The 61,338-nt window shown below is 38.0% G+C and overlaps 3 protein-coding genes across 9 annotated transcripts in view; 1 reads left to right on the top strand and 2 right to left on the bottom strand.

The window, feature by feature from the left end:
• Positions 1-12,525: 12,525 nt before the first annotated feature.
• TKTL2 (transketolase like 2) lies at positions 12,526-14,480 on the bottom strand. 2 transcript variants are annotated; one of them, XM_019650579.1, is made up of 2 exons: positions 14,244-14,480; positions 12,526-14,129 (listed from the first exon to the last, which is right to left on the bottom strand). In XM_019650579.1, the coding sequence occupies exons 1-2, from the start codon at positions 14,465-14,467 to the stop codon at positions 12,593-12,595; spliced, it is 1,761 nt and encodes a 586-aa protein (XP_019506124.1). In that variant the 5' UTR covers positions 14,468-14,480; the 3' UTR covers positions 12,526-12,592. The 2 variants fall into 2 exon arrangements, with proteins under 2 accessions (XP_019506124.1, XP_019506123.1); XM_019650578.1 differs by having other exon boundaries at positions 12,526-14,480.
• Positions 14,481-18,827: 4,347 nt separating this feature from the next.
• On the top strand, positions 18,828-36,269 carry TMA16 (translation machinery associated 16 homolog). The gene is made up of 7 exons (XM_019650588.1): positions 18,828-18,970; positions 25,368-25,480; positions 30,519-30,556; positions 31,787-31,871; positions 33,056-33,204; positions 34,546-34,588; positions 36,042-36,269. Exons 1-7 carry the CDS (start codon positions 18,968-18,970, stop codon positions 36,220-36,222), a joined length of 612 nt encoding a protein of 203 aa, XP_019506133.1. The 5' UTR covers positions 18,828-18,967; the 3' UTR covers positions 36,223-36,269.
• A 19,100-nt stretch (positions 36,270-55,369) lies between these two features.
• MARCHF1 (membrane associated ring-CH-type finger 1) overlaps positions 55,370-61,338 on the bottom strand; it is a 635,011-nt gene continuing 629,042 nt past the window's right edge. For 3 of the 6 annotated variants that reach the window (XM_019650580.1, XM_019650585.1, XM_019650584.1), the window contains one exon: positions 55,370-55,933. In XM_019650580.1, the coding sequence (XP_019506125.1) occupies positions 55,748-55,933 (186 nt within the window). In that variant the 3' untranslated portion in view covers positions 55,370-55,747. The remainder of the gene's footprint in view (positions 55,934-61,338) is intronic. The other 3 variants (XM_019650581.1, XM_019650582.1, XM_019650583.1) reach the window with 1 other exon arrangement.

Here is a 61,338-nt window from a genome sequence, read left to right as displayed (position 1 = left end):
TGGCCGGCCCTTAATGGTAAAATATTAAATCTTTTCCCATGAGGTTCACAACAAGGCTAAGATGTCCATTTTCACCATTTCTATTCAACATTGTATTGGAATTCATAGTTTGTGCAATAAGATTAGAAAAACAAATAAAATACATAAATATTAGGAAAAAAAGAAAAAACTCATTTTATCCTAAGATACTGTGATTATGTACATAGGAAACCATTTGGAATCTACCCAAAAATATCTTGTCAGAATTTATAAGTAAATTTAGCAAGAATTCAGGATACAAATTAAACATAACAACAATAAATAACTGGAAACAAAAAAGAAATCTGTATTACTTACAACAGCATCAAAAAAGTATCAAATGCCTAGGACTAAATCTAGCATATAGCTCTCAATTGGAAGTGATCTTGTTCCTGCAGAGGCATTTGGCAAATGTTTGAAAATGTTTTTGGTTATCACGACTGGGGAATACTTCTGGCATCTAGTGAGTAGAGAGGCCAGGAAGCTCCTAAACATTCTACAATGCACAGACTACACCCCACAACAAAGGTTTATGTGGTCTAAAATGTCAATAATGCCGAGTTTGAGAAATCCTGATATGGCATAAAGATGTGAAAGATCTCTACACAAAAAAGGTTTAAGACCCAATTGAGAGAAATTTATAAAAGACCTCAGTAAGTTTGAAAGTTACAATAGTATATGGATTTGTATGATGGATATAATGAAATTAATTTATAGATTTAATACAATTTCTATTAAAACTGCATCAAGTAATTTTTAAAGAAATAGAGTTCATTCTAACAATTTTATAGACTCATAAAGGATCTAAAATAGCTAAAACAACCTTGAAATAAGGAAAACAAATTTAGAGTTCTTATAGTACCAGATTTCAAGACTAACTATAAAACTTTAGTGCAGGAGATAGACACTGGATCACTTGAACAGAAAAGAGTCCAGAAATAGACCCACCCATATACAGCCAACTGATTTACAATCAAGTTGCCAAGTTCATTCAGTGAACAAAGGAAAGCCTTTTTAACAAATGTTCCTATATCACAGTTAGATATCTGTGTGGGGAAAACAAAATAAAACAAAGCAATAAAGCCCTCCTATCTCACACCAAACACAAAAAATATTTTTATATAGATCATATACCCAAGCATCAAACCTGGAAACATAAATCTCATAGACGAAAACAGGAGATGATCTTTGAGAACTTGGAATCAGCAAAATTTCTGGGACAGGGCGCAAATAGCACTAACCAAAACCTTGAAAATTAATTAATTAAATTTCATAAAAATTTAAAATGTATGTCCCTCCAAAGACAACATTAATAAAATAAATTAAAAAGCCACAGATTGAGGAAAATACTTATGGCACATATGACAAAGGATTTGTATCCTTAATGCATAAAGAAACGTACAAATCAATAGTAAAAAGACAAACATCCTGATTTTTTAAATGAGCCAAAGATTTGGACACTTTATCATCGATATACTCAATGTTCAACAAACACACACATGAAAGGGTACAGAGCATATTTAGTATTGGCAGTCTGCGAATTGCAACTATAAATGAGATACTATTTTATACCCATGGGAAGGGCTAAAATCAAAAGGACTGACTCCATTACCTGTTGGTAAAGGTATGTAGCAGTTGGTAGTGGCACCCTGGATTTCCTTCGAGAACTCCTCTGCTGCACTCTTAGGCCTTGCGTTTCAGGTGAAGCGGAATCTGCCTGTAGACTTTCAGGGGCAGGCAGAAGACTTGAGCCTGGACAATTAGAGTCACAGCAGGTAATAAAGAAATATTGTCTGATCCACGCTGGCTCAATTAGATCCTTTAATTCTTGGCAAATAAATGTTTTTTTGTGTGTGCGCGTGTTGGCACTTAAACTGCTAGCGTATAAACCGGATACAATGGTCACGTGATCATTGTGACCCTCACACTAGCAGAGCCTTCATGAAAACAAAACGACCACAGAATGATGTGGAGCCAGGGGAAGGAAGGACACCTCATTTTGGCACTGAGTCCAGCAGTATATAAGCTTGCTCTAACCCTAAACTTGTAGTTAGGAAAGGCAATACATTCCCTTTTTCCTCAAGCCAGGAATTCTGCCTTTTTTTGTTTTCCAACTTACAAAATCCTGATTAAATAAAAGTAAACCAGATTCATTTTTTTCTTTGCCAGTAAACAAAATCAATCTAGAATATATGTTAGAATCTATCTATGTACTATTCTTTTTTATGTAAAACTTGAAGGGGCATAATTTTTTTTTTTTTTGCTTTATAAGTGAACTGTTTTAAAAATCTTCTTCTAAAAAAATGTAAGATATACTATGACATGTTATACCAATTTTAAGCAGAGACTTTATTTGGGGGAAAAAAAATCAGTGTTAAAATGAATGTTCCCACTTCATTAAACTGCAAAGGAACCAGCAGTGCCACAAGAAATGAAAATCCATTATCTAAAGTGGTTGGGATGAAGAATGAACAGGAATACAGTGGAGTTTATTACTTTCAGGCAGAAAAATCAAAGAATAACCAAGTTATTCTTGCCAGTAGTCAAGTGAAATTGTTAGATTTAGAAAAATTCAATTCTATAAAAGTCTAAGAATGTCTGCAGATGGTAAACTGATATAGGGTTTACACAGGACTTTAAGAGGGAATGATCATCTAGAAAATACTTATTTAAAAGCGGGTAATGCTGGTCTCTACCAGCTATCATAAACACATTTTCAAAATGAGATACATGACATGCAGCATATCAAATTAGTCAAATTGACCATAATTCAAAATCCACAACTTTTACAACTAAAATATAATAAATAAATATAATTAATGGTGCTATCTTTGGAGTAAATTTTAAAAGAATATAAATTAGGCTGTAATTTTAATATCAAAACACAGTAATATGGGCCGGTTGAGTGGCTCAGTTGGTTAAGAGCTCTCTCAAGAATGTGATCTCTGAGCAACAGCAGTTCAATTCCTGGCCCAAGCTGAGCTGCCGCTGAGCTGCCAATAGGTGGCAAGATGGCTCAGCTAAAAAACAAACAAACAAAAAACAAACAAACAAAAAAACCCAAAAAACACAGTAATAGTCTTCAGTTCATTATATTATATGCCATCCTTGCAATAATCTAAAATTTCTTTTGTTTGGGATCTAAACCAGGCATACAGATTTCTCTCAGATAATAAGAAAAACATCTTTTACTAGATTTTAATAATAGCTGCATTTGTTAAAATCTTATTATTATTAAATGCTATGCTATTTCCTCTAAATGCATTATTATATTTAACCCTTACAATAATCCCATGCTGCATGTTTCATTAAAGCCATTGTAAAGATGAGGAAACTAAGAATTACTAAAGTCAAATAGATAGATACCTTGTCACAAGCTAAACAGCACATGTGGGATTTGGTCTATCTCAGTTCAGATCCCATATACAAGTCAGAAGAGCAGAAAAATATTTTGAAATAAATTTAGGCCCAAAGAGTGAAGTAAAAAAGATCTCCAAATTTAGGAACTACAGAAATAAAGATATACTGAATTAAAGAAAGCCCAGTTTCAAATTTCTGTAATTGGTTTTAGCTCGATTTTAACAGATATCTTTCCTGGGGGATATAATCTATATACGTACATGAGATTCAAAAAATATCAAGTGCTGATAATTTTTGCAACTCCATTGGAAGAAACAAAGTTCAATTCTCACTTTAAACAATATTTTAAAAAATCTAAATTAATTAAGATCTGATATAAGAATAAAACCATCAAATCACTGGAGATAATCTTGGAGAATATTTGTACAGCCCTAGATTTGGCAATAGATGTGGAGAAAGGTAGCCCTTCTTAAATAAGAAAGCACATCCAGGAGCCATGTAAGAAAAAATAGACATATTTAATTGCATCATATATCCAACCATATTGTTTTCTACATGCATGCTTTTACCGTCACATTCACTGTAATTTTTTCTGACTCTATTGTTTGTCTTTTAAATTTGCTCTAATATTTAATATTTATATTATACAAAGAACTCATCAATTAATAAGACAAATATTTGAAGAAAATAAGATGCAAAGAATATAAACAGGCAATTCACATAGGATAAAATTCAAACATTGATAAGCATGTGAAACTATCTGCAACATCCCTAGTAGTAAGGCAAACACAAAACAAAGCCATAATGAGATGCTATTTTTAACTGGTCAGACTGGCAAAAATTAAAAGAGTGAAAATATCGCCTGCTGACAGTGTTTCAGAAAAACAAGAGGGAGGCTTGCGAAACTGTTTTTTAGGAACATAATCTGTCAATAACTGTTAATACAAAAAGAACATGCTCTTTGATTCAGCAGCCCCATTGTTTATTTAAATCTCATCTACAGAAAAGGAAAAAAAAAACCTTTATATAAAAATATATATACAAGGCTGGGTTTGTTTTGTAGCATGGAAGCACCTGAAAGTCTACCAATTGGGGAATGCTAAAAAATATGTTATACCCACGCCTTAAAATTGTAAAAAATATCCACTGATCTGAAGAGATGTTTAGAGAATACTGTAAGTGAAAAAAGAAACTGAGTGTAATGGGTAGAGAATGGTTCCATTTTAGTTAAAACAAAACAAAATTTAAAAATCTACATGTGTTATATATCAAAATAAGAATTTCCTGGGAAAAGGCCATTTGTCTGAGTATGGAGAAGGGGATAAAAGGAATGAAAAAAGATACAGTGGTTACCACAGGGGATGAGATAAGAGATAGTTAGGGAAATGCGAGATCATTGTTTTTTTACTAATAAAATTCTGTATTGTTTTTCCCATTAAAATAAGTATGCATTATCTTGTGTAATTTTAAAACCTAAAATAGAAAAACTTGAAAACTTTGAAGCTATAGTGATGATGTAAGGCCAATTTTAATGTTGAAAAATCCCAACATGCTATCAAGCCAGTATGGTGAATAAAAAGTTGTGACTACAAAATGAGTCACACACGTGGCTCCATGGACCTTGCAATTCTGCACTGTGGGTGGGCCTGTGGCAACTGCAAAGAATTCAGATTTGAAAATTGTACAACACTGTGTCAGCTCACCTCCAGCTGACTTCAGTATAAGGCCTCCTTCCTGAAGAACAGAATTTTGATAAGGAGAGGCAGAAGGCAAGAAAAAGAGAAACTTGATGGAGCAAAGTTGTAGAGTTAAGTCAGGAAATGATGCAATCGGACACTTTCTGAGGGAGGGCTGAGAAAGGGGGAGGGATAGATCTTTTTCAGGAATGCAAGTTAAGAAGATGAGGGCTCTTCAACGATAACAACTGACACTGACATAGTCCTTACTTTTTGCCAGACACGGTTCTGAAAGTCTTATACATTTAACTCATTTCATCCTCCCATAACCTTATGAAGTCACTTGATACTTTGAAGCCTAAAGGTTTTCCCTTTGTATGGAATATACTCTTCTCATCCAATATTCCCATTTTCTTTCCCAATTGCTTTACTGCCTAACACCTCACACCTGTCATTTTTCATAATAACTTAAGCAACACTTTCAAAATCTACATCAGCATGTTAGGTTAAATCATATGAAACTTCTAATATTTGAATAGTTTTGACCCACAAAAATGATAATATCTTATGTTTCAATGTAGTATCTGCCTGTGTTTGTGAATTTTACTTATGGATATACCTTTCCCACCAAAGAGGAGCCTCCCTGCGAAGTCTATACACATTTTTTTTTAATCTCTGTTTCTCCAAAGCCTATTAGGGTATCCTCTACATAGTATATATTCACTAAATAATTACAGAATATAGAAATAAATGAAGAGACAGAGAAACCCTAAAGCAGAAAGGCACATGAGGGGAGGAAAAGGAGATAAGGCAAAAGACTTTGAGGGCATGAACATTGGTGGTGCAAAAATCAGTGTATGATTCAGTCAAATTATTAAGAATGGGTGTCAACATTGCTCATAAAATCTATCTTTCTATGCCACTCAGGGTTGAAGGCACTCCCAAATCTGTTGATTAATTGATATAGTTCCTATTTTGGTTCCACATATGTAGTCATGTTGAAGAACACAAGTCCAAAAGAAGAAGAGATAGATTCTAAGTGGTTGGGAAATATGTTATTATACAATCTGATTCAGGTAATTATGTAAAAATGGAAAATGATGTGAGTCAGCATTATAAATACTTGGGAAGTGCATTTACGATCAAAGAGATGATAGTGAAAGGGAAGCTTTCAGTAGAAGGCTTTCAAGAAGAAGACAGTGCTATAGAGCACTGTTCCATCTACCACTGAATACATGTATTATAGAGAAATAGTCTCTAAAATTGTTGGATGTGGCTAAACTAAGTAGAAGTTTTAAAGATAAATATAAACGTAAACCAGCACCAATTGCTATAATCTGTTTTAGGAGAGAAGGAATAAATTTTTAAGATATACCAGTAAGTGCAAAGCTGAAAAGGGTCAAGAGTGAAGATAACTAATGTCATGGACATAAGTGACATTTTGAGTTCTTAGAATTGCAATGTGTAAACTCTATAGTTCATGAACATATACAATATGTCACAGGCCCTCAATGGATAACTTGGCCTCTTATATATCAGAAAAATGGAAAAAGGATAGTTAATGGATGTCCTAGAGAGCATGAGAAGTGATGAAAGCAATGCAATGAGATAGATACAAGTAAGCCTGGAAAAGGGGGAAACACTGTTAAAATTATGGGAAGTCACCTGGAGAACAGAATAGAAAGAAGGTTTTGGTCAATCCATATCCAGGAATAGGTATTTCCAGATAACCTGTAATGACAGAGTACTGGGAAACAGTACCGTAGAGTGAGCCAATCTTTGTGGGACCCAGCAAAGAGTCGATGTCTTGACTGGAAATTCATGAACTACTTTCATAAACAACAAAGAGGAGCCATTATTACAGTAACTGAAATTGTGGTTATCTTGTACAGTAAAGATACATATGGTAGAGGTCATGCTTTTACTGTATAACTTCAGATATTTTGGTTGTGGTGAGCATGGAGGAAAGTAGAAAAGAGAGAGAAGGTTAAGAGCTACATGAGTATGTAAATTGTGGATGAGACACAGTCGTACAAAGGTTCCATGTGTCTAAGAAGACTATAATTTACCACTTTGAGGCTAAGTTATCTAAAGATCTCTTTGACAATTATCATCATAGTATCTAAAAACGAAGGTGAATTCTTTTCTCAAGGGCTGTATATTTTTTAAGGTTCTTTAATGTCCTCACCACCTGTCCTAAGCCAGGTTTTCCTGGAGGGACTTTGTAGACATTGGCCTCACAGGTGCATCAGTATTTGTTCCTTGAAATGGCTTGTCTGGCCTGTATTGATGACCACCATTCTCAAATAAGACACTCCAAGTAAAGCTTTGATTGTATAATATAACCAATTAAAACTTGGTAAGAAGGAGGACAGTTTCTTACTGAAATAACTACCATAAGATATTCTGACACAAAAAATAAGGAGATTTAGTGGGAGTTTTTCAATTCTGAGGAGAAAGGGGCCATGAGAATCAGATATTATTTTTAAATATTTTATTTTAGTTTACAAAAACAGAATTTATGTAATCATTGTTGGGTAGCTTAAGCAATAGCTTCTTTATATATTCAGGAAAATAGGAAAACAAAATTAATGATATTCCAAACCGATAACAATAAATTTCCCCTCATCAGTTCGTTCAGTTATTGTTGTCCTGCTGGATTTGGGGTTGGCAGTCACATAATGTCTCACCTAACACTGAGCCCTGAACATCCTGATGCAGTCCACTGATGTGGTCTGAAAGTTGTCTAAATGATCTGCTCAGAAGCCTGTCCTCAAAGTCTATCCTCTGAATTGTTAATATCAGTCCAAGGTTTTCAGTTATCTAAAGTTCTTAAAGATTATTTTGAAGCTCACATACCATAAAACATAATTGATTAGTCTTGACACAAAGCTTATCAGAATAATGATTCAGTTAAGGTGAATAAAATTTAATTATTCATAATCATAAACATTATGTAAGGGAAAAGTTAGCCTACTTGATCAGTAAATCTATTTAAGTTTAGAAAAAGCACTCAAATAGAATAAAATACAAGCTTGTTTTATACTTAACATTGATGAATCAGAACACAAACCTTTTTTTTAAATTAAACTAAAATTATTAAACTGGTCTTTCTTGCTACAAAGTTATCTTATGTTAGTCTGGAATGTTAAAACAGTTTTAGTTACTTTTTGTAAAAAAAATAATAAATGTTAGATTTATTCCAATGTTGAGCTGGAATAGGATGACCTTTCTGGGCTGGATTCATCCCTTGGGCCAGCAGTTTGTCATGTCTACCTAGTATAAATGAGCCCCTGTTCACTAAACCAATGGTCTTGAAATTTTTTCCTCATACATTTCCCCCAAATTAAAGTTACATCTAATTTTTTAATTATTACCTTAAGGGTGTAAATTCTGTTACATTATTTTAATTGCCTTTTAAAATAAAATTGTTATATCACATTTTTAAACACATCCATTGGAATTAGAACGACATATCAAACCTGATAAATCAATTTTAAATAAATGAAGTGAGCTCACTAAACTTCAAGGGCACCATGCCCTAGATGGTCCTAGATTGCAACAGGAGAACATTTTGTTCTGAACCTGCATTTAAGATATTTTGCTATTAAGAGAGCAATTTTTATCTCACTTGTGGAAATTCATATCAAAAATAAAGGAAGGGATTGGCCCAAAAGTAAATGTAAAGGTTTACAGCAGGCACATTGACGACTGTCTCTTAAATGTACTATTTATACAGTAGAATCCACAATAAACTGAAGTTAGGTTAATATAAATCCAGTAAGTACATGGTAAAAATATGCACCATCAGAGACAATAAGGAATATCAAAGATAAAAAAGCAGAGAAATCATCTATGCGTGACAGCAAGCCGGAGTCTTACACCCCAGAGAAATAATGTATATGGTTGTGAATTATCCAGGAATCTTGCACAAGTCAAGGAACACATGTCTCCTGTGAATCTAAACTAATTGTACAAAAAAATTAAACAATCTATTGGTCTATCAGAAATAAACCTGGAACTTCTAACTTCCTCTGCCTTGGAATCATGCAAAGTATAATTTAATGCTATAGACACAAGTGAATGAGAGTCTTTACCTTCTCCTTAATGAAGAGACTGAAAATGCTTTTCATACATCTTGACTATTCCAGTTCTAAAACTCATAGATGGATAAGGCATAGAGACTTCTCGGGACGTGTGGACTGGATGAAATAAAGTGCTACCATTTTCAGTATTTCTTACGATGTTCTTTGCTTTGCTCTTCTGAGGCTCTAAGCAACAAGGCTTTGACAATAGTTGAGGCACAGGAGGAAAAACGTGTTAAACAAAAATGTCATCCTTGCCACCACTCCAATTCACCTTGAATTCAGAACATACTCACATGGGTTCAAGTAACTTCCTAATTTCAGGCTTTATTTTTAGCAAAATTAGCAGGAAAGCAAAGAAAGATGCATGATTTACTGCTGGTTCATGGTGACTTCTTTAAAAGAGGTTCTGCCAGAATCAATATTTTGAAATGTTCCTTTGTTTGGCACGCTTAAGATTTCGCAACTGGTAATAAATGATAACTGTAAGGATGGGTGGAAAGTATGGCTTTGTTTTGAAAAGTAAAAGAGGGGCAATTATGAAAGAGGATATTGGAAAAACATCACAGGGTTATTCTCAGACAGATCAATTTTAGGAACAAAAACATGGATTTAAGGATCTGGAAATAGATTTGCTAAAATCTTTCATGCCTATATGTCACCTGCAAAGTCCTCAGGACCCACACTCTCCCCAAGGGGTGCCCAGCCTCCCACAAGGTACATCTACCTCAGTTTAAGGACCGTGAACCTAACTTGCTAAAATTACTTTAATGAGATCTCTTTAACTTAGCTTCCTAAAGAGCTTCTAATAATTCTTTAAATAGGATATTAAAAGGGAGTATAATCCGGATGTTAATTGCATCAAGATGCAATTTAATATTTGTAGAAACTGAGAGCCTATTCTAAAATGTATATGAAAATTCAAAGGACCAAGAATAGACAAGGCAATCTTGAAAATAAAAAGTGGAGGAAATGGAAGATTTGGATGACTAAATATTAGGATTTATGAAAAAGCAATGGTAAATAAGACAGTGTAGCATGGGCACAAGGGTAAACAAATAGACCAATGGGACTGAAACAAATCTACACATGTACAGTCACCTGATGTATGAGAAAGATAACATTCTGGTGCAGTGAGGTAAAGGGTTTTGCTGTTTTTTTTTTCTTTTCTTTTAATGGTGCTGTACAATTTTGTCAAACACTGTATTGACCCCAACCTCAAACCTCACATAATAATTAATTCCAGATCTGTACGGGAAAGATAAAGATATAAAGTTTGCAGGAAAAAACAGAAGGGAATATTTTCAATAACCTTGGGGAAAGCAAAGGTTTTTTTAAACATAAAACAAAATGTGCTAACTAGAGAGAAAACAATGATAAATAGGACTACATTAAAGTGAACACTTCTCTGTTCATCTAAAGAAACTCTTGAGGGATTTAAGGCAACAGAATGTTCACTATAACAAAACTGGATTGATTTCATCTTACATGAAGAATTGTAGATACAAGATTTACTTCCTCTTTCTTTTCTCTGGAGCTGATAGCCACTGGTTGATACCTCAAGGAATAGGACCCTTACAGGACTCTTAAGGGCTTCCCCACCTTCCTCCAAAAAATATTTTTGGTTGTCTTTGAGATTGCATTAGTCATAAAAAACAAAAACAAAAAACTCCCCTGATCTACTGTCATTATTAAGGTGTATTTATGCATGCTCGGTTGCAAACAGTCCATTTTGAACCCTGCTTTCATGTTATATGCCATAAAAGCTAACACGTTCCCAGCATGCACACTCAAATTATGACAAGGATTTTTGTGTGTTTTATCTATTTTACTCTGTCTGAATCCATGTTCTCTCTCAGATTTGAATAATAAGGATGGAGACTTATTCAGTAGCACCTCACTCTTGGGTAGTAACATTTAACTGATGCTACTAGATGGGAATTACTATTTTAGAAGATAGTTATAATTTCAGGCTAGCAAATACAATTAAATTGTGTGTGTGTGTGTATGTGTGTGTGTGTGTGTGTGTGTGTGTGAGAGAGAGAGAGAGAGAGAGAGAGAGAGAGAGAGAGAGAGAGAGAAAGAGAGGAGTGTGATAAAATTCTTTACTTCTGTGCATTTTCTAAATTTTTACAATGGTTATTTGGCAACTGTTTTTATTTTTACAAAATAATTTTTAAACTTTATGAAATAAACAGGGCACTGATCAATTTTCGAGAGGAAACAGAACCAGCTCAGAGAAACAGGGCAGTGGTAGAATGAATAGGCTTCAATTTCTCCTATTGCCAGGTAGGTCTTCTTTTGGTCTCTACTTCACCTTCTAGAACATTTCCTGACACAAATTGGTTAATGCCTCCAAAGAACTTAATGAGGGCACTTACCAAAGGCAATAAAGTTAGGAACTGATTACCTGATATACCAGACACAGAGTTATTTTAAATTTAGTTTTGAACAGCAGGTCCATCTTTAATTTACCTGATACTCTCTTCTTGTATTCTAGCCATATAACTTACCTACTCACAGCTAAAAGTAACTTGTCTGCTTAAGACATGGCTTTTCAGCCCACACATTGTTCTCTGGCGATTTATCTCCAGCTCAAACCTTTTTCCAGGATTACTGTTCAGGGACATGCCTCTTTCTGCTTCTAGTTTAGATAGAAGTTTCTTCCTTACAAGGGAGAAACCAAACCACACATAGAAGGAACACACTAAGTAAAGCTGCTGGTTTTTAAATGCTTTATTTATTACATTGACTTCAGTATCCTCAGTGAATATAATCTAGTTAGCAACCTGGTTTGGTCACTGAAAAAAATGAAACATTTCTGAAACCTCGCCAAACAGTGTAGTGTGCAGACTAGAACTAGTTATGCTTTTATCTCTTTATGGAACAGTCACTACAAACAGTATGGTGTATCTTAAAACCTTCACTGCTGCTCCATAGCCTCTAAACTGTAGAGCAGAGATGGAATCAAACTTCAGAGGAAATCCCAAAGCAACTGTAGTCAAACATTGTCTGGGAAGCTGCCCGTAGGATTGTATTACATGAAAGCTCGAACTTGCTTAAAAACTTGGGCTATTAAAGTCTACAATTAAATTCACATTTTCTTTACGTGCAAGGATGCTATACACGTTTAAGAAACTGGAACCTCTTATTCCCAAACCAGTCAGTTATTTGTAGTCTTATCAGAAAATGTTGGGCCTGTTTGTTTGCTATTTGGTTACTTAAATTGTTTAAACCTACTTTAATGATTTAAAAATGAAAGTGACATTTGTTTATATAGCTATGGTTTAACAGAAGGGTAATTAACTTGAATTTCTAAATTAAAAATAAAGGTGTTAAATATCTTTTGAAAAAAAACAACGATATAGATATAAATGATGGTTTTGTAACTATGAGCATGAATGCAATATAAAGATAACAGGATTTTGAGACAAAAGCCAACAGACTGACTTCTTAAGAAATCAGCCATTTCACGGACTCTGTGATGTGTCTGGCACTGATTCCAAACATATCCAGCAATTCGCTAGGTTTCCCACTTCGAGGGACTCCTGACACTGCCAGCTGATGAACAAGGATGTCAGGCTCCCTGGAGACAGCTGCACAGACAGCTTCTCCAATGCCACCTTCTTGGTAGTGATCCTCCACCGTTATAACCCGGCCACTTGTAGCTTTTGCGTTGGAGATGATGGTGGCAGCATCCAGGGGTTTAATGGTGAATGGGTCAATGACACGAATAGAAATACCTTGTTGAGAAAGAAGGTCAGCAGCTGCTAAGGCTTCATGCAGAGTCACTCCAGCTCCAATAACTGTGACTTTGTCATTGACACTGTGGCGGATGACCTTGGCTTGTCCGATCTCAAAATTTTCTTGGGGGGTATAAATAACTGCAGTTTCCGGTCGGCTGGTCCGAATGAAGCACATCCCTTTGGTATTCGCAGCCAGATAAATGGCACGCTCTGTTGAGACGGCATCGCTTGGATAGAAAACAGTGCAATTGGGGATGCTTCGGAACATGGCTAGATCCTCCAGGGCCATCTGGGAGGGTCCATCTTCACCGATGGATACCCCGCAGTGGGAACCAATAAGATTGATGCTGGTTTGAGAGATGGCTCCCATTCGGATCTGATCAAATGCTCGGGTCAAAAAGGCAGCAAAGGTGCTAACAAAAGCAATGGTTCGACCACGTGCGGCACAGCCCAGGGCCACACTTACCATGTTTTGCTCGGCGACAAAACACTCAATAAAGCGCTCAGGATGTTCTCTCTTGAATATCTCAGAAAAGGTGGAGTTCTTTGTGTCCCCATCCAGGACGATAACTCTTTTATGTTCATGGCTCAGTTTACCCAAAGCCACACCACAGGCTTTCCGAGTAGTTACCTTGTCACCCACTTTATAATCAGGCAGGCGGGTCATTTGTATATTCCTGATGCTGATTTGAGGTGAGTCTTCCACAGGGGGTTTCGGCATGAGAATCTTGTCGGTCTGTATCTGGCTCTCAATTAATTGGATGATGGCGTCCGCCCTTTCTTTTGGCATGGGCTTTCCGTGCCAATTTTCCGCATCCTCCACGTTGGGAATACCCCGGCCCTTGAAGGTCTTCGCAATGATAGCCGTGGGTTTGTTCTTCGTTTGCGCGGCTTGCCGAAACGCTTGGCACAGCGCTGGCACGTCATGGCCGTCCACTAAGCAGGCGTTCCACCCAAAGGCTTCGCAGCGAGTCTGGTAGATGTCCATGCAGTGCTCGAGGGGCGCGACGCCACTCTGGCCCAGGCGGTTCACGTCGAACACCGCCACGAGGTTGTCCAGGTTGTAGTGGGACGCGAAGGCCAGCGCCTCCCAGACGGAGCCCTCCGAGGACTCGCCGTCCCCCAGGAGGCAGAACACGCGGTAGCTGGCCTTGTCGAAGTACCTGCCCGTGTAAGCCATTCCGCACGCGGCCCCCAGCCCTTGCCCGAGAGATCCGGTGGCCACATCCACAAACGACAGTCTTGGGGTGGGATGTCCCTCCAAGTCGCAATTTATTCTCCTCAAGTTCAGCAAGTCGGCCTCGCTGATGTCGCCCACCTCCGCCCAGGCGGCGTACAGGATGGGCGCTGCGTGGCCCTTCGAGAGGACGAACCTGTCGTTGTCGGGGTGCTCTGGGTCTGTCGGCTTGTACCTCATCGTGTGGAAGAAGAGCACGGACATGATCTCAGCTGCGCTGCAGCACGACGTGGGGTGGCCGGAGCTGGAGGCACACGTGGCCCTGATGGAATGGATCCGCAGGCGGTTGGCCATGTCCCGCAGCACCTGCACAGTGTCATCATCGGGCTTGCCGGGGTCGGCCATGGTTCCTGCAGAACAAACGGTGGGTCCTGCCGAGCAAACGTTGGCTGCACGCCAGCCGGCCAGTCGCGTGGCCCCGCCTCCTGGTCCCGCCTCCTGGAGGAAACGGGCTCAGCAACTGGCGAGAGCGAGCGTGTATGACACGCCAGCTCTGTCGCGAGGCTGAGACCAACAGACAATCTCGGGACCTGCCACGTGCCTCCGAACTCCCCTTTCCTCCGCGTAATGGTGCCTCTTTCTCCTGCACGTGACCTCCTCCTTCCAGCCCAATTGAATGGGTTTTCAATATTTATTTTGTTACTTACATGGTCAACATTATTAAAAATCAAATTTCTTTATACCTTTCCTCGTGTTATAAGTTCAAAAGGGGACATTCTTATAGCCATATGTTACAGAAAGCTATTTGTGATGTTGTGCTTTGTTTATATGCATTAACACTGTATCTGAGACATCACTCTTTACAGCAGAGCATTAGTAGAAATGATCCAAAGTCACTTTTTTTAGGCACTTTCAATCTAACTAATATGACAACACTATGTCATCACAGATTTTCTTAGAACAATGGAAAATTCTGACTCTGCCTTATAGATAGAAATACAATGACAAATTTAACCAAAAATTACAAGAAGAACAAGTCTGAAACCATTTACTGGCAATTTCCCCAGCTTACCTTAAAATACTATTATTGTTACTATAAATAATAATTTTTTAAACAAAATTAACTTACTTTAGTTATAAAACTAAATTTGTGCCACTGAGCTCTTCTGGTGGTCAAGATTTATAGCTTATCATAAAAAAATTGAAAAAACACACACACAAAAACACAATGCCAGTATATTATCTCCCATGCTGCTATGTTAAACATCTTGATTCTTGAGCAATAATTCTTAATATTGACTTCATATGAAAATCATGACACTGGAAAAAAAAAACCCACAAACACCCAAACAAAAAATGCTGGGTGGCACCCCAAATTGAATTTGAATCTCTGTAAGTAGTCTGGGAAGCTATATTTTTAAAATGTATGCATTGATTTTAAGTCAAAATTAAGAACAGATAATCATCTGCAGATAGACCAGTGGTTCTCAACATGGGTTGTATTTTAGAGTCACCTGGGGAGTTTTTAAAAATCTCACATCCAGACAGCACTCCAAACAATTAAATCAGAATTTCTGGGTGAAGGATCTAGGCATCAGTGATTTTAAAAGCTCCCTAGACAATTTCAATGTTCAATCAGGGTGTAAACAACTAACTCAGGGGGGGCTTTCTTACTCTTTCTTTTTTTTTTCTTTCCTACTCTTTATGCGTCTCTTACATTATAGCTCAGAAAAATACTTTAAATATTTCCCATTTAAACTAACTCTATCATTTTCATTCTTAAGGATACATATTTGAATAAACCATAATGATATGACACTAACAAGATTTTAAGACTTGATGAAGGAATTTGGGAGTAGGAAAAGTCCTTAAGAGGTCATTTTGTATTCATTACTCCCCAGACCCCTTGCAAATAAATGTTTGCTTACCCTTTTAGAAAAAGAAAGAGAAAATAAAAACAAACTAGAGTTGGGCTGGGAGTAAACATGGGAATTAGAGAAAAGAAAAATTCACAGCATCATAATAGCAAACTACTAGGGGCTGTCAGGAAAGCAGTTAATATAAACACAGGTAGCTCACTATTATTTTGGCTAAGGAGACCTCTAATAAATCCAAATAACTGGTAAACATGATAATTTTCAAATGATCTATGAGGCAGTGTTCACATAAAAAAAAATGGGAGAAATATAAACTACTTAACATTTCTTTTCAAGTTCCCAAAATTTTCCACTCATTTAATTCCATTAAAGCATTGCACAACTGTTTTCCAAAGTATTAAATAGAAAACATTTAACATTAGTAAATGTCAATTGTGTTAATAAAAGAATGTGATCTTGGAAATTTAATACCCTAGATAGTATCAATTTCTCACTCATTCTATGAGACTGTGTGGATTTTTTATACTATGAAGACAATAATATTTTGTGAGTTATTTGTAAAATATTATAAAGTTCTGAGATTTTTTTAAAGGGAAGCCTGGAAAGTTATGTAAAAGTTTTTAATAATATTTCCTTTAAGCATTTTAGTTTTTTAGAGTTTATTTAAACATATACAATTGAAAATAACCATATAAGTATAAAGTATGCATAATTTAATAATGCAAAATTACCCAATGTGGCTGTGAACACAACTTGTCAAATAAATCAAATATATGATACAACATTCTATTCTCCTCATTTAGAAGAGGCTATCATTGACAAAAGACCAGCCAAATATTTTTAAGTCAACATACCAAACATTTAGTTGTCTTGGAGAACAGCCCGCTACTCATTTTAGAGTTCATTTTGGAAGACAGAAGTTTTCTGCAAATAGAAAGAAATTATTTATTTATTAATTTTGGTTTATCTACATAAAGTAGGGATTGTGGAACTCAAGTATCTACTGGGCTAGGGAGGTACCATGAATATATGAATGCCAGATATTATAATAAGAAGGTTGGGAGGGGGCATATGACAAACAAGAATACAAGCCCACCTAAAGGCATTCAAAATTGAAAAATCTGTGAACACTTAGTTGAAAAAAAAAACCCCATAAAACAAAACATCTTCAGGTTGCCAGTTTGATTCTTGATTTAAATCTGTTGAAAATAAATAAATTTTTTTTACTTTTTTTTTTGCTAATTTTTTCTAATAATATGGAAACATATTTATTGTAGTGTGTTCTTCAAATAAAAATAAAACCTAGCAGGATCACTAATACAGATAGCTATAGAGGGAATATTATAAATTGCAGAAATTGTTAAGAGCGGTATCTACTGGATTGCAGTAAACGACACACATAATGATTACTCAGGAGGTCTCCACTGATTTGTGAAAAGATACATATTTGCTCTATGAGGGTGAGTTATATTTAGAGGTTGGGAACACTGAAGTTTCAGTTTTATTTCATCTGAACTGTTGAGTATTGTTAAAATATTTTATAAAAAAAGACATAAATGCTGAGTTCATTTTTTTTCTTCCATGTCTTGAATTTGGTTAATTTAATAGGCTGAGGATAGAGCAAGTAAGGGTAAGATTCTTGTGTGATACAATAGGTTTCTTGGGGGAAAAATGTATTTTTGCAAGCACTGGAAGCGGCATTCTAAATAGATGTTAGTTCAGATTGTGTTATGGTGAAGTCTAGTAAATAATTTAAATATTTTATCAGGGTTTTTTTCTATTAATTACTAAAAAAAACCCCGGTAATTTCCCACCAAGGTGGTTGGTTTTTCTACCTCTTGAAATTTTATCAGTTTTTTCATTATCTGTTTGGAGCTAAACAGATATTACTAAACACATGTATATTTCAAATGTAGAAACTTTTTATCATTATGAAATGATCTTTTCTAGCTACCATAATACCTTTTGACTTAGTCTATTTTGTTTAACATTAATATATCTATACTAACATTGTTTTCATTAGTATTTGCTTCGCACACTTCCATCTTTGAGTTTTGTTTCCTTATAAATACTATGTCTCTTATAAACAGGACATAGTAGTATGTTTTAAATCCAATATGATGTTAATTTTTTTAATTAGAGCACTTAGTCCATAATTGCTATATGTATTTAAATCTACCAGCATAGTTTTCTTTTCTATTTTCCTAGTACTATGTTTTTTTTTTATCCTCCCCTTTATTTCCTTGCATTTAATAATCTTGAGTGTTTTTTTAAATTATTTTCTCTACTGGTTTGTACCTTAGTCAAAGTTATGTACCCTGTTTCTATTCTTTTAATGCTTACCCTAGAAATCAAATGTGTTCTTACTGTATCAATATTTAATGTTAATAAATACTTCACCATTATATACAAACACACATCTCTGTATATTTGTTAAGGCACAAGAAAATATCTACCAACTACAGTACTTATTGGATGGCGGGGGCGTTGGATTGAAGAGGATGACTGGGGGTGAAGGGGGGGGCGGTCATTTGGTCTTTTCTGAGCAGTCCTCCCAGAAGGGGGCCAGCCTCTGAGACACGGGCCCCCAAGACGTCAGCCTAGTTCAGCTCTGGAGTCGTGCCCTGGGACACACGCCCCGACCCGCGTCCGGGCCTGGGACGCCACGGGCCTGGAGCGTCAGGCGTCGGCGAGTCCGGTTCAGATCTCCCACCTCGCACTCGGCGTGGGGCTAAACCCACTCTCCCGCCCCAAGCTCCCTCCCACCACGCCTCGCGAGCGCGCAGGGAGGCTGCCAGCTGGGAAAGGGCTTAGACGTCCCGCACGGGCGTAAAAGACCAGGTCTCGGTTCCCCGGGACGTTTTAGAGAAACGTACTTGCCCCTCCCTTTCCGGCCGGGTCCGCCCCAGCTTCTTCGGCCCCACGTGTGTTTGGGTTGGAGCCCCACTGTGAGCCGTTGAAGCTGCTGTCGGTGAGGTTGCCCGGGTCTGGAGTGCAGAATCCCCCCCGGGGCCGCGGGGACGTCACCATGGTGGGCCCCCTCCCGCTCCCTTGAACCCGCTCGGCTCTCCGGAAGGCTCCCGTGGAGCAGAGTGGCGGGAAGGGGAGGTCTTGGGAAGCTGGGAGGGAGGAGAATGCGGCGTGCTTACACTGGCGGCGCCCAGGGGCTCTGGGCCCAGCGTGCGGACCTTAGAGTTCTGCTTCTGAGTTTTGAGGTGCACACAGGGCGCCCCTCCTCGTCTCGCGCCTAACTTCTTCTCGGCCACTGCCCCCTCGGGGGAAGATTCGCACTTTTACATTTTTCGCTACTCAGTCGGTGTATGGGGGAGCTGGGGGCTGGCAAAACGCGTGAAGGCGCTGCTCCCATTCGCCTGTGCCCCCTGCTGCGGGTGCAGCCTGCGTGGGCCCAGTCGCCCCGTCCTTGGCGCCCATTCACCGCTCAGTAGTGACCCACTCCCGCCCCAAATCCTGCCTTCCCGCCCGCCACGGCACTGAAAATGGTTTGTTGTTTTTATTAAAAAATTGAGTAGACGTGAAAGAGTGTTTATACAACACCCTTAAGTATAAAGATTAGCTGTAAAAGGAACTCTTGCTCATCGATTCTACACTTTAGGAAGTAAAACAGCATAGCTTTTGAGAGCCTCTGTGTTCCTTGAACCTGTAACCTTCAGGAGCCCCTCAGAGGTGAAACTATCTAAATTCTGTATTTGTAATTCCCTTACTTTTCTTTATAGTTGCCACTTATGTTTGTATTTGGTGTTTCTTCTTGCTTTTTTCACTTAGTATATTCTTGAGAATAATTTTTGAATAAGAACATGTTTTATAAATATTCGTGTTGAACAAGTTTTTAATAAAAACGACAACAAAGTTTGTAACCTGGTGAAAGTTATGATTCGCTGGTCATTTTCTCCCCTCCCTTTTTTTTTTTCTTCTTTGGTATGACTGTCATTGTTGTCTTTCATGTTGACTACAGTTTTCTTGCTTTAGATTACATATGTTTGTGTAAATTCATTCTTTTATCACTACACTTGTGCTATAGCCAACCCTTTATAATTTTCTTTCGTAGCCTTTCCCTTTTAGAGTGGAACATTAAAACATTAATAATGTCACCGTGTGTGAGTGATTCAGGGGTTGATTGGTATTTGTCTGTAGTTGTTCTTGAACTTCCCTTTTGTCAGGCTATGTAGTTGGAGTCTATTGCCTTGTAAGAGTTAAAAGAGAGGTGTGCATGTAAATCTGTTCTAGTTGGCACATTTCCTGCCCTGTCATTTTTCAGGTATATCTCCGGTGACCCTGCTGCTCTTCGCTTGAATTTAAACTCAGCTTGGCACTGGAGGTTTTCTGTCTAGACTTTTATATCAGTCACTCTAAACTTATTTCAGTAGAGCTGAGACTGTTGGCTATGGCAAGCCAGTGGACTGAGTCTGGCACCTGCCTTTGCTAAATTATGATCTTGGTGAAATTACTTAACCCCTTTAAGTCTGAGTTGTCCTGTCTAATTTTTGTTTTTATTTTATTTTTTAGCTGAGCCCAGCTTGGGGGGCGGGGAGGGGGCTCGAACCGCTGTTGCTCAGAGCTCACACTCTTGAGCGAGCTGTTAACCAACTGAGCCACTCGGCTGGCCCCTGTCCTGTCTATTAAATCGGGATAACCATAGTGCCTACCTCAGATAATTGTGAACATTCACTGTAAACCAGTTAGCCTGGTATCTGGTATTTAGTCAATGTTAGTTGCAATTGACTTTAGTAATAGTAGTAAATAGTAACAGCTTGTAGTTGTCCACTCTTGTTTCTTTACTTTTGCTTATTGTGAATGTTTCCTACAGTTTCACAAGTTCATACCTTCTCCCTTATATCAAAACTTAACTAACGTGAACCTTTTTAAACCAATCTATCCCACCTGACACTTCATTCTGCCTTAGGTTTCAGTGCTTCTAAGCCTGTGTGTACTAGGCACTCACAGGTACACTTCTTTTTTATATAAGCCTGTGATGGAGTTTAAGTGTGTTTATCTACCCAGCTAGATTATAAACCATTAAAAAGTGTACCAATATCCTCCCTTGATTACTATAACTGACTACCTACATATTCTGTAATGACAAGAATTGTGTGGTGGTGGGTTCACATCTGTAATGTGAGCTATAACAATAAGTCGGCTTAATACATCTTGTTTCTCTTTTCAGCTCTATTGAGATATAATTGACATATAATATTGTGTAAGTTGAAGATATACAACGAGATTTGTTATACATATATATTATGAAGTTATTGGCACAATAAGCTTAGTTAACGACCCTTACTTCACATAGTTTTATTTTTTCCCCTGTCATGAGAACGTTTAAGATTTAGTCTCTGAGCAACTTTCAAGTATACAATACAGTATTGTTAACTATTGTCACCATGCTGTACATTAGAGCCCCAGGACTTAATTCATCTTATAATTGAAGTTTGCCCTTTGACCACTTTCACCCATTTCCCCCATCATTCACCCCTGACAACCACTAATCTAGTCCTTGTTTCTTTTAATTTTGTATTTTAACACAAATATTGGAAGCATATTGCTCCCTGAAATACCTTTCTCTGTTGCCCGGGTTTTTTTGTGTGTTTTTTTTTGAGGAAACTATTATGTGTTTTCTTCTATTACTCTCAATTCTGAATTCAAAGAATAGTTTAGAATGAATTTTCTGAAGTAGTCACTAAAGATTGTAGGAAAGAGTTTCAATACAAGTTTTCTGACTCCAGTATTTCTGTGGTGCCAGAAACTTCTCAAAATAGGCAGTTATTCAAAACAGTCTATTAGTTATCCCCATGAAAATAAATTGTACTTCTGCTATATCTTTGAAGGTTAAATTTGGCGATTTCAAAACATAAAATGTTAATCTTCCACAGAAAATACACCATAAGCCCTGTCCCCCAGTTTTGTTACATGTTTACATTCTGTACTATTATTGATAGAGTTTTACTTCAGTTTTCTCTTGAAGCATTTTTTTTGTGGTATATTGAAAAATATGAAAATATTTTGGATTTTAATGTTTTATTGTACCTGTTTCTGTGCCTTACTATATATACACATCCTGCCTTGGGCAACTTTTTCATGAATAAGTTACTATAAGGAATTATAAACTACAGTTGAGTCAGAATACAAGTTCAGTTTCTCTGTACCTTCTTTGTACTAAGTCTCGGTTTCTTTAACTGAGATCTTCTAAAGCTATGAAGATATTTTCATACCACAAGGGTATCAAACTATTTTGTGTTCTAAAGAAAGTTGAAATCTTTAAAGGAAATTTTTTTTAATAGTTTTATTTTTTTAATTACAGTTGGCATCCAATATTATGTTAGTTTCAGGTGTACAACATAGTGATTAGACATTTATATAACTTACGAAGTGATCACCCAATGACTCTAGTACCCGTCTGACAGCATACATAGTTATTACAATATTGTTGACTATATTTCTTATGCTGTACTTTACATCCCCGTGGCTATTTTGTAACTACCAATTTGTACTCCTTAATCCCTTCCCCTTTTTCACTGACTCCCCCCAACCCCTTTGCCATCTGGCAACCATCAAAATGTACTCTGTATCTATGAGTTTGTTTCTGTTTTGTTTGTTAGTTTATTTTAATTTTTAGATTCCACATATATGTGAAATCATATGGTATTTGTCTTTCTCTGTCTGACTTATTTTACTCAACACAGTACCCTCTAGGTCCATCCATATTGCAGATAGCAAGATTTCATTCTTTTTTTAATGACTGAGTAATATTCCATTGAGCAAGATTTCATTCTTTTTTTTATGACTGAGTAATATCCCATTGTATATGTACCACATCTTCTTGATCCATTCATCCATTGATGGACACCCAGGCTGCCTCCATATCTTAACTATTGTAAACAGTGCTGCAAGGAACATATGGATGCACATGTCCCTTTGAGTAGTGTTTTGGATTTCTTCGAATAAATGCCCAAAAGTGGGATTACTGAGTCCTTCTTTGTCTCTCGTTATAGCCTTTGTTTTTTTTTTTAGCCTTTGTTTTAAAGCCTGTTTTGTCTAATATAAGTATTGCTACTCTAACTTTTTTTGTTTGTTTCCATTTTCATGAAATACCTTTTTCCATCCCTTTACTTTCAGTCTGTGTGTGTCTTTTGATCCGAAGCAAGTCTCTTACTGGCAGCATACATAAGGGTCTTGTTTTCTTATCCATCAGCCACCCTATGTCTTTTGGGTGGAGCATTTAACCCATTTACATTTAAAGTAATTGAAGGTAGATATGTAGTTATTGCCATTTTATTACTCATATTTTAAAATCTTTTTTTCTCCTTCTATTTAAAGAAGCCCCTCTAACATTTCTTGTAATACTGGTTTGATGGTGATGAACTCCTTTAGTTTCTTGTCTGGGGAGCTCCTTACCTGTCCTTTGATTCTGAAAGATAGGGTAGAGTAATCTTGGTTGTAGGTCCTTACTTTGAATATCACTTTAAATATCTTGTACTGTCCTTTCTAGCCTGAAAAGTTTCTGTGGAGAAATCAGCTGACATCTTACAGGTGCTCCCTTATAGGTGACTAACTCTTTTTCTCTTTTACCTTTTTCTTTAACCTTTTAGAGGCAGTCTACCATGAGTTCTGAAAGTTTTTACTTGATTCATGTTTGCTAGGTAAACTTCATACATAAAAAATCCTTACACCTTCCCCCACCCTCACTTCCACATGTGCAGAGAGACACACAAAAGAATGCACATACTGTTTTATGATGCTTTACTCTGTATTCCCTTTTACCTGTAACCAACTTCCAGTGCCATTTTGGGTTTCAGACTTGTAGCTATCTTCTCTGGTCAGGTTTACCAAGAAGTGAGCAGTAAATACTTGTCAAGTGTTTTAGTAAATATTTTTTTAAGGAGTGAATTCATGTGTGAATGAGGGATCGGTGGTCCTTTTAATTAATTCTGCCTGGAGAGTTTTACTAAGGATGTGACTTTGACCTGCATCTCTTCAAAGGACAAGTAAGGAAACGGATTTTGCAGGCAGAGGTAACAAGTGCAGTCTCAAGAAGTGATGAAACAGCAAGGTGTGGTCTGGAAATGGTGAGAAGTTCTGTAAGAATGGGATGATGACTATGTTGAAGAAGGAGAGACAAGGATGGAGAAGTAGGTTGAGGGTAGATTGTTTTCCATGTTAAGGACTTAGGACCTAACTGTGAGCTAGTATAGTGTCATAGAAAAATAAGCTCTGTGACTTCCATGAAAACGGCCATGCTACTCATGAAAGATCATGAGGCCAAATTAAGGCAATGACAATTTTGAAGAGACGATTCTAGAAACATTTAACCTTTTTGAGTATTAGGTAAGTTAGAGACTGCTAGCTACCCCCTAATGGACTTTCTTTTTCCTTTATAGTAATTTATTCTTTTCTGAGACTAAACATTACATTTACTACTCTCCTTTATATAACCTTCTGTTGAAATTTTGGTCAGTGGGATGGAAGCAGAAGACTGCCACTTCCCAGATCTTGCTTTAAAAGAAAGCGGGGTGCCTTTTGGTTTTCTTTTCTGCTTCTCACTGGCTGGTGTTTAGACCTGGCATTAAGCCATCCTGGACTATATGGATATACAGAAGGTTATATAGCCTGAGGGTAGTAGATAACAAGATGGAAGAAACCTGGATCTCTGAGGGCTGTGTCAGCAGAGCCTCCGGCTCCTACTTTTTTACATGAGAGAACTAAATTTTATCTGGGTTAAGAAATTATTATTTTGGGTTTCTATTATAGGAAGCCAGACCTAATTCCTAAATAAATATAGGTGTGATAGATATAGAATTATGTAGGAGTAAAGAATTACTGAAATGTCTAGTTTAGAGCACTGAATGAATTGTGACCTACTTAACTGGCATAAGGCTTGAATGGGAAGATAATTTGTTTCCTTTTGGATGTGTTAATTTGGAGATGGCTTCTATTATTTCCTCTGTTCCTGTTTTCCTATGAGCCCAACTTTGATTTTGTTTGATTCGCTGCCCACTCTGTTGCATGTACAACTTCTACAGTCAAGCTGCCATTAACGCCCTGTGTTCTTTCTGCCCTCCTTAACTTTCTTAAATGTTACACAAATTTCCAACTGTGAGTTCCCTCCCTGTCTGCATTTTCTGTACCTACTTTGAAGGTGGAACAGTTGAAGAGCTGGATTTATTGACCCTTTCTGTTCCTATCTGTATTTTCCTACATCATGGAGAGTAGTTCTGAATATATCTGTTATGACCATGGAAACAAAGACTGAATTATTTAACAAGTCTGGCTCATCTCCCCATTCCTAGTGTTTCTGGCTCAAACTATTTCTGTTATATTACTGTTTTTCGAATTTATTTTTGAAGGGATTTTTTTTTGACAGAAATCACTTATATATCTGACTTACATGTGTCATATGTTTTTTTTCATTTTAGCCTAAAGCACTAAAGGGAAAAATTGTGGGACGGGAAAAAAAAGTCATCCATCCGTATAGTAGAAAAGCAGCTCAAATTACGAGAGAGACCCACAAAAAAGAAAAAAAGGAAAAGTAAGTGCCTCTTTATCATTTGTATCGTGCATTGCTGAAAAACCTATTTACACATTTCTCCTTCATTAATATTCCTCTTCTCCCTTTAAGTATTTTCTATGCACTGAGAGTAAAACAGCAAGAATTCAGCTCTTATAGACCTTACCTGAAACAGATACATAAATTTAAGTAGATTGTGATGAGTGCAGTGAAGAAAAACTAAAAAGGATTATGAGATGGAGAGCGAGGGAGAAAAGTTCTGTTTTACATAGGATAGTGGAAGTCTTCTCTGAAGAATTTACATTTGAGCAGAGAGCTGAAAGATGGGAGGGAGGGAGCTATGCAGATATATATACACACACACACACACACACACACACACACACACACACACACACATGTACATGGCATATAGGTTAAAGTGCCTATTAGACATATAACAGGCGATATAGAATGGGCAGTTAGATATGTTTAGTCTGGTGTTCAGAGGATAGGGATGTAGACATAAATTTGGGAGCCATCAGCATCTATGTGAGACTATAAGCTATGAGGCCAGATAAGGTCAGCTAATGAGTAAATGAAGAGAGGAAATATTGGGTTGTCGGAAAAGTCATGACGCATTTTTGCAACGAAAAACATAGAAAAATACCTCATGACTTCTCTGACAACCCAATGGAAGGGAACCCAGGGTTAGTCCAGAGGCCCTTCACTTTGGCGAGGTTGGAAAAAGGAGGATCCAGCAAGTGAGACTGAGAGGGAGGGAAAGAAGATAGCGTTTCAAAGAGAAGGTAGCCATTGACCTATGTGATTTGCTGTCAATTAATGTGAGGAATGAGGATGGATTTAGTAATTTGACTTAGTAATGTGGAGCTCATTTAGTAAAGTGGAGATCACTGTATATTTTTGTGGGTTATCTTCTTAGTTGTTGTTCTGGAAATTACATGTTAACTCAAAACTATCTAATTCAGGTTAATGTCAAGTTAATTTCAATAGTATACAAAATGTTTGCTCCACTGTAGCTCCATTCCCACCCCTGCCTTTGTACTGTTACTGTCATTTAAATTATATCTTTATACATCAGAAGCCCATAAACACAGTTTCCTAATTATGTTTTTATATAACTGTCTTAAATTAGAAGACAAGTGTTACAAATAATACATTTATACTGTCTTCAGGTTTGCAGTTGTGTTGTTGGTATTTGCTGTGTGTCTTTCCTGGTCTAATTTTGCAAAGTCTGTTCACTGTGTGTGGCCATTGAAATTTCTGCTCAGTGAGTGGCCAGCTAATGTTTAGACCATGATTTCTTTAAATGTCTTCCATTAATAGGTCTCAGCTGTTGCCGAGGGCCTCTGTGAGTTGTTGGGCCTGCCTTCAGTGCTCCAGTAGGTGGTTTCCTGAGACTTTATTTCTTGTTTGCTTAGAGCCTCCCAGTTAGCCAGAACTGAGAGACGAGGATTTGTCAGGTCTTTTCTTGGCATGACGCAGTTCCTGAGCATGCACATGACATTCTAGATTCCCAGGAATATGTTGGAGCTAGCTTTTCAAAACCCTCTATGGACCTTCCATTTCCCAGTTTTGTTTTTCTTTTGTTTTTCATTTTTTGGTCAGCCTTTTGTTAGCTTCCAGCTAGTAATATCACTTAGGAAGCTGCTGTCTTAGACAATTACTGCTGATGATTTTCCAGAGACAACCTGGGAATAGGGCTGTTTCTGCAGAGAGAGCTCTGAGTCAGATTAAATAAAGACAAAATAACTGTAAGAATGGAGCTTTTCAGTATATTGCCTTTCAGATCAAATGGTATCAGTTTTTTTAATAGCAGCATCACTGACCATGGGTCATTTTTAGTTTAAATGGGAGCATGGTCACAGATAGCTTTTTTTTTTTTTTTTAAGAGTTTATTGGGGAATTTGGGGAGGGGAACAGCATTGGGTCGCTCACAGAGGCTCACACCTGCTGCCGGCCAGCCCCACTGCAGCCTACACCATTGCCGGCGCCTCATGGCAGCCCAGCTCCAGGTCAAGCTGTTGTTCACCATCTTAGCTGTAGAGGGCGCAGTGTCACTGGCCCTCATATGTGGGATCCGAACTGGGGCCCTGCTGCTCAGAGCTAGCATCCCAAGCCAGCTCTTAACCAACGCGCCACTCGGCCAGCCCGAGGACAGTCTTTGCAACCTGATTTAGGAATGACATCCGTCATTACACTATTTTATTTTATTTATTTGTAAGAAACGAGTCACTAGGTCCAGCCACACTCCATAAGATCAAGGACACAAATATCAAGAGGCGAGAGTCAGTGGGGACCATCTTTTGTTACTATCTGCTGACCAAAGATACTTGATTTTCTAAGGAAGGGAAGTAGCCAGGCAGCCGGGAGTATCCAGCTTTTTCTCACAACCCAGGACTCTTTGTACCACTTCCTCGGGTTTCTTTTTAGGAAGAAAGAGAGGTTGAGGGGTGTGGAGTTCAGGGAGGATATCTGTTAGGGTGCAACGCCTTTGACCAGTAGTAGAAAATGCAAACACAGACCTTCTGGGTTGATCAGATTGACTCTTTTTGATGTCCTCTGATTACTTAAAAAGATACTGTAAGAGTGACTAGCAACAGAGTAAGAATTCAAACAGGTTCTTCATCTTTAGTATTTGAATGCTCTAATTTAGAACTATATGAAATACTGCTTCTGTTCATATTAAAAGAAAGTAGTATGGTTTGTAGACTAGCACATTTCAAGCAATGCACAATTTACAGTCTGTATCATGATTTTAGCTTTATTCTATGATTTCTCAGCATAGCAACATTTTGTTGCTATGTACTGTCATCTTGTCCTGCAGGGTATGTAGCGAGGAACTCTAGATACCAAATGAAAATGAGTTAGTATGAAAAATGAACAAAGGGAAACTAAGCATAATGGGTAAGAATCTAGGAAACAAATACTTTTGAGAATTAATCTATTTCTGTTTTTCTTTATCCCAACTGATGCTACTCTATTTCCCTCAGGGAGCTCATTCAACTTGACTTCTAACTAGATTCTTCCCACCAGCCTTATTTGAAAGGAATAAATTCTTTCAAAGCTACTCTGAACCTTGGTATGAAGTGTTCTTTATTTTTTAAAGCCAGCTTTGAGGTATAAACAACATACAGTAAAATAGACATATTTGAAGTGTGCAAATGTGGAGCTTTGACGATACACTGATGTCATGCCCATGAGCGGTACGCAGTGCATCTTCATCCTCCACAAAGGTCCCTGTGCCTCCTCGCAGTCAGCCCTCCCCTCCACACTCAGCCTCAGGCAACCACTGATTGGCCCTTTATTTTGATAGGTGAGATTTGTCTTCCTAATGTTTCATATAAATGAAATACCGTATATATTTTTTGCCACCTTCTTTCACTTATCATAATGTTTGTGAAATTTACCCATGTTATTTCACATATTAGTTGTCTTTCTCTTCTATTACTGAGTAGTGTTCCATTGTATTGATATGCAGTTTGTTAATCTATTCATCTGTTGATGGTCATTTGGGTGGTTCAGAGTTTTAGGCTATTTATTACAGAGGTCTGCAAACAAGGGCCCAGCCCCTGTTTTTATAAAAAGAGTTTTATTGGAAAGCAGCTATGCCCATTCCTATCACATTGCCTTTGGCTGCTTTGAGTCTACACTGGCAGAGGGGAGTAGTTGCGATGGAGACTGACTATATGGCCCTCAAGCCTAACATCTTATATCTGGCCATTTGAGAAATTAGACAACCCCTGCTATTATGAATAAATCTGCATGGACAATATTTGTGTGGACATATGCTTTTATTTTTTCAGTTTCTGGAGCTGGGTCATATGATGGATGTATGTTTAAGAATATAAGAAATTGAGTTTATAATAAGTTTATAAGAATTGCAGATCATGTGAAAAGTGTAATGTTTAAGTATGTAAGAAAGTGCCTTTTCCAAAATGATTGTACCATTTTATGTTTTCACCAGTGTATAAGTGTTACATTTGTTCCATATCCTCTCAAATATGTTGTATTATTAGTTTGTTTAAAAAAAAAAAAAATATATATATATATATATATATATATATATATATATTTAGCCAATCTGGTAGGTGTATAGTAGTATCTCAGTGTGGTTTTAATATACACACTTAGTAATCTTAATGGCTACCGGTGTTAAGTATCTTTTGATGTGCTTATTGGTCATTTGTATGCCTTTGACTTGATGGAAAAAATTTGTTCAAGTCTTTTGTCCTTGGTGGTATTGGGTTGTTTGTTTATCGTTAAGTAGAAAGAGCTGTTTGTATATTCTGCATGCGAGTCTTTTGTTCATTATTTGTATTGTGAATATTTTCTCTCATTCTGTGGCTAAAAATTTTTTATAAAAGAGGCTTTGTTTTATTCTCCAGTTGTCTAGTTGTTTAAACTGAGAGTAAATCCTGCCTGCTTTGTTAGGGCAGGGACAGTGGATTTTTTTGTTCATTGCTATATCCCTAGTGAGTGTCATAAAATGTAGCAAAAGCTATCCAAAGACCTCTTCTGAGTCAATTAGGATATAGAATATCAACAAGAGAAGGCAAATATCCCCTAGACAGTTTTCTGAGAAAAAAAATGAATCTTTTTCTTTGTTATAATTCCTTTCAAATTTATGAAAAGTAACCATTTTGTTTTGTTCTTGTTGAAGTTTAAAAGGTGACAGTAATGTATTTTGGTTTTGGTGGCAGCACTCAATCTTCTAGAAGGTATTCATTACTCTTTTGTGCACAAATATTCTGCATATTACAATACCCGCCTGAACATTTATAATTCAATCAAGCTCTCATTTGTGTTTTCAAAACTGATTAGTTCTATAGGTGTCCTTTAGTCATTGCAGAGCTAAAATAAGCGGTTCTAATAACATTTTGTTCCAAGGATTTAAAAGAGAAGCATGGTGTTCAATGTTTCTGTATTAACAGAGTTAACTTCATATGTACGAAAGAATGATCTTTGAAGTAAGTTTCTTTAGGCAGTTTTTGTTTTGACAGATTTTTAAAACTTGATTTGGAAATTTTCTAACATGTTATGCACCTTTTCTTCCAAGGTTGAAGAATGAAAAGGCTTTGCGTCTCAACCTTATTGGTGAGTGGATTTACTTATTTGACATTCTGGCTAGAATATTGTGAAGCTCTGCCCTGTGCCTGTTTTTCTTTTGACTTTCCTAGTGAAATACTATTTTTTTCTAAGTGAATTTTCTTTACCAGACTTGACTAAAACAAAACAAAATAAAATCAATCGTTAAACTCTTAGAACAGTGTTAATATTTCTAGCTCAGAAGTGTTTCAGAAATTGTCTGGTTTATATTCACCTACCTACCTACCTATCTGCCTCTATCTATCTATCTATCTATCTATCTATCTATCTATCTATCTATCTATCTATCTATCTATCGATCGATCGCTGAAGTTTAATTTTAGCTCCCTAACCATTAGAAGTACGGCCTAAGTATTTTGGAAACAGTAGTTCATATGTAATGATGTGGATACATACATCCTCAGTCTGTATCTCAGTGTCACAGTCTTTTTTTTTGGAGGGGTGTCAAATTTATTGTTAGTAAATTTTTACTGATAAGCCTGATATTTCAAAATAGTGACTATTAGGCTTTTTATTAAAATTAAACGTATTTGAACTCTTAATCTAGTGCTTCATCAGATAATGGAGTAGTATTCCTAAATGGGTTCAGTATCTGGAGTAGGGCCATTTCTTGATCTCTAATATTGAGAAATCTCACTGAAAGTGACCCTTACGGTCCGATTTACTCTTAAGGATGAGGTCTGTTAGGTCTTTGTATCGAGCAGATGTTTATGTTTGATGTATTTATTAACTTTGAGGCCCTAGACAGGTGTCTTAACCCTTCTCATCTGTGAATGGGGATAACAATAGTATTAATCCTTACTGAATTGGGAAGCTCTTGGCATAGTGCCTACTGCTTGTTAAATATTCAGTAAATACCATTCTCATCGTTAATCCAATTAAGTTTTCATTTTATTATTTTAGTTCAATCCTTTGCTTTTTAAATATTTAGACTGTTGTGTTAAAGTATTCTTTCTTTTTTTTAAGTTTTGCATCCTTATTGGTTAAGAAATTTATACAGAAAAGCATCCCTCCCACCCCTTTCTCTTCCCCAAATTAAAATGTGACGATTTAATTTCTTACAGACTGGTTTAATTAGCTTTGAGCCCACTCAAGGCTCTATATTTAGCATTGAAATAAATTTTGATGCTGTTTTAAATGCATCGATGTTGAAAATTATAATGAATGCATCTTTCCTTAAATGATGACTTGTATTTAACTTGGTGCTTGTTGTTATAGGTGAAAAACTGCAGTGGTTTCAGAATCATATTGATCCCCAAAAAGTAGCATATTCAAAGAAAAATGCTTGCGAATTAATTGAAAGGTAAACACTGGGCTCATTATGAACAAAAGGTCAGAAAGAGCAATTCTTCAATCTGGTTCTTCAGCAACTCTTTCTGTTCTGGATTTAAAGAAGAGCAGACAGATGGGCTTTGTTATTGAAAAGACATTGGAATCATATCCTAGCCTCTACACTTTAGTAGGCTGTAATCTTTCTGGGCCTCAGAGTGGTAGTTAACCCAACTTCTCAGGACCTGGAAAGGCTTCCTGGAGAAATGTCATCCAAAGTGTCACCTGAAGGGTAGGTATTGGCAGATTGAGGTAAGGTATAATAGTTTGAAGAGCCTCTAGGCAGAGAGAACAATATCTAAAAGGCCCAACTGTGAGAAAGACGCTTATAGTGATCTACCAGACATTTAATGACTGGAGTAACAAGTTCAAGGAGGGAATTGTGACAGGTACAATAAGTGACAATCAGCTGTTGAAAACCATCCAATATCATTGTAAGAGTTTGTACTTGATCAAACGACATTGGGAGCCGTGGGAGGCTCTTAAAACAGAGCACCTGGGATGATCATGTTTAGACTTCAGAAAGGTCACAGCAGTGCGAATGAGGATGATGGCCTGAGGGGCATGGCTTTGGCCAGGAGAGGCTGAGAGGCTGGTGAAGCAATCCGGGCAAGAGATGGTGGCAGCCTGTGCTTGGTTAGTAGCAGTGTGGTGAAGAGAAATGAAGGATTTCAAAAATGCAAAAAATTCTCTCAATCTTGAGCGAAAACTTAGATGAGGCATAAAAGGGCGAGAGAGGAGTCGAGGAGGACACTTAACATTCCTCATTTGGGCAACTGGGTGGATAGTCGGACTGTTCCCTGAGACAGTGAGCCAGAGAGATGGGGCAGGTTGGGTGGGGGGGTGGCTGGGATGGTTGAGGACCTGGTCAGTTTCGATGTGTTCAGCCTCCATAGGACATCAAGTGCAGACGTGTAGGAGGCAGTTGGATATGAGGATCTGGAGTGTAACAGATACTTGAACGGCAGGCAATGATTTGGCTGCTAACATTTTGGGAATGATTGAGTTATCCAGGGAAGGTCTGAGATCTGAGAACTTGAGGAACTCAGAGGACTATAAAAATGTAAAGGACAGGTGAAAGCTGGGGATTATGTTTTAAATGAAATACTATAAGCCAGATATGCACTTTGTAACTCACATCGTTTTCTTATTTTTCAGGTATTTAAATCGATTCAACAGTGAGCTGGAGCAGATTGAATTACATAACAGTATCAAAGACAGGCAGGGAAGGCGGCACTGTTCCCGGGAGACGGTCATCAGGCAGACAATGGAGCGCGAGCGACAGCAGTACGAGGGATATGGCCTTGGTGCGTTCTTCACTGCGCTTTTCCCTTTTCCTTTATAAAATACATAGCGGTATCAGCCTTATGATTGATTTCCAAAGTTTGTTATTGTCTTTAGTTTAGTTTGATTTTCTTCCTCTGATTTCCTTTGTTTTGTGAGTATATGGAATCATTTTTAATTCTTTTTTTCGTTTTTTACATTCCCCAAAACTGTCAGTTGTGACAGTGACATCATGTCTTTGTAACGTGAGAGTAAAGTTGTCCTCTCCCCTCTGGCACATATGTATTTGCTTTGTTTTAGATTTATTACTTCCCCATGTCCAACCACATCTAAGTTTCTTTAGAAGGCACTGTGTCCTTTTCATCTTTGTAATTCTTGTAGTACAAAGCTATACTTGCACTCTTTCTTGAGAAAGGATAGAAATCAAATATTCATTCTTAGCATTGTAACGTTTGTTACCATTCCTAAAGACAAGTATGCTGTTGGTTTACCGTCTGAAGAAAAACACCTAATAGGAGAGGGTGCTTAAGGCTTGCAAAGACCTCAAATAGGTGAGGACCCAAACGCTACATATGGCCTACAAGTGATGTTTGATTGGCTAATTAATTTTCTTTATTAAAAACTGTGGTGATTTCACATGAGAAATGTAGATTTCTGGCTTCTCTTAAAAATTCAGATGATTTGGCAACATAATTTGCTAGATTACTATACTCACCTATCAGTTAAAAGGAGCACCGTATGGCTTCCCTTTGGCATACCTGAATTGCCAGAATCACTACTTGCATTTTGGGGCCATTAAATAAAATAAGGGTGACTTGATCAAAGCATCGTGATACCACAACAGGTGATCTGATACCCAAGACAGCTACGAAGTGGCTAAGGGGCAGGTAGGTGGAGATGCTGAACAAAGAAAGGGATGGTTCACGTCCTGGGCAGGATGGAGTGGTACATTCTGAGACTTCATCACGCTATTCAGACTGGTGGCAATTTAAAGCTTATGAATTAGTTATATCTGGATTTTCTATTTAATATTTTTGGGCTGTGTTTAACCTCCGATGACTGAAACCTTGGAAAGCGAAACCACAGATAAGGGGGGACTCCTGTAGGTTTGTTTTATTTTATAGATTCTATGCAGCATTTATTATTTAATAGCATTCTCTTTAAATCACCTTAAACTAAAACCTTTATACTTATAAAACTTACTGTCATATAGCATTATAACAGTGCTTTTAAATTTTGTTTTGCTTTGGATAGTCTTGCTGTCAATTATTATTTGTTGTGTCTGAGATGATAAATGAGGAAACTATAAAATGTTATAATTTAGAAAACATTGCCTAATGAATATAAATCATTTTCTTTCCCAGAGATTCCAGATATTGTAAATGCAGGTAATCTGAAAACTTTTAGGTGAGTCTGTCACTTTTATTGTTCCTTGAAGTTGCATGTAAAATACATGAGACATAAACTTTCTTCCCTTTTCAGTCTAGACATTAGAGCTGAAAGAAAATCAGGGTTTTTTTGTTTTGTTTTGTTTTTTACCCATTTCTCTTTCATCAAAGTATAATTTTCCCAAATTGTGTTTATTTGAAACACCAGTTACACACTGAAATGATAGTGACGTGCTTTTTTTGTTTTGCTTTTCAAAATATTTTAAAATACGTTACTAAAGTACTTAAAAGGACTTCATCTCACTCTTCCTCCCCAATTCTTAATTTTTAAAATGAGAAAATAACAGGAGCAGACTTGATGGCTCAGAGTCACATCCCCAGACTGTTCGCAGCACCTTCCTTTGGAGAAGCTGGTTAATGGGAAGTGATACAGGGAAAGGGCTAAGTCATCCAGAGCCAGGCGGACCAGTGGGCTCCCTAACAGGACTCTTTTTTGACCAGAGCAAACACTGAGTAGGATTTCAGTTTCGAAACATGGCTTGTCTTTAGAAAATGATATTTTATTAAGCATTTTGGTCTTAACTAAACTGTGCTGATGCACCTGAAATTTTTTATGTTAATTGAAATTAGACAAATTTAAGTCCAATCATGTTGTTTGACACCTTTAAGCTCATTTTGTATTTTTATACTTCTGAATTTGTAGAAAAATACTTAGTATTTAATATTTATAAAATATTAGCTTTAAATAAATTCACCAATCATATTTAAGTAGTTCATTGTTTAGCTCATGTACTTGTATTTATAATTTGGATACATGGAGCTCAAGATTTTTTTTATGCTTTTATTTATTTTTTGCCTGTAATATTCATTAATTAGACATATGTATGCTCTTTATTTCTGAAACAATGCATGTTCTGGCTCTCCCAAAGAAAGCCAGAAATGAGAGCAGAAATTAGCACAGACTATTATTATATTAGTACTGCTGGTTGAAGTTCAGTTCTCAAACAGTCTTCACATTGTTCCTAAAATAAATCTACATTCAATGCTGAGGTTGAACACTAAGTTTTCTAGTATAACCGTAAAAGTTGCTTGATTACTGACACTTTCCTGTGACTTCTCATCCTGTGTGAAAAGAAAAGCGTTTCTGACTGTGCATTTGTAGATTTGCCAGGTGTGATACAGTTTCTACCTGTGAGGTCCTCGAAACCACAGAGCCTGACTGAGGGGAGTGTTCAGGGTCGGGAGGGTCAGAGTGGAACAGAGCCTCCTTGTAGCCTCTGCCTAGTGTTTTCCCATATTGCTTTGGAAGTTTGGGATGTGCGGGAGTCTCTAACGACTTACGTTGTGGCTAGTGCATTTGAATCTGCTGTGAATTTATAAACTTTGTTCTGCTACGTTGAGAGTTTTGAATATTGACTTTCTCCTGCTGCCCCACCTCACACCCCACCAACCCTCTATACTCTTTTATCTAGGGAATGGGATTTTGATCTGAAGAAATTACCAAACATTAAAATGAGAAAAATGTGTGCTAATGATGCAGTTCCCAAGAAGTGTAAGAAGAAAACTGTTATAACTGTGGACAAAGATTTAGGGGAATTGGAACTAAATGATGAATCAAGTGACTCAGATGAGGAAATGACTGCAGTGGCCTAATTTTCCTTTACTTGAGTTGAAAATAAATAAGTTGAGAGCTTCAAGTTGCACTTGAATTGGTTATGGCATGTAATCGTCTAGATACAAGAATTTGCTGTTTAGCGTATTCTCTTACATGATGAGAATCCCATTTGCAGTTTCAGAAACTTAGGATTTTTATTTAAAAATGAATATTGCTGTTTATTTACATTAAGTTGCTCAAACAGATATAGTGAAATAAAGTAGTGATCTTGAAGATTGATTTAATCTGAATTTCTGGGGCAAGAGGGAGCAATGTGAATAAGGACAAAAAATGTTTTAATTTTTTTCTTCTTGTTAGGATCACCTCATCTCACATTTTGGGGCAGTAGCAACCTGTTTTCTAAAAGGGTCCTGTGGGTACTTCTTGAGCAGTGATGATGGCTCAGTTGTATTTTCAGTAATAATGTTTCAGTCATCTTCCTCTTAAACATTAAGCCTATTTTCTTTCCTTATAAAATAGGGAAAATGTGGTATGGAATTTATATACACTGATAGATTGTACGTTATTTTTATTTATTTTCTTTGAGCCAGAATGAAATGACAAAAAAAGAAATGCAGCAACTGTTGTTGTTATGTTGATCTCCCACATTTAATCTGTTGTCTTTGATAAAAGCGATAAATGATTTCAGCTTAGCTCTTTTTGTTAATATATTATTTTCTGCTTTCTCATTATGAAAAGTGATAGGTTTTATTTGTGGAAACAGACCTAAAGATTAGAGAACCAGTTTTTTTCAGTTGTGTTGTTTTTTTTCTTCTAAGAGATACTAATGTAACTCAGTATTTCAAGTATCATGAAAATCATGGATCTGGTAGAATTTTTATTCACACAATTTAAGTGCAAGTATCTTTAGTCTATTTTTTAAAGGATGCAATGCAAGTGTGCCTGAGTATTTTCAAGGGAAAAAAACCATTAATGCTGTATGTGGTTAGCTAGATCTCAATTAAATTTTAACAATTTATTTAAAGTGTTACACCTTTTTTTACTTTTGAAAATTAAAAATAAAATGTATTTCCATAATTTCACTTCTTAAGATTCTAATTATTTCATTTGCAGTGATGTAACTGATGCTGATTTGCTTTTAGTAATATATGTGAAAGTATGGTTTTATGGTTACATAAGTTCTATCTGTTTAGTCATTGGAAGATTTCCTTTTTTTAGTTCTTATTTAGTCTCAAAATGGCTATAAAACTGAGTCATAGATTACAGTAAAGAGAATAGTAACTGTTTTACCTGGTCTGATATTTTAAAAGCCGCACTGTTAGATGAATAACTTGGGGAATGGCATATCATCCTTTCCCTCAAACATTTGTTGCTTGTTTCTCATATGCTATCAAAGCAAAAAATATACCAAGCCACAGTGCTTGGAACTAGAACAGGTAAATATGTGCTGAAAGGATGAATTTACTTTACTATTTAGGACCATATTTGTCATGTCACTTCTCGCTGGACCAAACTACCTTAGAGATAATTTGTCTTCAGAGTACTTGCTTTTAAATGATATTGTTAACCATTGTCTATAGAACATGTTCTTTCTGCTGTGATAACTTGTGCTCCCTTACCTAGACGCTTTTTCGGTCAGTATCTAGATTTGTAAGATAGCTTCTGCAGTCCATGGCCATGGAGCAGAGGAAAAGTAACTCGCTTTGTCGGCACTTCTGTATGAACTCTAGGGGCTGGCAGACTTGTTTTTGTAGAAGCCAGATAGTGAATATTTTAGGTAATTCAGGCCAAGTGCAGTTTCTGTTGCATAACCTTGTGTGTGTGTGTCTGTCTGTGTCTGTGTGTCTGTCTGTCTCTCCACCCTTACAGATGGAAAAGCCATTCAGTTCATCGGCTGGATCTGGCCTGCTTGCCATAGTTTGCCAACGGCTGGTCTAAACCAGTGAGCCGAACTTCCACAGCCATAGGCTAGTGATACATGTCTAAGCTCAGAGCAGCTAACTCGCACACCTGTGCCCTCTTCTCCTAACATCCTAGTCACTTCCTTGCCTTACCAATCAATGTAAGTATCACGTTAGGACTCTTTAGCGTGAAACAGGAGCTTTTTCTACTCTTTATATCTCTTGCGTTTCAGGGGCAAGAGATTAGATAGGTGTCCTCTTCACTCTATTGCCACTTCCAAATAATTTCTCCCTTAGTTCTTTGAAGTTTTAATATTGTCTCCCTTTCCTTATTATCTTACCTCCCAGAAGAACCTTCTTTGTGCCCATTGATTGAAGACTTTAGCTCCTGGCTCAGTTTCCTTCCTCTCTCCTATATCAGTCATTTTAGTGATTCCAGTAATCTTGCGGATAACAGATCTAACACTGTCACCTTTAAGTTTCTCAGTCTTTTTCTGTCACACCCACCCAGATCCTTATCAGTATCTGAAACTTCTATAAACTTGACTTGGAGCATTTTGTTCTCCATTCAGTCTCCTATCCCTCTCTATTGCTGAAGTTCTACACTTTGACTTCATTCTCTAATTGCGCATTGCCTAACTCCTGTCTTCAGCTCCTTTCTTGTTCAGCTTAGATTCAGAGTCCATAGTGTTTCCTTGCATAAGCTCTCGGTTCCTCTGCCCCTGACTGCATGATGCTCTTCTTTTCAAAACCCAAACCAAGTAAGGCTCAGTTCCCTGTTCCCAAGCAGCTCAACATTGCTGGAGAATATCACAGACCGTTTTCCAATTCATGTTTGCAGATCTCAAGGGGATTCTCAATACTGCTTACCAGTTGTACTGTGTCCCTATTAAGTTCATTTTCCAACTTTGAGATGGTATTTTTTACTTTTCATACTTTCTAGCTTTAATACTCGGGTTCTCAGTGTTCAGCTGTTAACTTTTTATACATCATTGAGAAAACAGACACGCATTTTCTCCAATTGAATGGATGTAGTAGCTTTTCTCCTTTCAAAGACAAACGCTGCTACTTGTGCTCTAGATTCCCACACCCTGTTGTCTTCTTAGGAACCTTGATTCTCCCCAAGTTTTTCACCACATTTCTCAAGCCAGAAAACTGCCTATAAATCATTCTTGATTCTTCCCCATGTCCTTCCCCAGTCTAATTTAATTAGTGACTATTTCTGGTTCTAATTCCAGAAAAGGAAGTCAAACCAGTGCATGTGAGGCCATCCCCACTTCCCGCTCTTACCTCATCACGAGGTTCTATGTGCAGAAAGTAGCTTCCTGGCTGGCCTCATGCCACCATTTTTGCTCTACTTACTCCATTTTTTTATTACCTGAGTAGAAAAATGCTATTACATTCTTTCGTATATCCAAAGCATATTCACGAGAAAATCCTTTCCCTATATTACATTATTTCTCTTAAAGTGTGTTTTTAAAACAGGGTTTGAAAGTCTATATAGGTTCTTTCCGCTGGCTTTCCCTTGTGAGTACATCTGTTTCCTCCTATCTGCAATGTCATGGGTTAGTCAGTCTGTGTTGGCCTTAGAATGATTATAAATATATTCGGACCCTGCTTAATAAAACCCCAGACCAGGTCAAGTCTGAAGAACTCAAGCTTGTTTGGATGTTGCAAATACAAATCTGCAGAAACCCCGGTAAGTTAAGCAAAAAGTATAGAACCCACAACAAAGGTATGAGTCACTTGTTTAATATACAAAGTCTTTCACAGATAATTATTTTCTTTTCCGTAATTTGTTTTAGTACACATTATTCACAAAACAGTAAATTGTTAATGCAAGAGAACTAGGTAAAACCAATAAAGTACAAATGCTCAATCTCAAAAATTGCACACAGTTAAAATAATTTTTCCTTGTTGATTTTAATGCAATATCCAATTTCAACATGGGCTTTCTTCAAATGTGGAGGAAATACTGCAGCCCAAAATAACAGTACGTCCTTTCAACTGTATTAATATGTAAAATAGCACCTTTGGGCTGACATAAGGAAAGAAAAAAGGTTTTTATCTTTCTTAATTAAAGTGTAAGCCCTACACAATTATATAATAACTACAATAATGATAATAAGTTTTATGAACTCTACTTTGTTCCAAAATACTCATTGGGAAGGCAAAGCAAGGTGAATTATGTCAGGCAGATGGAATAATCTTCCTCACATCCATGACAATGATCATATCTTAATTATGTCATTGCTCTAATGAGCTAATTTTCCAACCAAAGAACAGCTGTTTTGGGGGTACCCAGGGACCTTTTGCAAAACAAGATAAATGTAACCATGAGGCCATTTCACTGGGACTACAATCACATGGAAAAGCAGCTCAGAGTGAGATGTAATCCTGGGGCATTTCGAAAAACTCCTTCAGTATAAACCTGTTTTCCTTCAGTTTCTCCACAGCCATATCCCAGGTTGAAGGGATCATTTTTCGGTGTTTTTTCTTCGTTTTTGTTTTACTTGTGTTTCTACTTAAGCTTTATTGCCTTTTGGACTTCACTTTAAAAAAAAAAAAGTGCTTCAATTTCATTCTTTACAATTTAATCTTTGATCCTATACAATAAAAGTGACAGCTCTTTAAAAAATTAACAGCATAAATGTTTGTGGTTTATAGGATTGATAATACTACAGATTTCGTGATTATAAAAAGTCAAAATTTTAAACCGAACTGTAAGTTCATTTTTCAATTTCAGTCCTTTATTTCAATACCAGTTTTTTTCTTACATCAGCAGGTAAACATGCTTCAAAAAACAGGCATTCTGGAGAGCAGTTTTTCTTTTAGAAGGGCATATCCAGTCCACAAAAGCGTTGTCATAAAGCCGAATCCTTTCATTGAAAGGACAAATGTACCATTGCCACACAGAATATAAAAAGAAAATAATCATCCTTAGGTTTTAAGTGCACGTAGTTACTTAGATTGAACCATAAACAGCCTTTGCAAGAAACCTTTTTAAAACATTTCAAGAATTCAGGGTTTAAAAAGGTCAGAAGAATAACAATAAAATGTTGACTTTTAACCTGCTAGGGAGCTATATTTTCTCATTTCAAGAATGCCAAAGCCTATATAAGTTAATTTTGAGAATTTAGGTATGCTTTTAAAACACCATGTCATCTTTTATTGTTAATACTGTAATGCTTCTCTTTACTTTTCATTCTAGAAATGTTTCCTTAGTGTTACGTATAGCCTTTAATACATGAGGCCTTATTTTAAAAATAGCCAATCACCTCCTGCTGTGAAATGAGCATATGCTTATCTATCTTGCTTAGGCTTACACAGAATTTAAACAGTATTTTTGGAAGTAATTACAGTAAATAATCCTTTTCCTTCCAGAACAAACAAAAGAGAAATCAACATTTCTTTGTTTGCTGGTGACTAGATTATTTCCCCCAGGATTATTTCTAAACAACATGTTGCCATTGTTAAACCACAGGAAACATGGATTAGTAAATAGCTTGGGAAAATGAACAGATAGATTGAATCAAGTTGAATCTCTTGGGTGAGGCGCCATGTTCAGTTTGTTTAAGGTTCATATTTTTTTATTACACCACTTATGTCCTTATTTGCGCAGAAATTGTGGTCCAGTTTAGTTACCTCAATTTTGTTTTCCCTGTGCCTTTATTTCACATCCCTCCAATAAATTGGAAGAAAGATGAGTTTAACCCTTTTGTTTCCTGACTGACTGGAAACCTTAACATTTTTCTCATGTATACACATGCCACACACAGAGTTGACATTTCCCTTTATTCCTGGGCATCAGGACCAGTTGGACTCAGTGTCAGCCACTAGTTCACATTATCTTTCTCCTCATTAAAAGGTTATTTCTTTTTACTTTTTCCTGTGATATCTTTGAAGAACACGCCCACGGATCATTACAAAGTGCATCAGTGTGTTACCCAGATTTGTGCAATGTGCCACCCGTGCTTTGGTTCTGTGGCCACCGTGGTTCCCTTGCCACAATAATAAATAGGACAGCTAACAAAAATAAATCACCGTTTTTTAATGTAAGACATCTTTCAACAGGCTACTACATCTATAATCATTAATGTAGCTCACGGCAATGTCATTCACGCTTCAGTTTCACATGAATATGCAAAGATCACAATAATCAGCTGAACTGTCAAACCTAAACAACTCAATGTATTACTTACCACAGAATTTGTCCAACATTTCCGCTTCTCAGCTGAGCAAGGGAAATACTGTCAGCTTTTTAAAAATAGAGTCTGAATGCTTAACTGTTCATCTGTCAAGTTAACACCTCCTATGGATTTTTTTTTAAAGCCTTACACATTTGACTTCATAGTGAAAGCATTTTGTTTTTATTTTCCCTATTATAAGTGCTTCATTGCAGCAAACGAATTAATTTCAGAACTTTGCTACAGGCAGATTGCTTTATCTTTCTATACTTTTGTTTTTTTCACCCTTCAGAGAAATGGTAATTTCATCTAACTCTTCGACCAGGATATTTAATTTATTTGATTAATTTAGTGCTTTGTAAAATTATAACATTTGTGAGACTTTGAGTAAAAGAATGAGTTAAGCTGCTGTTTTGCAATATTAACTGGTAAATGAAGCAGAGGCTTTGTCTCTAATTTTAGGACTGTTATCCAGTGTGGTTAATTAATTCAAATTGAGATGCTAAACAGATAAAATACTGGATTTTAAAGACTTGGTTCATAAAAAAAGATGTAAAATATATCAATAATTTTTAACATTGATGACATGTTGAAATAACTTGGATATATAATGTTAAATGTAATATATCATCGAAATTAATTTCACCTCTTTATTTTTACTTTTTGTAATGGGGCTCCTAGAAATTTAAAATTTACATATGTAGCCTGCCTTTGTGGCTCACATTATATTTCTGTTAGACAACACTATTGTAAGGGTCCAGGTAAAATATGGGACCTGATAGTTAATTTCAACTTCTGTGTGTATTCAACAGAGCTAATTAAACCAAAAAAAAACAAAAAAAAACCCTCTGCAAATCTTTTGTTCATGATTTAAACATAATTCCAAGTATTAATATCTTGAAATGCATACTGCATTTATTTTAAAAACATGCATCTGTCAAAACAACTGGACTCCACTATAGCCATAAAAACCTGTTGTCAAAAGTGAGACTATCAAAAGATGCATCCTCCAAGTGTGCTTCTGATGTGCCTCTGGGCGAATGCGTACAATGTCAAGCTTAAAAGCAGATGTGTTTGTTATTTCCAGATGAGATAGTTAACATTACGAGGCCCTAGAAGAAATACACATCGCAATTCAAGTCTGTATTCTTAAACTTTCCCCTGTAACTGAAGACTCACATGTCCGCTTAGTCTGACGATGAACGTTGCCTAATAGGACCCCTTCAGAGACTTAACTGTTAGAAATTACTCTTGAGCAAACTCTGCACATCTCCATATTCTTCGTTAGACTCTGCTTCATGGGATCCCGGTCATTTGGTGTCCTTTCCTCCTTTCCTTTCTGAGCCAGGTACGGAAAGGTGCGTCAGTGGGAGGAAGGGGAGAAGAGAAAGAAAGTGAATAATTCAGGATCACTTCTGTCATTTGTAGTGGCTGAGGGCTAGAAAGGTATTCTTCCGCGAAGAAACCCCCACCTGTCTCCATCACACTGGTATAACTTCCGGGGGGCTGCCTTCTGCAGAGGGCAGTGAATTCGAACCCGTTTGCAATACAGGCACGACCACAGCATCCTTGATGTCCGTGTTTACATTACACGAGAAGCTCTTCTCCTGTGTTTTGGCAGTGTCTGGGCAGTTTTGCACGAAGATCACACGGTTGTACGCCTTCAACCTACGCCACAGCTGAACGTAGGCTTTACACTGTACGTACATGAAGACGAGACCTCCCGTGAAGCCGATGGCCACCACAACCAGTTTTGTCCAAAAGGGCCATTCAAGGACACCTTTAAAATAAAAAAGAGAATGCTATTACTAAGGTATTGTCAATGAATTTGGTAATTTTTTTCTATGGCTCCTTCAAAAAACTATGCCTTCTTGCTAAATTTCACGGATGAGGAATATATTGGCTATATAAATGTAAATTTTCATGGATAAGAATTATAACCTGAATTGCTTTCAAATATGCTAAAGGTATGGTTAAAATTGTATATGGAGAAATTCTCTTAGCACTGTAATGATTTCTCATTTCTCCTAGTATCAAGTACCTACTGTGATTATCAGATACTACATTAGACTTTTGATACTTGAACATTTATTCCTTATAGCTAAATCTTTAAGGAAGGACAGCGAACAAACTAAGTGAGAAAGGATCAACATTGAAAATCCTTAGTCTGATACTGAACACTGCCTAAAAGGAGGAGGTACAGTAATAGGTAGATGTATGGGATTGTACATACTGGCCTCCCTCCCCACCCTCTTTCCCTTTAAAAATTAAAAAAAAAAAAACACATCTCACGGGGGGAGGGGGAAGAATGTCTCAGTATAGGCATGCTTAAGATTTAGGATTTTAGATACTTGTGTCATAAATTTTACTTTTTGTTACTGAGAACATCACTTTCCCCCTCCCCTCTAATATAGCCTAAATAGTATCATTTAAACATATATTCATTATAAAATTTATTAATGTGATGGTTTATTATACAGCAAAAGATAACTGATACATCCCTTAACAATGGAGGTAACAGTAGTATTTACCTCATAGTGTTGTTAGTGTGGATTAAATGAATTAATAGTTCTTGACACATACAGAGTGCTTTAAAAATGTAAATTGCTGCTCACTGAGTGATTTAAATGCTACCTATTTTGGGCTGAGTTGTAGATTAATAGAAAAGCTTTCTCAGGTGCCTACAGCTAAGACCTTTCTAACTTCATTGGGCTTCATCAACCTTTGAGTGTCGCACCTGGATTCTAGGCAATGGAAACCTCAGGGCTGCAGGTGAGGAGAAAGTCTGGTTAGCTGCCAGCCAGGCCACTAGCCTCTAGTCATCACTACACTGCCTCACCCTGTGCGCCTGGGCATCCCTCGTAATTGTAATCTCCTTCATGGAGAAAAGCTCAGAAATCTACCAAAATACTAAAAGGTCCTGAAATGCTTAAGTGGTGACTGTGTGTACTGTATTTATTAGGAAACATTTATGCCAAACTTGCAGAGCACAGTGACAATGGCTTATAAACTGGGATGTATCCACTGGCCCCTGTCAGACTCATTTATTTCCCAGCAATAATGCTTCTCCGAAAACATACTTCCCTGCTAATGGCATAGGGTCCCCATCCCTCTCCACGGGCGGCGCACAGGCTGGGTCACCGGTTAACATCTTGCTTCTGTTTTTAAGTCAAATTGGGTAAACCACCAGCTCCCGGGTGGGTGGTTGTAATATAGCTGCAGATGAGGCAAACTCCTTGTTTCCTCATCTTTATAACAGTGATCTTAAAGGTCTTTTCCAGCTTTTAAATGTGAATTCTCGGGAGTATTCTACATATCGTATGTAGCAGATCACGTGACTGGAGGCATGTGGAGTAAGTCTGAAAAGCCGTTCTCAATCCTCAAACAGCAGAAGAGAACCTGCCTCATTTAACAGTGGCAGGGACCAAGTATAGTTAGAAAAGGCATCTCATTGGTAATTTGGGATATTTTTGGCTGGATGCTTAGGTTATACAAGATTACAAAATATGTTTGTATAAGGGTCTCTGAGTAGTAGGGCTGGGAGGTGGTTTTCTCCTTTACTTTTATTCTGGTTGTTTCTTTACAGCTGAATAAATTATTTTAAAAAAAATTCACATATATAAATAAATGAAACTTTTCCCTTAACTTTTTGTTCATGGTATTCCATCTAACTTAGTTTTACAAATGAGGAAACTGAGCTACTGAGTGATTATTTTATTCAAGATAACTAGCCAGTAACCAAGGAGGAACCCGGGCCTTCTGACAACTAGCCCAAGTCAGCGTTTATCATGTTTGGATTGTTACCAATAACAGCATGTGTAATTACTTTAAAAAGCAATAGCTTAAACAAGAATGCTGAAAAGGAAAATACTGTATGCATTGCAGGGAAGTTAATTTTTAACACATACTCTAAGTAGATGTTAACAGCCAGTGAGCCCTGCATGGCCATAGTGCTTATCTGTGGACACAGCCATAGCCAGTAAAAATTTGGGAGCGTTTACTAACACCAAGTGCTCTCTGAATAATGAAGCACAGTCCTTGTCCTGGAGATACTGAGAGGCTCACAGGTGAATCAGGCATGAAAAAAAAAATAGACTGGTTATGCTAGTCCCTTGTGGTCTATACTTTTGAGTAAGTTTGGAGCAACATTAAAATCTGCATCTACGGTCTTTTTAATAGGTAGCATGAAATTGTTTTTTCTTGGTCTGATTTTTTTTGTGTTTTGTTTTCAACACACAAATATAATAGTATACCGGAGCATGCTTCTAGAATAAGTAAGGATAAAGCAGGAAGAGCAATTGTTTTCCCAAATTAGAGCTGGCAACATGGGTAAATCAGGATGTTAAAGTTCCAAGTACCATGTATTACAATTTTTTTTCCCCTATCACATGTGACGGGTGACAGAGCTATCTGAGGCATCATGAATATAATCTAAAAAGAACAACCATTTAAAAACAAATGATTTTCTTTTTCCTTTCAGGATTGTTGTTATAGTTCAAAGATTTTGCTGTTTTTATATTCAACCTCAATTCTGGTTGAAGAAGGGCAATTCGTTCCTCTTCAAATATTTTTGAAGGTTTTCAAAGTGGATTTAGAGTATTTTGACTTTTAAATTATGCAGTTTTTTCCCCCCAAAATCTTTAACAGTAAATTCAGGATCAGTACTCAGAGTCTCAATGCCAGAGGAAGATGAGAATAAAACTCATACAAATGGCCACACTACCTGTAACACACTAGTTTGGGAAGTCAGATTTTAAGTACCATTTGAGCATAAGTACAGCTGATGCCCTCTACAAAATTTGAAAGTACACAACGTAGGAGCTGTCTCACCAGCAAGTGGATATGTAGAAATAGCCCCAGGCATTGCTTTTTGATAAATATCTTGCTTCCTAATTCAAAAGCCCTGAACACCAAAAATAATAGTTACCTAATTTTCACTTGCTTTTAAGAAACTGAAAATAATTTTGAGAAGTAATACAATAGAAAGCTGACACTTGACTGTGTGTGTGTGTGTCTGTGTGTGTATTCACACACATATACATGTGTATATACACATGTACATATATACATTATACATATATAAGCATATATATGTGTGTGTGTGTGTGTGTGTGTGTGTGTGTGTGTGTATAGAGTAATACCTTGGTTTGCAAGCATAATTCGTTCCAGAAACAAACTACTTGTAGTGCAAGACATTGCTCGTTTACCATGTTAAAATGTATTAGAAATGTTTGCTCATCTTGTGGAACACTCGCAAACCAAGTCACTCGCAATCCAAGGTTTTGCTGTATATATACTTATGTATGATTATCATTCAGGCTTTCCTGTTGGGACATCTAAGGGACCTGAGTGATAGTCCTTCGGGAGACTGGTCTGAAATCCTGCTTCTACCCAGAAATGAGACAGGAAAAAAAAAAACTTGAAAAAGGTATTTTTAAAAAAGATAAAAGGTGGAAAAGCTTGAGTATGAGGTATTCTTTCCACAACATTGCCTGGGCCACCTGCCAGGACCCAGACAGGCTTGGATGGCCTGCTCTGAGCTCAGAGGCTATTGGGGAGGAAAGACAATTAAATGAGCAATTAAAATTATGTGTCCTGCGGGTGGGGGAGCAGAGCTCCTCAGCATGACAGCACAATAGAGTCACGAGTAAGGGACAATGAAATCTGAACCTCTGAGGATGAAACAGGCTTTGTATGGGTATGGAAACTCCACAGGTAATTCGAACATGCAGTCAAGGTGGAGTAAGGGGGTGGTGGTAAGCACACGATGCTATGGGAACATATGGTTCTCCACATTTGGAAAGCATCAGAATTAATTGTTGGCTTCTTAAGCACAAATTACAGGGCTCCATCCTCAGAATTTCTGAATACTAGGCCTGGGGAATGCGAGGGAGGGGTGGGTGAGATCTGCAGTTCTCTAACAAGTGCCCAGGTGATGCTGGTGCTGTTGGTCCCGGGATCACCTTTGAGAACCACTGTGGTAGTAACAACGATTCTAGATCAGGGAGCTGAACTAGGTTTCCCAGAGGGAATGAAGTTTAAGGTGAACTGCAAAGGTTGAGTGGGGGTTTAGGGAGCTGTGTGAGCGTATATGATTGTTTGAGTGTGTGGAGGTGGACAGGAGACGCTGGGAGGAGATGTTTTATGTAAAGGGAAAAGCTAAGCAAGGGTCTGGAAGGAGATTTGGGGAGCTGACGCATGTTCAGCATAATTGGCTACAGCTAGGTGATGGGGGCGGCACATAATCCCATTAAAGAGTTCGGTGTGTGTTTTAAGAGTAATGGCTAATTAGGGAAGGATGTGGTTGGATTTGTAATTAGTAACTTTGCTGGAAACACATTATTAAGCATGGGTTGACCGTGGGCAAAACTAGAGAAAGTAGTTAAGAAGTTGTTGCAGTTTTCAAGTAAAAGACATGATAGTTTGCACATGGATGGTGACAGTGGGGAAGGAGAGAAAAGGGCAGATTCCAGAGGCACATGAGGCAGAATAAATAGGATTCAGTGATTGACTTAGAATGGAAGAGAGAGAGGGAGGAGGTGAAGAATGAAAGCTTCACTGGCTTTGATTGCTGGGTGTCAGCAATGTCTTTCCCACAGGTGTCGGAGTGGGAAGTGGTAGAAGATGGTGAGATTGGACATACTGAGTTTGGTGCCTGGGAGACCTCTGGATGGGTATGTTCAGGAGGTAGACAGATCCATGATCAGAGTGCAGTATGAGCTGGGAACAAGTTTGGGGCGTTATCAGTGTAGAAGTGACAACTGGAGACATAAGGATATCCAGGGGGACCAGAGAATGAGCAGGCAGAGTGAGCTAAATGAAAGACGGCGTGGGGCCCTGGGTTCCAGAGAGGCTGGTGGCTGCAGTTGAGACTGTCAAGTTCATGGCAGGATAAATGATCACTATCCACTCCATGTCACAGAAGTGGCATTGAATAAAGGAATGTAACAGAGGTCCGACCTGTCCACATATGAATGACATGAGATTGCTTCTCCTTGTTCTGCCTTGGAGAGGTGCTCTTAACCTCCTTTCCCCCACATGTGGCTTAAGGAGAACAGGAAGAGCCCTGAAGACTAGTACAGCTAGACCATGTCAGAGTGACCGCTGGGAGAGGACAAGCCTACGGGGGCAAATGTGTGATTCTCAAACACTGAACTCCCAGTTAGACGTCTACAAATATTAAGTCTCTGGCTAGCATGCCTGCCCTTGATTATTAGGAAAACATTTGAGTTGTGAGGCCCTATGTTGGGTGTAGTTAGGTGGGGATGGTGGTGGAATGCCTCTTTGTTTTTCCAAACATACAGAATTGCAGCGTTTCTGGCACACTTTCTGTTACTTGGCTTGGGCCAGTGCCTATACGTATAGGGGACATAGATTTTAAAAAAAATAGGTTCTACCATCTAGGTCCTACCCTATTTAATAGGGATCTAACAGACATTTTTAAATCCAGCATCTCAGTAACAATGCATAATGTAGTTGTAAAGAATGTAGTTTGATGTAAATTGTATGAAAATGAGTTAAGATTGAATCAACCAACGAACAAAACCTCACCCTACGTGTTTTGCTAGCCACAGTGCTTTCATTCTTTCAGAGACGGACGGTGGAATCTGTGCCTCCGTCATCATCCCCCCCTCCCCAACACACACACACACACACACACACACACACACACAGAAACTGCACAAGCCATACTCTACTGCATCTGGCAAATCCTCACAGCCCCTTGCATCTGTGCCTCCGTCATCATCCCCCCCTCCCCAACACACACACACACACACACACACACACACACACAGAAACTGCACAAGCCATACTCTACTGCATCTGGCAAATCCTCACAGCCCCTTGCATCTGTGCCTCCGTCATCATCGCCCCCTCCCCAACACACACACACACACACACACACACACACACACACACACACACACACCACACACACACACACACACACAGAAACTGCACAAGCCATACTCTACTGCATCTGGCAAATCCTCACAGCCCCTTGCATTCGCCCAGGAGAGCACGTTGATGTGTTCTGCTGCCATCATGAGGTCAAGCGTGAGAATGCAACATCCTTCCCTTGTGCCTTTATGAATCCAAAGATTACGGAAGTAACAAAGCTTCTCTTTTAAAAAGTATTTTCTTTTCCTCGCTTCCTCTCATCATTTTGTTTTTTTCGTTTTCCTTTTTGATGGAGGCACATAAACGTGTTCATAACATCACAAACTTAACAGTGTTATCATCTGAACAAATTCGCCTTTCAGATTCACCAGGTGTTTAATATTGTGGGTTTTTTTCTCCCCTGGGGATCGGGAGGATGAGTTAGGGGGCTATTTTTCACTGTTTTACCAGCTATGATTTAGGCTCTATGCTAAAGCTGTGAGAGCCTGACGAGAAACAAAGCTGGGTACCTTCAGAAGTGAAGATAACCTATTTTAAATCACCTATCGATTTTAAATATTAGAATATGCCTGAATGATTTGTAAACACCTTTTTTTTTTGCAGACTTGACACCATCCTTTACGCTCAAACCTAGCACGTTTAAAATTTTAAACCATAGTGTTAATCCACTCTATCAAATTATAGTATTAATAAGCTATAACATTCTCTACTACAGTATCATATTCATGTTTTAAAAGAAGCTAAATGACTGGGCAAATTAAATAAAATGAAAAAACCTTCCATTTTGACAACCGTTTGCCTTTTGCCATCTGGAAAAACCTGATCCTTATCCAGCTCCTGAAAAGCCTGGAGTGGTGGATGACATTTTAAATATTTCTCCCTACTAAGATTCACGTGGCCTTGATAAATCTCACATCCCTGCTTGACCATTTATGGTCAGAATATTAGTCACTAGCATAATTTGGAGAAGACTCGATTGCCAGCCCTGGTTGTTGCTAGTGCACCATCCATGAAGGTCTAAAGCGGGGAAATGGCTTCCCTGCCATGTCCTGGGTATCATCACGGCATCCAAGAGGGGAACAAAGAAGCGCCCTTACCGTTGTCGTTGCCTTGCTTGATTTCCTCCGCCGTCCGATCTATTAACACATACAAGGACCAAACCACGCAGGTGATCGCGATGACGTGGAACGTGACGGAGCAGAATATTTTCCTCCTTTCGCTCGTGGTCATCTGTAGCTTCTCCCACTGCAATCATAAGTGAATCACACAACACTGAATTTCTAAGTAGGAAACTTTGTTCCCATTTACACCCCAGACATGGATCACGAATGGAGGGAAAGCATTAAGGATTTGCAATTTCAGATGACACTATACTATTCAAACAAGTCTTCACATTTAGAAAGACATGAAATCATAACCTGTTGAGTTATATGTAACTTAAATATATATTACAGTGAAAACAAAAATATGTTCCTATTTCCCAATGAATTAAATCAAGTCCTTTCTGTTTTGCTAGCCTGTAGTTTCCTTGTCTGTGACATGGATGGGACAGTTTTAATACTGCACAATTTTTAGGAAATATTTCCTTTCAGGTTTCTGCATATCACTTCTTTGTGGTGCTAGGTTACAAGCAGTAATAAGTAATCTCTTGGTGGATTAATACATAACCTGATATAGTGTTGCGATCATGAATGTATAACGCTTACAAAGTATTTGAATGGCTGGATGATATTGGTTCACAACTCTTCTGGGAAACACATTTTATCATCTGGGCAATGGGAGAAAGTCAGCTGAGACCCCTCAGTGCAGTCCGGATTTGCTGCGGCCCCTACTATCATACATTGTCCCTTAGTCACACTCCTCAGAAGGTTGAGGGCTGCTCCCTCAGTCTGGGACAGGAAGAGGGCCACAATTTGTATATTGGGTTGTCGGAAAAGTCATGATGCATGTTTGCAACAGATGGCACTAGTTCATTTTTGGAAGTACTAGAGTCATTTGCATCTATGTTATTGCTATGTCATTTGACAGCTGTCAGTTCTAGCTTCATTCTAAAAAAAACCTGAGCTATTTGGTTGAGTTTTGGAGATTTTACAACAAGTTGAAAATGGAAGACCAAACTGCATTTTTGCCATATTTTACTGTTTTACTTCCACAAAGGGGAAGGATGTGTGTCAAGCTTGTGAACAGTTGCATAAAGTTTACGGTAACAATGCTGTATAAGAATGTCAGTGCCAAGGCAATGGTTCACGAAATTCTGTGCTGGTGATTTTGATCTCAACGATGCTCCTCGGTCAGGGAGGCCCACTGAGGTTGATGACGACAAAATAAAGGCATTGATCGAGTCAAACCCACGTTACAGGACATGAGGGATTGCAGAAACATTGAACATCCATCATTCAAGTGTTCACAACCACCTGAAGAAGCTGGGATACGTAAGCAAGCTTGATATTTGGGTTCTGCATGAACTCAAAGTTCATTTGACGGCACGTAGAAACATCTGCAATATGCTCATTAAACGTGAGGAAAACTATTTTTTTTTAAGCGACTGATAACTGGTGATGAGAAGTGACATCTTGTAACTTTGAGGAAAAGTCTTGAGAATTGGAGAGACCTCAGCCCGATGAGCAACAGTTCACCTCTGGATGACCCACTTACATATGCAAGGAAATAAAGCCCTGGCTAATTAAGCCAAAATTTCTCAGAACCCAGCTGCGCGCTATCAAATGCAATTCCTGATGAAAGAATCAAATAGATACTTCTGAACTTCCCTTCCAGTCTCATGGTTAAGCTCTTATAATTTCATTTGTAAGAGAGCAAAATTCTTGAAGTTTGATTATGATGCTCCAGAGATCTTCCTAAACACTTCAGAGACATAAATGTTTTATTTACAAACACCATCTGTTCCCCTCCTCTTACTGGCCAGTCATCACATGGTTTCCTTATAAAGGTCTATTAGAGCCAATTAACAATTCTTATACTTCCTCTTGTACTTTGTTTTCCATCAAACTATATTTTATGTATTATTCTGAGTAAATAATGGGAAACTCTTAGTAATGTGGCTAATGGAAAACCAGGTGCTTCAATCTAGAACCTCTTTTTATTTAATTGATATTAAATCGAGACGATTTTAGTATGTATTTAGATCTTGGCTTTTATCAAAACTTCACATCATACCTGTGAAAGATTGACTTTTAAAATTTTGTTATTGATTTACTATAATGTTAATTTGAATAATCTGTATAATTATAGAATAGAATATTATCCTTTTGCGATCTAATGAAGATTTCTTGAAGTACCTCAATATTCAATATGACCAAAGAAAAAGTGCAGGGTGGTGCAGAAGATCAGCTTTACATGTTTGAGTTTCCTAAATGTTCCAAGTAGATGAGAATGCCTCCAGTAACAAAATATTCACACCAAATCCACCCTCAATTTTAAAACTAGGTTTTAAAAAAGCCCTTAGTTATCGGGCCTTCTTAAATCTAAGGAGCATTTCTATGCAGTGACTGAAAACACATTCATCAAAATTAATGAACCTTAAATAGAAAAGTATCAGTGGGGCCGACAAGGAGGGACCAAATCAGGTAAAGACTCCTTCTAGTTCCAGACAATAGAAGCCCTGAAGTCACTTCCTAAGCCCAGAAGCATTTTCAAAAAGAAGTGTAAAGGGGGTCATCCAACTTTCCTTCATATTGTAAATCCTTACAGGGCCTATTCAGGGATTCCTGACAGCACACGCGGAAATGTAATACCACAGCGCCCTCTTCCGCATGATTACATTACTGCATAAAAAGCACCAGGCATCAACAGAAACCAGTGTGTTTTATAAAATGTTCATCCATATACAAACTTTGAATCAGTTTTGCAAGCTTTCACAGTGAAGAATGGATCGAAAAGACCAGGATAGAAATCTTATTTTAACAAAGCTGTCACAAAAGGGCCTTAGTTTAATATTTGGGACGCTGAAATTCAATACCAGTTCACCAAAGATTTTGTGATAGGAGAGTGATAATCTGCTCAGTTTTATAAAATAAAACGTGCTATGCCACATGAGCATATGTATAATGTTTACCATCGTGACGCCCCCTGGACGGGGATATGAGAGAGGAAAGCCTCGTTGGGTGCTCAGTGAGGTCGCCTGCTCAGCAGGCGTCAGCATCACCTGGCGCTTGTTAGAGATGCAAATTCTCACGCCCCACTTTTGAGATGACTGTTGGCGTTGCCTTGTCGCTGATGAAGCATAGCTCTCTGCCAGCGCAGCAACCTCATGTTTACCGCGCCACCCAGAGGGCCAGTGCCTTTCTTCTTTAGGTTATTCAGGCCTGAATCAAATATCCTCCCTCAAGTCCCTCAGTTTTAAGGTGACACACGTCTCTCCAAGTGGTCTCTGAAACAGGTGGAAGGGGAAAGCGACGCACCACAGCACACCACCCGGCTTTTGACAACTCTTTACACTGCTAACGCCCGCGTCTGGCCCTCAGCCAACTTCAAGTTCTTTACACCTTCAAAATGGGGGATAAGCTGAGGTTGCCAAAAGCAGTTTCACAAAATCTTGGCTCCTCCTACATAGGCGGTCTTGGACCTTGGCTTAAGCTTTATAGTAGCTCTTTGCTACCTGTTTTATTGTTTTTGGCCTTTGGTCCCTTGCCAAAACCCTCAACAGTAGAAAGAATTGAACAGGACTGTTATTCATTTGGAAATATGGCAGTGGATTTTTCTGAAAAGACTTGCACATTGGAGTATAAATTGACGCAAACTTTGTTTCTGTGAATTTTTCTATTTGTTCTAGCTAAATCGAACTGTTCAGATTTTCTAATTTAAATTACTTATATTCATAGTTTGTCCTAAAATATAAATTCAAAAATACTGCCTAATGAGAATGCTTTTTAAATCTTTGTACCAGGGAAGAATAAAGGCAGTTTATTTGCACAATATCAAAATACATGAGGTAGGGACTGCTTTACTGAATCCATTTTCTTTTCTTCCTTGACACAATTTCACTACATTTTCCAACTTTCTTAACCCGAAGAACCAGAAACATCAGCAAATCTATATGGTGTTAGAGCAAACAACTACCACCAGGTGGCGCCAAGCCCAAACTGTTGAGAATATCAATAATCCCACACCATCCTTTACGCTCAAACCTAGCACGTTTAAAATTTTAAACCATAGTGTTAATCCACTCTATCAAATTATAGTATTAATAAGCTATAACATTCTCTACTACAGTATCATATTCATGTTTTAAAAGAAGCTAAATGACTGGGCAAATTAAATAAAATGAAAAAACCTTCCATTTTGACAACCGTTTGCCTTTTGCCATCTGGAAAAACCTGATCCTTATCCAGCTCCTGAAAAGCCTGGAGTGGTGGATGACATTTTAAATATTTCTCCCTACTAAGATTCACGTGGCCTTGATAAATCTCACATCCCTGCTTGACCATTTATGGTCAGAATATTAGTCACTAGCATAATTTGGAGAAGACTCGATTGCCAGCCCTGGTTGTTGCTAGTGCACCATCCATGAAGGTCTAAAGCGGGGAAATGGCTTCCCTGCCATGTCCTGGGTATCATCACGGCATCCAAGAGGGGAACAAAGAAGCGCCCTTACCGTTGTCGTTGCCTTGCTTGATTTCCTCCGCCGTCCGATCTATTAACACATACAAGGACCAAACCACGCAGGTGATCGCGATGACGTGGAACGTGACGGAGCAGAATATTTTCCTCCTTTCGCTCGTGGTCATCTGTAGCTTCTCCCACTGCAATCATAAGTGAATCACACAACACTGAATTTCTAAGTAGGAAACTTTGTTCCCATTTACACCCCAGACATGGATCACGAATGGAGGGAAAGCATTAAGGATTTGCAATTTCAGATGACACTATACTATTCAAACAAGTCTTCACATTTAGAAAGACATGAAATCATAACCTGTTGAGTTATATGTAACTTAAATATATATTACAGTGAAAACAAAAATATGTTCCTATTTCCCAATGAATTAAATCAAGTCCTTTCTGTTTTGCTAGCCTGTAGTTTCCTTGTCTGTGACATGGATGGGACAGTTTTAATACTGCACAATTTTTAGGAAATATTTCCTTTCAGGTTTCTGCATATCACTTCTTTGTGGTGCTAGGTTACAAGCAGTAATAAGTAATCTCTTGGTGGATTAATACATAACCTGATATAGTGTTGCGATCATGAATGTATAACGCTTACAAAGTATTTGAATGGCTGGATGATATTGGTTCACAACTCTTCTGGGAAACACATTTTATCATCTGGGCAATGGGAGAAAGTCAGCTGAGACCCCTCAGTGCAGTCCGGATTTGCTGCGGCCCCTACTATCATACATTGTCCCTTAGTCACACTCCTCAGAAGGTTGAGGGCTGCTCCCTCAGTCTGGGACAGGAAGAGGGCCACAATTTGTATATTGGGTTGTCGGAAAAGTCATGATGCATGTTTGCAACAGATGGCACNAACGGTATGTGGAATGAAGTGGGCGGGCATCGGGAGGCCACTATGGCACGGGGCAAGCACTATGGGCAGTCTATCTGAAGTGTACCTGGCGTATATGACCACTTGGAGGCATATTTTTCAGCGCCAAAAAATCGTCTTATACACCGGCAAATACGGTACCTTTTTTAGTAAGATACATTGTGCAAGTGAACTGCAAAAGTTCTGGGGTTTACAAAATTGGTAAAGTTTCTAGAGGACCCGTTGGTCTGGGGCAGTGGTTCTTTAAAAATGTGCCCCAGAAGCATTGACTTGGGTCTTGATAGAGTTAATTAATTAAACAAGGAGGTTGTTGGATTCAGGTGTCTCTAATACCAGAGTTGCCTATGTAATCAAACCCAAACCTAAGCCTGTAAATGTCTACAGGTTCAGCAATCCAAACCTAAGGATAATCAGTCATAGCCAATTAGGTTTCAGGCTGTATCCAATTACATAATTCCCTTGCTTTGCTACTGCCCTTTCTCTACGTAAGCCTTTCTTCTGACTCCTGTGGGTGGAGCACTCCTAACCACTTCCGGTTTTGCACTGATTCCAATTGATTATTTCTCAAATAAACTCTTAAATTTTTTAAAATATGCCTTACTTTATTTTTTAACATTAGAAATGCAATTATTTTGGGCCCCACATCAGACTTACTGAATCAGACGCTCTGGGGGCAGGGCCCTGCAACCTGCGTTTTAATTAGACCTCAGGTAATTCTGATGCAAGCTAAATTCTGAGCACCGCCTGCCTAATGACTGATGCTTGGCAGAGTTGTATGATGACCTCAATGGAGTCTATATTAGAAGAAGTATTTGTCACTCCCTGACATAAACTAATCACGTAATCCAGCGAAGGAAAATCAATAAACCAGTTTGATTATCTGGCTGTGATGTAAATATTTCAGGTTGAGTGAAAAATCACAAAATCGGTGAATTTGTTTGAAATAAAATCGTTTAGAGTTAGCTCATTCATCACTAAACAGTTGCATTTTTTAAATTCCACTTTTTCAAATTAGTGTGTAGGCGCATGAAAGCCTATTAGAATCTAATTTTATTAGTTATAATTTCAAGTACTTTGGGAGAGAACCAAACGACAGACTCTTAACATTTATGAGGAGGAGCTCTTGAGCCCTTCATGAATCCCCGAGTTCACAAATATGCCTGTGGTAAATAAAAGTTTCCTCTTAAAAATGGATTAAGGAACGCTGGAAGAAAAATGTGACCTCTTCAGGCTTAGAGTGACATTTACTACAAGCCTGATAAGAGTTATGAAACAAGAAAGCCAGGTTGGCAGGTAGTTCACTGATTAGTTAAGGTGCTCACCATCAGACACAAGTCAGAAGGTGTACGTGATGCAAACTTGTCTGTCAACAGAATTACACAGAACCATGTACATGAGCCTCCTAACTTTCTCACTGGTAGCCCAAACCTCAAATGTTAGATCCGTAAACACTCTGTGAGACTGCTGTTATCTCCTGGGAAAATCTTCATTCCGGACAAGAGCAAATGGTCTTGCTCTGCAGCAGGAGTTAGGACCTACATCTAAATAAGCCACACATGAACAGGGAGGACTGGACCGTTGGCCCAGGTGAACCTCAGAGTCTCAAACTGAAAGGCAAATAAAGGATTAACAACGACCATCTGGGAAAGTGTGAGCACGTGCTGATTTGAGGTGGGGGAAGTGGTCATTGATACCCAGGCTACGGTGAGGAGAACACTGCAAACTGGCGGTCTTACTGAAAAATGGTTTCTAAATTTTCCCACAAAAAAGGAGGAATATCCGGGAACCTGAAATCAATGGCTACCTCTTGCTACCACACAGCTTGTCTCCTTTATCACACAGGGCTACTGAGCAATGGGCATTACCTGAACATGGAGGAGAATAATAATAAAAATTACTCAATTTTGGAAGTCCTTTGTAATTAAAAGTAGTTTCCAGCCTTGGCTAACAGAATCTTCCGGGGACCTAGTCACGGATATATACACTCAGGCCTTGTGGAATCCATAAGCTGTGCAGTTCACAGTGTATTCTGTCTGATCTAAGATGCAGTTGTTAACAAGGACGGCTCTGGGTTCAAATTCTGACTCTGCCCCTAAGTACTGTGTGCCCTCGGGTGAGTTACTTTAGTTCTCTGTACTTCCGTTCCCTTATCTGTAAAACATGGTGATAAGAATAGTACCTACTTTATGGGGTCAAGTTTAAGTGAGTTAATATATATAAGTGCAGAACAGTATCAGGCACTTATAAAGAATTCAATAAATGATTATCATAACCGGGAACTTACCGTACCACATCCAATTAGACTTTGGTTGTGTTTACCTGCATGGGGATAACATCTCTGAAGGACAGACAAAGGATGAGTTGAGATTTATTCATGCAGAACTAAGGCAGCCAAAGCCCCCAATCTCCATCTACTTTCCAAGTATAAATAGGTTTTTCTGAATAATGAGTCTCACAGTAGGGAAATAGAGACTGTTTTTGTTAACTATTTGAACAAAGAAGGGTAAGTGGATGAGTGACTGTGCATATACTAGGTAGATTCATTTAAAAGACTGCACAATTATAGCTTCTTTTCTGTTAGAATTGGAAAAAAGAAAATAGCACAGGTTACAATCTATACCCTAGTAAGTTCTCATTCTTTTTGTCTGGAAATTTAATTCAAAATGTTATGTTAAGATGTCCCAAAGAAATACTGTTCTGGTTGACAGTTTTCACAAAAGGTTAAAGGGACTCAAACATCCCAAATCAACTGAAAGCTTTAGTGTGAGTGTGTGGATTACAAATATGTCTTCCGTGAGTAACGTAGCACATGAAAGGTGGCCTGATAGGGAAGGTCTAGAGATGTGCCCCAGGCACCTTTATTTATCTTGGTGACTGCAAATTCCAAGAAGCTACCTGAGGGTGGGTAAGTGAAAGAAATGGCTCCTTACCCTCAAAGGTAATTAACTTGGATTCTAGACATAATGAGTCAGTGTTTGCTTTTCAAAAAAAAAAAAAAAATTGAGGCCAACTGATGTAATAGTACTTTACTGAGAAAACTCACATTACTTGACTGTATTTATGATAATACTTGGAAAAGCCCAGTTGAGTAGAAAAGTAGAGGTGTTAAAACAGGGCAAATTCAACTTAAAACCAAAATCCAAGCATTATTGAAATACCATTTTAAAGCTTTAGGGAAAGGTGCACTTATTTAAAGCAATTGTAGTAAAACTATACTGCATTGATATGCTTGTCATATTAGTTTACAATGGGAGAAATACGTTACTTAAGAACAGTGGCTCAGCGCTGATGTAGCGATAGATATCAATAACCAGATGAGAAACTGTCCAAATGTAAAGACACCAGTGGAGTCAGAGGCCACGAGAACGTAGAGGATGTTGCAAAGAGCCACAGGGAGCAGGGAGAGCTGGGGCAGAGGTAGGGGGTGCGGGGTGGCGGGGAGGACAGAAGCAGATGTGACAGGTCCATCAGGTGAGAAGCCACATGCTCAGAGGGGCACTGGAGTGAAGTAACCGGGGGTCAGGCCCATCTGGATTAGAGCCCAAGCAGGAAATCTCAACTGTCTTGACTTGGGGAAGATAACCCACCTCCTTAAGCTCTAGTTTCCTCATTGGTAGAATTGGGATAATGACACTCTCCCTTGTACAGGGTTGTGGTTAGAATTATATGAGATAATAGCCATAAATCGCACATAGCAAGCCCTCCAGGAAGCCAGGGGTCCCTAACTGGTTTACGAAAGCAATTCCTACACGCTTCACAGATGTTATATTAGGCCCAGAGTGGGCTTTATAAAATTATAATTATTTTTTAATTCCTTGAAATGTAACAAACTCAGTTTGTCTTAGTCCCCACATCACTCTCGTTGGCTTACAGCCTGCCCACTTTACTCATTTATGCTACCTGCTGGGCGCCTGCAGGCAAGTGAATTTGCAAACCTTGAGGTATTAGCATTGGTAAACAGCATTTTTCAGAGAAACAGAAACCCAAATGTGCAAGACAGACATGTGCAAGAAAGCTTTCTGGATCTTGAAAAGAGCTGTGGATCTTAAAAGCCAACATGAAGAGGTGGCAGAAGGCCACCTGGTACTAAAAGATGCCAAGATGCCCAGAAAGGAGCGATTAGGAAGATCTAAGTTATCGTATCGATGTGCTGGAAACTATTGTGTGAGAATATCAATCTTACAGATCTAAATACTCTAAAAATATGTGGCCGGTGTTAGGTCCCTGAATGTTAGAGACCTTGACTTAATGTTAGGTCTCTGAATGTTAGGTCTCAGAGATCTTGACTTACAGACAGAGCCACGTCTGCAAGAAAACAACAAAATGTCTGTTGGCCTGCACCTGCAAACAGAACCCAGCTTGTGATAACAGAAAATGCCCCCAAACAGCTACTGGCTTGCAGGCAGCCAGCATTTTCTGTTCAAACAATGCTACCCTGTCATCACCACCCCTCTATAATCCTCCTCACCCTCTCCCCTGGGCTGTAGACATCTTTGCTCAGCCTGATAGACTCTCTCTTAATAAAATAGACTTTCTTAAATTTTATTAACTTGTCTGACCATGTGTGTTCCTTTACTGGATGACCTATCAGCGAGTAAATTCAAAGTTACTAAAATATCTATAAAAACAGATGAGTTCTATTATATTCAGCCAACCTTATGAGGA

The sequence above is a fragment of the Hipposideros armiger genome, unplaced genomic scaffold, assembly GCF_001890085.2.
Source record: "Hipposideros armiger isolate ML-2016 unplaced genomic scaffold, ASM189008v1 scaffold_142, whole genome shotgun sequence".
NCBI lineage: Eukaryota > Metazoa > Chordata > Mammalia > Chiroptera > Hipposideridae > Hipposideros > Hipposideros armiger.
Note: the sequence above shows the minus strand (reverse complement) of the source record. Positions and strands in the feature narration are given on the sequence as shown.

What these genes read in the sequence shown, in the direction of transcription:
- TMA16 (XM_019650588.1), top strand. An exon ending in GCTTGCGAATTAATTGAAAG is followed by an intron (nt 31,872 to 33,055) that starts GTAAACACTGGG and finishes CTTATTTTTCAG; the next exon opens with GTATTTAAATCGATTCAACA. An exon ending in GTACGAGGGATATGGCCTTG is followed by an intron (nt 33,205 to 34,545) that starts GTGCGTTCTTCA and finishes TTTCTTTCCCAG; the next exon opens with AGATTCCAGATATTGTAAAT.
- TKTL2 (XM_019650578.1), bottom strand. Translation starts at nt 14,467, where the DNA reads ATGGCCGACCCCGGCAAGCCCGATGATGACACTGTGCAGGTGCTGCGG.